General features: G+C 37.7%; 6 protein-coding genes, 1 long non-coding RNA gene, 1 other non-coding gene and 1 pseudogene across 8 annotated transcripts in view; all 9 read left to right on the forward strand.

Moving 5' to 3' along the window:
- The first annotated feature begins 4421 nt into the window (after positions 1–4421).
- TRNAG-CCC lies at positions 4422–4494 on the forward strand. The gene has a single exon. It is a non-coding gene; the product is annotated as a tRNA-Gly (tRNA).
- Positions 4495–7197: 2703 nt separating this feature from the next.
- LOC113904960 (olfactory receptor 51F1-like) lies at positions 7198–8133 on the forward strand. The gene has a single exon (XM_027562019.1). The coding sequence runs from the start codon at positions 7198–7200 to the stop codon at positions 8131–8133; it is 936 nt and encodes a 311-aa protein (XP_027417820.1).
- A 17040-nt stretch (positions 8134–25173) lies between these two features.
- On the forward strand, positions 25174–26112 carry LOC113904784 (olfactory receptor 51F1-like). Its single transcript, XM_027561874.1, has one exon. It carries the CDS (start codon positions 25174–25176, stop codon positions 26110–26112), a length of 939 nt encoding a protein of 312 aa, XP_027417675.1.
- A 9228-nt stretch (positions 26113–35340) lies between these two features.
- Positions 35341–36285, forward strand: LOC113904961 (olfactory receptor 51F1-like). Its single transcript, XM_027562020.1, has one exon. The coding sequence runs from the start codon at positions 35341–35343 to the stop codon at positions 36283–36285; it is 945 nt and encodes a 314-aa protein (XP_027417821.1).
- A 9441-nt stretch (positions 36286–45726) lies between these two features.
- Positions 45727–46673, forward strand: LOC113904962 (annotated as a pseudogene).
- Positions 46674–53331: 6658 nt separating this feature from the next.
- Positions 53332–54276, forward strand: LOC113904785 (olfactory receptor 51F2-like). The gene has a single exon (XM_027561875.1). It carries the CDS (start codon positions 53332–53334, stop codon positions 54274–54276), a length of 945 nt encoding a protein of 314 aa, XP_027417676.1.
- A 3621-nt stretch (positions 54277–57897) lies between these two features.
- LOC113904786 lies at positions 57898–60799 on the forward strand. Its single transcript, XR_003514585.1, has 3 exons — positions 57898–58001; positions 58570–58675; positions 60609–60799. It is a non-coding gene; the product is annotated as an uncharacterized LOC113904786 (long non-coding RNA).
- Positions 60800–67576: 6777 nt separating this feature from the next.
- Positions 67577–69127, forward strand: LOC113905580 (hemoglobin fetal subunit beta-like). Its single transcript, XM_027563090.1, has 3 exons — positions 67577–67721; positions 68146–68368; positions 68932–69127. Exons 1-3 carry the CDS (start codon positions 67636–67638, stop codon positions 69058–69060), a joined length of 438 nt encoding a protein of 145 aa, XP_027418891.1. The 5' UTR covers positions 67577–67635; the 3' UTR covers positions 69061–69127.
- Positions 69128–71548: 2421 nt separating this feature from the next.
- LOC113904964 (olfactory receptor 51V1-like) overlaps positions 71549–72089 on the forward strand; it is a 4133-nt gene continuing 3592 nt past the window's right edge. The window contains exon 1 of the mRNA XM_027562021.1: positions 71549–71613. Coding sequence (XP_027417822.1) covers positions 71549–71613 — 65 coding nt within the window. The remainder of the gene's footprint in view (positions 71614–72089) is intronic.

The raw sequence follows: 72089 nt of genomic DNA on the forward strand, positions 1-72089 counted from the left end.
ACACGCACACATTGAATTCCTTGCTTACTTAATGGGGGGGGGGGGGGGGCGCGCTGCTGCTGCTGCTGCTAAGTGGCTTCAGTCATGGCCAACTCTGTGCGACCCCAGAGACAGCAGCCCACCAGGCTCTTCTGTCCCTGGGATTCTCCAGGCAAGAACACTGGAGTGGGTTGCCATTTCCTTCTCCAATCATGGAGGTGAAAAGTGAAAGTGAAGTCGCTCAGTTGTGTCCGACCCTTCAAGACCCCATGGACTGTAGCCTACCAGGCTTCTCCCTCCATGGGATTTTCCAGGCAAGAGTACTGGAGTGTGTTGCAATTAATGGGGGCAGGGGTCAACAAAATAATCACTTTATTGAATTAAATCACATTGAACTTATGGAGAAAGTATTTACTATTATCCTGATATTAAGCACGACTCATCTTTTTTTTTTAATTTATTTTATTTTTAAACTTTACAATATTGTATTGGTTCTGCCATATATCGAAATGAATCCACCACAGGCATACATGTGTTCCCCATCCTGAACCCTCCTCCCTCCTCCCTCCCCATACCATCCCTCTGGGTTGTCCCAGTGCACCAGCCCCAAGCATCCAGTATCGTGCATCGAATCTGAACTGGCGACTAGTTTCATATATGATATTATACATATTTCAATGCTACTCATCTTCTTAACCCTTCAAAATTCTTAAGCCCAGACTGGCCCCTTATCCAAAGGGCATGATAAATTTACGCTGCTATTCTCTTTGGCGTTCCAACTGTGCTGTGAATGCTGGTTCTGTAGTTGACTCTGCCAAGTGTTGAAAGCAGTACTAACGAGGGGAATGAGGTGACTGATGCCACTTTGGACATATATACACATATCTTTTCCTCTACACCCGTTATCCATCAAGTCACACATAGAAAGAGAAGCAGATGAATTGGGAAGACAATGCCACTACTGATGAATTCTGTGTGGCTGAGCCTCAGCCTCCTAGAAGCCTCTCTCCCTACTTAAATAGTGCACATAATTGCATCTCAAAACTCTAGTCACTAAAACCCTGGATTCCTTTCAAAAATCAATGAAAGATTACCCCACAGAGGGAGCACATCAAGGTCTTGTAACCTTTCTTGTTATAGCCTGTTCCACTAAAAAAGTAAGCATTGTTAGCACACCTGTTTGGAGAAAGCAGAGGGAATAAAGAAGATTGAGAAAGGATAGGATCACAGTGTCTTTTCTTCAGGAATTGTCTGCAGTGTGCCTGTGAAGTATTCTAGGGGAAGAACTTTATGTCCAGCCCTACTTGGACTGTGACATGAATTGTGTCTTCTTCATTTACTTGCAACATGATATCCAGGAAGAGCACCAACCCAAGTCCTCAATTTTATTCTACCTGGCTCAATAATTAGAATGAGTAGATTCTTAAAATGAATAAGTCCCTTGTAACAGTGAACTTGGGCAAGTAGATATAGGATGAACAAACACTTTCTTACTCATTCTGACAATTCCTCATGGCATAAGTGTGTGCATATTGCATTTTTTAAAAGTTCCTTTCTACCATGAGAGGGAGATAAAAGAATTGGGTGAAGAAACCAAACAAATCAGCTGTTGTCATTTTCAAACTAGCGATAAGAACAATTAACATTTTCCATAGTTTTATTCTGTATCAGATCAGATCAGTCGCTCAGTCGTATCCGGCTCTTTGCGACCCCATGAATTGCAGCACACCAGGCCTCCCTGTCCATCACCAACTCCCAGAGTTCACTGAGACTCATGTCCATCGAGTCAGTGATACCATCCAACCATCTCATCCTCTGTCGTCCCCTTTTCCTCTTGCCCCCAATCCCTCCCAGCATCAGAGTCTTTTGCAATGAGTCAACTCTTCCCATGAGGTGGCCAAAGTACTGGAGTTTCAGCTTTAGCATCATTCCTTCCAAAGAAATCCCAGGGCTGATCTCCTTCAGAATGGAATGGTTGGATCTCCTTGCAGTCCAAGGGGCTCTCAACAGTCTTCTCCAACACCACAGTTCAAAAGCATCAATTCTTTGGCACTCAGCTTTCTTCACAGTCCAACTCTCACATCCATACATGACCACAGGAAAAACCATAGCCTTGACTAGACGAATCTTTGTTGGCAACGTAATGTCTCTGCTTTTGAATATGCTATCTAGATTGGTCATAAATTTCCTTCCAAGGAGTAAGCGTCTTTTAATTTCATGGCTGCAGTCACCACCTGTAGTGATTTTGGAGCCCAGAAAAATAAAGTCTGCCACTGTTTCCACTGTTTCCCCACCTATTTCCCATGAAGTGGTGGGACCGGATGCCATGATCTTCGTTTTCTGAATGTTGAGCTTTAAGCCAACTTTTTCACTCTCCACTTTCACTTTCGTCAAGAGAATTTTGAGTTCCTCTTCACTTTCTGCCATAAGGGTGGTGTCATCTATATACTATATATAATATACATAGAGTATACAGAAACTTTTATTTAATCCACAACTAGAATATTGTAAATACTCCAAATGTAATTTCAAAAATATCAGTTTTTGCCAAGTTCTATCCAAATGAGTCTCCCATTCATTGAGCATCATCCATGTGACAAACACTATGTTGTGTTGTACAGACTTTGTCTCAAGTCATTTTCACAATATTATTATATTATTATCCACATTTTATCAATGAGACAAGCACATACCCAATGTCACAAACTAGTGATGACAGAGTTAAGATTTAAACACCAATCAGTCAGATTCCAAAATGGTTATACTTTCAGTATGAACTCATGTAGAAAGTGATAGCAAAAAGGAAAATTTTATTATTTATATTTGTTGTTATACCTCTGAAGTATGCACTCCTTCAAACATGATGAGGAGCAGTAATTGAGCGGAAACATATTTAATGTTAGGGTTACATGCCACAATTTACCAGCTGTATAAATTTGAATAAATTGCTTTAACACACTGGGACTTCAGTTTCCTTTTCTGTTAAATTAGAATGATAATTATAAATAAATTATATAGTGTTATTTTGTGGATTAAATTATATAATTAAACATGAAATAGCCTTTCTAAACTATGTATTTATTAGCAAGTATTAAATTTTAAATAATTCATATAATTGATTTTGGGGGCATTTTTAGCCTCATCTCCAAATAGAACCCTCCAAGTGGAATGAATAAGAAAGCTGTGGTACATATACACAATGGTTTACTCAGTCATTAAAAATAATACATTTGAATCAATTCTAATGAGGTGGATGTAACTGGAGCCTATTATACAGAGTGCAGTAAGCCAGAAAGAAAAACACCAATACAGTATACTAACGCATATATATGGAATTTAGAAAGATGATAACAATAACCCTGTATGAGGGACAACAAAAGAGACACAGATGTATAGAACAGTCTTTTGGACTCTGTGGGAGAGGGCTAGGGTGGGATGATATAGGAGAATGGCATTGAAACGTGTAAATTATCACATGTGAAGTAAATCGCCAGTCCAAGTTGGATGCATGATACTGGGTGCTCGGGGCTGGTGCACTGGAATGACCCAGAGGGATGGGATGGGGAGGAGGAAGGAGGGGGGTTCACGATGGGGAACACAAGTACACCCATGGTGGACTCATGTCAGTGTATGGCAAAACCAATACAATATTGTAAAGCAAAATAAATAAATAAATAAAACTGAGATTTTAAAAAAGGAGATGATTAAAAAGGAGAGATCTTAGCTTTAGGTGCCAAAAGCAGTGTAGCTATTTGCCAACAGCAGAAAAGGCATTTGGACACCAGTGGAGTAACCTTTACTCACACTGCCTTGTGGGTGAGTTCTGAATTAGCATTTTCATACTGCTTAACAAATTACCATAAATTAGTATAAATTCAGTGGCTTAAAATACCACAAATGTATTATCTTACAGTTTGGAGGTCAAGGTCTAAAATAAAAGTTGTGGGGCTAAAAAGCAAGGTTTCAGCAGAGTTGTATTCTTTCTGGAGGCTCTAGCTGAAAATCTGTTTCCTTGCCTTTTCCAGTTTCTAGAGCTTGTCTGCATTCCTTAGCTTATGTCCCTTTCCTTACAGATCTCCAATCTCTCCTTCCATAGTTCTGTGTCCTACTCCACCTCTGAGCTTTGTGCCTCCTTCTTATAAAAACCTTTGTTATTACATCAAGTCCACCTGGATAATCCAGGCTAGACTCCTCAGCTCAACATATTTAATCCAAAATAGTTTAAGTAGGGACTTCCCTGGTGGCTCAGACAGCAAAGAATCCCCATGCAATGAAGGAGACCTGGGTTTGATCCTGGGTCAGGAAGATCCCCTGGAGGAGGGCATGGCAACCCACTCCAGTATCCTTGCTTGGAGAATTCCATGGACAGAAGAGTCTGCTGGGCTACAGTCCATGGGGTTGCAAAGAATTGGACATGACTGAGTGACTACCACTTTTCACTCTCCCTGGTGGTCCAGTGGCTAAGACTCTACATTCCCAGTGTAGAGGCCCCAGGTTCAATCCCTGGTCAGGGAACTAGATCCCACCTGCTTCAACTAAAGATCCCACACAGGCAATGAGAAGATCCTGTGTGACACAAGGCAGATCGAAGATCCTGCATGCCACAACTAAGACCTAGCACAGCCAAATAAAAATAAGAAATTGGTTTAAGTAAATGTAATGTATCTGCTTCCCCCATTATTAGATGTCACTGTCAGAACAGGTCAGAACATAGTACATACTCACCATAATTATTTAAATGAATTTGTCAGTGAAAACAGCCACAAACGTGTGAATTAATTAAGCTATAAAATACAGCACATAGGAGCTGCTCAAAAATGATAGTTATCATTATTTCTGAACATGCCAAAAAATTCTATTTATTGAAGACTTGTTTTTGCAGTTTGTTTTGATCTTTTTTGTTCCTTTTAATCCTTCCTGACGTCTTTGAAATAATACTTACTAGTGCTTCTTTCTGTCAATGACTTTTTTTATATTTCTTTTTTTATATTTTATTTTATTTTTTAACTTTACAATGTTGTATTGGCTCCGCAACACATCAACATGAATCCGCCACAGGCACACACGTGCCCCGCATCCCAAACCCCCCCTCCCCCTTCCCTGCACCATCCCTCAGGTTCAATGCAGGATACTGGATGCTTGGGGATTTTTTTTCCTTTAAATGCAGAATGTAAGTAATGAGATGCTAAAGTAAGAATATCAGATGATATATGTAGTGAGACCTGCCTGTGCAGTCCTGTGTTGATCGTTACGTCACTTCCATCTCTTCCCCCTTCCAAGGGTGTAATTCACAGCAAGAAAGCTGTGCTTAATGTCTTTGCAAAAATATTACACTCAAGAGGTTTTCCTCAAGTGTATCAACTGCCTGAAAAAATTCATGCATTTTCTCTGGGGTGGGTTAGGAGGCCCCTCTGCAGCTAGGGATTCTGCTCTTGGCAGGGTTGTCATGCGGGAAAAGCTATTTAAATGGCTATTTGCTCCTGCTTGAAAAGGCTGAAATTGTAGATTTTCCCCAGCCAAGTGCCCCAGAAAGCAGTTCCATCAGTCAGGAGTTTTCACTTATCTCTTTGATGGGGTCTTGTAAAGGCAGGGAACTTTTTCCTCCAGTGAATAGCAGGTATGGAGATGACAAAAAGAGAAGATGTGGGGGAGAAGCACCAAGGTCACAGAGAGGTGGGGAAAGCTGGAGTAGAAATATGAAAGAGAAAGAAATATTTCTTTCCTTTCTCTTTCTAGGATTGGGGAAATAGTGGGGAAGGGGCTGGAAATGGGAGGGGAAAAAGAAACCCTCCAGCAGTGCTCTAAAAGTTTAAAATACAAGTTAAGTATTGAAACTTTTCCTGAAACTCAGAATCATTAAAATTCTTTTTAGCATCATTTAAGAGTCGGACACGACTGAGCGACTTCACTTTCTCTTTTCACTTTCATGCATTGGAGAAGGAATGGCAACCCACTCCATTGTTCTTGCCTGGAGAATCTGGGGTCACACAGAGTCAGACACGACTGAAGCAGCAGCAGCAGCAGCAGAGAAAGTTGGAATGAGAGGTCATCCAAGGATAGCAACTGCTAAAGGTCAGTACTACAGGGAGGGGAGTGAAAAACTTAAGGGGACACCAAAAAATTTAGCAATTATGATAAATAATGTTTTAATGCAGTATTTTAATCTAATCTAATCTAATTTTTTAGTCCATGATCAATAAAACGTCAAAGTTTTAAATAAAATTCTGTACCATGCCAAGTCATATTACAGTTTAGTGCAAAAGAAAAAAATGTGAACCCTTAGTTTTAATGAAAGCGAACTTATCAACAATATATTTTTAAACCTACTTTTTTGCTTACCTTATTTTCTTTCTTTTCTTTTTGGCCATACTGTGTGGCCTATGGGATCTTAGTTCCCCAGCCAGGGATTTAAGGATCAAACCCCAATCCCCCTGCATTGGAAACATGAAATCTTAACCATTGGACCACCAGGGAAGTCCCATTTATCTCATTTTCAGTTGAGAAAATTGCCATATTGGAGATTCGTGAGAATTATAAATAATTTATAATTAGCTGAAGTAAAATTATAATTCTATTATTATATAAATAAAATATTTAAATATAAAATAATAATGTGAGATTTAATACAATTACTTTTCATTTGTCAACATTTTCAAGTTATGTTAATGTTCTGCAAAACGTTAAGTATCAAAAAATGCATAAAAACATGTACATAGTGATGTACATTTTTCATTTTGCTTTGGACTCCAGTGTGGTTTGACACAGCTCTGGTTCAGAATTTTGATGTTCTGTTTGTCATGGATATTTTTGCATTGATTTTGACTTTTTTAAATATTGCATAAAAATGGTATCTATCCAATTGCTGTGAGTTGTTTTTTTTTAGCACCATCCTTATATTCCATTCCCAAGGCAAATGTCTTACTTGCCTCACCCTAGCTTCAGTCCTGCTGTTCATAGCATATGCTAAGTATGACAGTTAGGAAAAATGACAAGTTTGAGTCACACTGTCTTTTACTTGTTTAATGGGTTAATTTAATCTAGCTGAAATTTATCTGTAAAATAAAGATAATAGATAAAAGCTACTTCTAACTCTGTAGGGACTACATGAGGTATAATAATTAGAACAATTATCAGAATATCTGACAGACAGTAGTTTCGACTCAATGAAATGTATCATTGCAGGAACTAAGTGAAGAATACCATTTCACTTAGGCCACCATGCTGTCAATTGGTAATGCCACTTCCCCAACTTTCTTCTTGACTGGAGTTCCAGGGCTAGAAGATTTTCACATCTGGTTTTCTATCCCCTTTTGCTGCCTTTGTGTGATTGCCCTTTTGGGGAATACCACCGTCCTATATGTAGTGATCACAAACTCCAGCCTCCAGGAGCCCATGTACTACTTCCTGTCCATGCTCTCCACCACCGACATTGGCATAACTATTTCCTCTCTTCCCACAACACTTGGTGTCCTCTGGTTCAATGCCAGGGTCATCAGCCTGGATGCTTGCATTCTGCAGATGTTCTTTCTGCATGGATTCACCCTCATGGAATCTTCTGTGCTTTTGGCCATGGCTTTTGACCGCTTTGTTGCCATCCGCAACCCCCTAAGATATGCTATGATTCTAATCAACTCTAGAATCATCAAAGCTGGTGTGGTAATTTTTGTACGAATGCTGGTCAACCTGATGCCCTTGCTCCTGCTCCTTAAGAGGTTATCCTTCTGTGGTCCTAATGTGCTTTCTCACTCCTATTGCTACCACCCTGATGTGATTAAGTGTTCTTGCTCAAGTATCAAGGTCAACAGTATCTGTGGTTTAGTTGCTCTCATTCTGACCTCAGGTATAGATATTCCCTGCATTTTCCTCTCCTACATGCTGATCATCAAGTCCATCCTTAGCATCGCCTCCCCAGAGGAAAGGCGAAAGGCTTTTGGCACTTGCATCTCTCACATTGGGGCTGTTGCCATCTTCTACATCCCCTGGGTCATCTTGGCTTTGGTACATCGGTTTGGGCATAGTGCTCCTCCATATGTCCATACACTGATGTCAAATCTCCATTTTCTATTTCCCCCAGTGCTGAACCCTATTATATATAGTGTGAAGACCAAACAAATCCGTAAAGCTTTCTACCAACTATTTCCAAACACAAAGTAGCAAGTCTGATCATGCAATGTCCTAGATAGAAATAACCTTACTTTCTTCCTCCCTTCCTTCAACATTTTATTGTGAGTAACATTACACTTTTCCTTAGTGGTGGTAATACAAGTTTATATAAGAAACATCCTTGTCCTCTATAGTCTAGTTTATATAGTCTAGTGTCAGGGACATAAAGTTAAATATATATAATAATGGCAGTGAATAGGAGTGTTACCAAAGAATTATATCCAGAAGGCTATATGACACTGAAGAAAATATCTAGATCAAATTGCAGACTCAAAGAATTGTTTGAAGAGCTAACTACTTGAACTAAGAATAATATGTAACATGTGAAAACGTAAGGATCTTCCAGGCCCAGGGCACAGGTCTCTGAAGTCAATGAAATGTGACATAGCCTGATACACCAAGGATTGTACATGGTTACTATAGCTGGAGTAAGGGATGCGTGAGATGGTGAAAGGAGTAAGAGAGGTTATATGTGAGGTTATAAAATAACCTTTGTGCCTGGTAAAGTGACAGTATGAAAGCTTGAAGAACAATCAACTGGAATTGGAAGTTTTATTAGATTCTCTTTTTAAAAAATCCATGATTCCCTGGAAAAAAAAATTATCTCTTTATTCTTCTGATTTGAGGGAATCTAAGAAATGTTAACCTTCAATCCCTTAATGTCATATAAATGTATTTTTTGTCCTGGTTTATACATAGGGATTCTATAGTTCTGGCATTATGATCTACTATTGCTGAACTTGAATTCTAAACTTTCTAGCACCAGCTCTAATTCTTGGGTACTCAAGGGTAGATAATGAAGATTACAAGACTCTAAGAGGGAGGATCCCATGGAGAAGGAAATGGCAACTCACTCCAGTATTCTTGCTTGGGAAATCCCATGGGTTTTGGAGTCTGGAGCACTACACTCCAAGGGATCACAAAGAGTTGGACATGACTGAGCAACTGACACACAAGGGAAAAAACAGAAACGGTAGTAAAATTTAGTGCTTTCCTGTCTCTGCTGACAATATTATACATCACCTTTCAGTTCAGTTCAGTGGCTTAGTCATGTCCAACTCTTTGCGATCCCATGAACCACAGCACGCCAGGCCTCCCTGTCCATCACCAACTCCCGGAGTCCACCCAAACCCCATGTTCATTGTGTCGGTGATGCCATCCAACCATATCATCCTCTGTTGTCCCCTTCTCCTCTTGCCCTCAATCTTTCCCAGCATCAGGGTCTTTTCAAATGAGTCAGCTCTCTGCATCAGGTGGCCAAAGTATTGGAGTTTCAGCTTCAACATCAGTCCCTCCAATGAATACCCAGGACTGATCTCCTTTAGGATGGACAGGTTGGATCTCCTTGCAGTCCAAGGGACTCTCAAGAGTCTTCTCCAACACCACAGTTCAAAAGCACATACCTTTTATTCCCTCACAAAAATCTTCTGACATAAGATTAGCTTGCCAGGCTCCTCTGTCCATGGAATTCTCCAGGCAAGAATACTGGAGTGGGTAAGCATTCTCTTCTCCAGAGGAATTTTCCTGACCCAGGGATTGAACTCATCGCCTGAATTGCAGGCAGATTCTTTACCGTTTGAGACACCAGGCAAGCCTCAAGACATACGAAAGAAGGATTAGAATTGGGTAAAGAGTATGAAATAATGCACTGAAGGAAAGATATTGTGTGCCTTATTTCATATCTTGTAGAAATATTTACATCTTAAGGTGACTGGATTTAGGAGTTTAATAGCATTTGAGCTTTTTGTAAACAGTATTAATTGTTTCCTTTGTTATTTTCCCCTGAAAGTTAGTAAAACTGAACAATGGTAGAAAAATGATGTTAGTAAAGTTGTAATATTAATTATGTACATACAATTGTGCCTCTGTCACCACCTTGCAGCTTCTATTATGCCTTACCCTACTTCCACCCTCCACAAATAAAGTCTTACACTTTTGTTTGTTTTTCTTCTGTTATAAAGTCTTTATATATTTCCTCTTCTTGCCATTTTCTTCTCCAACAAATGAAAAATAGAGATAAAGCTAAAACTGGGCTTAGAGAGAAATTTTAGTAGAAAATGAATGTTTGTTACTTAGTCACTGTCATGTCTGACTATTTTGTAACCCCATGGCCTTTATAGCCCACTAGGCTCCTCTGTCCATGGGATTTCCCAGCCAAGAACACTGCAGTGGGTTGCCATTTCCTTCTCTAGGGGATTTTCCTGACCCAGAGATCAAACCTGCATCTCCTGCATTGGTAGACGGATGCTTTACCACTCAAATCAGATCAGATCAGTTGCTCAGTCGTATCCGATTGTTTGTGATCCCATAAATCGCAGCACGGCAGGCTTCCCTGTCCATCACCAACTCCCGGAGTTCACCCAGACTCACGTCCATTGAGTCAGTGATGCCATCCAGCCATCTCATCCTCTGTCCTCCCCTTCTCCTCCTGCCTCCATCCCTCCCAGCATCAGAGTCTTTTCCAATGAGTCAACTCTTCACATGAGGTGGCCAAAGTACTGGAATTTCAGCTTTAGCATCATTCCTTCCAAAGAAATCCCAGGGCTGATCTCCTTCAGAATGGAATGGTTGGATCTCCTTGCAGTCCAAGGGACTCTCTAGAGTCTTCTCCAACACCACAGTTCAAAAGCATCAATTCTTTGGTGCTCAGCCTTCTTCACAGTCCAACTCTCACATCCATACATGACCACAGGAAAAACCATAGCCTTGACTAGACGAACCTTTGTTGGCCAAGTAATGTCTCTGCTCTTGAATATGCTATCTAGGTTGGTCATAACTTTCTTTCCAAGGAGTAAGCATCTTTTAATTTCATGGCTGCAGTCACCATCTGCAGTGTTTTTGGAGCCCAGAAAAATAAAGTCTGCCACTGTTTCCACTGTTTCCCCATCTATTTCCCATGAAGTGATGGGACCAGATGCCATGATCTTCGTTTTCTGAATGTTGAGCTTTAAGCCAACTTTTTCACTCTCCACTCTCACTTTCATCAAGAGGCTTTTGAGTTCCTCTTCACTTTCTGCCATAAGGGTGCTGTCATCTGCATATCTGAGGTTATTGATATTTCTCCCGGCAATCTTGATTCCAGCTTGTGTTTCTTCCAGTCCAGCGTTTCTCATGATGTACTCTGAAGAGAAGTTAAATAAGCAGGATGACAATATACAGCCTTGACGTACTCCTTTTCCTATTTGGAACCAGTCTGTTGTTCCATGTCCAGTTCTAACTGTTGCTTCCTGACCTGCATACAAATTTCTCAAGAGGCAGATCAGGTGGACTGGTAATCCCATCTCTTTCAGAATTTTCCACAGTTTATTGTGATCCACACAAAGGCTTTTGCATAGTCAATAAAGCAGAAATAGGTGTTTTTCTGGAACTCTCTTGGAAGCCCAAAAAATGAGTCTAATAGGAAATAAAAGAAACTCTGAAAACAAGTTAGTTAAGTATTTACCTCCAGAATTTAGAAAAATAAGTAAAGAACACATCTTCCCCTCCCCCAGGAAAAAAAAATGAGATAAAGTAATAAATGTTAGTGCAAAAAGATTTGTTTAAAAACTATTAACTAATAAATAAGATTAAAAAGACAAACGTTAACTCATTAGAAAGACTAGTAAACTTGACTTGAAAGAATTATCAATTATAGTTGAGGAAATGCATAAAAAATCAAAATTAGGAATGAAGAAATGACATCATTACTAATTCAGCAGACACTTTTGAAGATGTAAAAGAAAACAATTTTTAAAACCAGGGTACCAATTTTTTTGAAAATTCAGATAAGATGTGAAAATATCTAAAACTCACAGTTTTGAATAGTAATAAAAGAGAAAAAAGGCTCAATAATCCCATAATTATCAAATACATTATATTCATATGTACAAACCAACACAAAGACATAAAAGTAGAAGGGAAGAAAGATAGACAAAATGAAGAAAGGAACGCAGGGAGAGAGAAAAAGGAAGGAAGAGAAGGACAGTAGGAAGGGAGACGGACAGAAAGAAAGCACAGAACAATTTGCTTTAATTTCCAAACTATAGGCTCCAACTACACAAACTCTTTGAGAGAACAGGAAAATAAGGAACACTTCCTAATGAGTTTTATAAAACCAATTTTATTCAACACCGCAAAGAAGAACCCAGCCAATCCAGGCACCCAAAGGGAAGTAACACACACAGAGAGAATAAATGGAAAGGAAAGAAGAAAAGTAAATACTATTATTTATTGAAAGCCTTATAGATTAAGTAGAAGACTGAAATGAATCAACAAATAAGATTTATGGTATGTCACCACAGAAAGAATATTTTTCATCTTTTCCACCAACAACCGTAAGAGTAGATTTAAAGGATTACTGTTTAAAATACATGAAAAACCACATATTTAAGAATAAATTTCACAAAGGTATAAAATGCTTCTACTCTGAAAACTATAAAACAGCATTGAAACTAAAGAAACCAAGTAAATGGAGGTATAAATCATATTCATGGACTGAATAATTCAGTAAAGTCTTGTGAAACATTCTCCCCGGGATTGTCCAGTGTAATCCCACTGAAACCTCAGAATTCCTGTGTAGATTGGTGTGTGTGTGTGTGTGTGTATTAACTAGTTATTCTAATGTCACAATAATTTTTTAGAAATAAAGTTGTTTTACTCTATTCAATAACAGAACTGTTACAAAGCTACAATAATTATGACAATGTGATTTTTTCCCAGAATTAGACAAATGTAGTATTAAAGCAGAAAAGAATCCAAAACTTATACACTACATATATGGACACTCTATATGGAGCCATATAACAGTGGAGAAAAGATGGGTCTCTTCAATGAAAGTTGCTAGGTTAATTTTATATTCCTATAAAGAAAATAAGCATCACCTCCACCTCATACCTTAAACAAAAATCTCTTCCAAATAAATTATAGATGTAAATGCAAACAGTAAAATAATAAAGTTCCTATAGATAACACTGTGAAGTATATTTAAGTTGTTGGAATAGAAACCACTATTTCTTTAACATATAAGGCACTAAATATAAAGCAAAAAAGTTTGCTCTAAATTAAAATGGGAAATTCCATCCATCAAAACATACTTTCAAGAAAATGAATATTAAGAAGAGGATATATAAATAACTCTATAAAATTGATAAGAAAAATCAAACAAGCCAATAGAAAAATGGAAAAAAGTTTGGAATGAACACTTCATAAGAAACTAGATGAAAAGTGCTTTGGGGGAGGGTTTACATTTTATTTTATTGGAGTATAATTGCTTTACAATGTTGTACTACTTTCTGCTGTTCAATGAAGTGAATCAGTTATATGTCTACATATATCCCTTCCCTCTTGGACCTCCCTCCCAGCACCCCTCCCCCATTCCACCCATCTGGGTCATCAGAGAGCACCAAGCTGAGCCCCTTGTGCTGTACAGGAGCTTCACACTTGCTATCTATTTTACACACGGTAGTGTATGTCGATCCATCTCTCCCAATTCCTCTCACTCTCTGTCCCTTGTTGTGTCCACATGTCCATTCTCTATGTCTGTGTCTCTATCCCTGTGTCCTGCAAACAGGCTTATCTGTAGCAAAGTGCTTAAACACATGAAAAGATATCTGACGTAGCTAAACAATAGATACTGGAGAGAGTGTGATGAAAAGGGAACACTCTTACACTGTTGGTGGGAATGCAAACTAGTACAGCCACTATGGAGAACAGTGTGGAGATTCCTTAAAAAACTGGAAATAGAACTGCCGTATGGCCCAGCAATCCCCTTGCTGGACATACACACCAAGGAATCCAGAATTGAAAGAGACACATGTACCCCAATGTTCATTGCAGCACTGTTTACATAGCTAGGACATGGAAGCAACCTACATGTCCATCAGCAGATGAATGGATAAGAATGGTACATATGCACGATGGAATATTACTCAGCTATTAAAAAGAACACATTTGAGTCAGTTCTAATGAGGTGGATAAAACTGAAGCCTAATTTTACAGCGTGAAGTAAGTCAGAAAGAAAAACACCAATACAGTATATTGCACACACACATATATATGGAATTTAGAAAGATGGTGATGACAGCCCTATGTGCAAGACAGTTAATGAGACACAGTTATAAAAACAGATTTTTGGACTATGTGGGAGAAAGTGAGGATGGGATGATTTGAGAGAACAGCATTGAAACATGTATATTATGATATGTGGAATAGATGACCAGTCCAAGTTTGATGCATGAAACAGGGCACTCAAAGCTGGTGCACTGGGACGACCCAGAGAGATGGCATGGGGATGGAGGTGGGAGGGGAGTTTGGAATGGGGGGACACATGTACACCTGTGGCTGATTCAATGTCAATGTATGATACAATTTGTCAATGTATGGCAAAAACCACCACAATATTATAAAGTAATTAGCCTCCAAGTAAAATAAGTTAATTAAAAAAAAAAAAGGTAGCATCTCAAAGTGACCTAGAAATTATACTTGTAGAATATAACCAACAAAAATGTATATAAGCATGCTTGAAAGACATAATAGTCTTCATAGCAGCATCGTTTTTATAACCAAAACCTGAACACAATGAAAGTGTCCAGTGAAATAAAAACTGATAATTTTGAGTATGTTCATACAATTATAAGAATTGAAAAGAATGAACAATTCCAACACTGTGAGCAGGAATCCCCTGGAAGAAATGGAGTAGCCTTCATGGTCAACAAAAGAGCCTGAAATGCAGTACTTGGATGCAATCTCAAAAAATGACAGAATGATCTCTGTTCATTTCCAAGGCAAACCATTCAATATCACAGTAATCCAAGTCTATGCCCCAACCAGTAACGCTGAAGAAGCTGATGTTGAATGGTTCTATGAAGACCTATAAGACCTTTTAGAACTAACATCCAAAAAAGATGTCCTTTTCATTATAGGGGACTGGAATGCAAAAGTAGGACGTCAAGAAACACCTAGAGTAACAGGCAAATTTGGCCTTGGAATACGGAATGAAGCATGGCAAAGGCTAATAGAGTTTTGCCAAGAGAATGCACTGGTCATAGCAAACACCATCTTCCAATAACACAAGAGAAAACTCTACACATGGACATCACCAGATGGTCAACACCAAAATCAGATTGATTATATTTTTTGCAGTCAAAGATGGAGAAGCTCTATACAGTCAGCAAAAACAAGACCAGGAGCTGACTGTAGCTCAGATCATGAACTCCTTATTGCCAAGTTCAGACTGAAATTGAACAAAGTAGGGAAAACCACTAGACCATTCAGGTATGACCTAAATCAAATTCCTTATGATTATACAGTGGAAGTGAGAAATAGATTTAAGGGACTAGATCTGATAGAGTGCCTGATGAACTATGGACGGAGGTTCATGACATTGTACAGGAAACAGGGATGAAGACCATCCCCATGGAAAAGAAATGCAAACAAGCAAAATGGCTGTCTGAGAAGGCCTTACAAATAGCTGTGAAAAGAAGAGAAGCGAAAAGCAAAGGAGAAAAGGAAAGATATAAGCATCTGAATGCAGAGTTCCAAAGAATAGCAAGGAGAGATAAGAAAGCCTTGCTCAGCCATCAATGCAAAGAAATAGAGGAAAACAACAGAATGGGAAAGACTAGAGATCTCTTCAAGAAAATTAGAGATACCAAGGGAACATTTCATGCAAAGATGGACACAATAAAGGACAGAAATGGTATGGACCTAAAGAAGCAGAAGATATTAAGAAGAGGTGGCAAGAATACACAGAAGAACTGTACAAAAAAGAGCCTCACAAGCAAGATAATCACGATGGTGTGATCACTGACCTAGAGCCAGACATCCTGGAATGTGAAGTCAAGTGGGCTTTAGAAAGCATGTTGATGTATGGAAAAAGCAATACAATATTGTAAATTAAGTAACCTCCAATTAAAATAAATAAATTCATATTTTTAAAAAATAAATAAAAATAAAATGTTTTCACTGCTATGATCAGAATGAATTAAGAAGTAAAACAAAACAAAAGAAAGCATCACTACAAACAAAGCTCTTAGAGGTGATGGAATTCCAGTTGAGCTATTTCAAATCCTGAAAGATGATGCTGTGAAAGGGCTGCACTCAATATGCCAGCAAATTTGGAAAACTCAACAGTGGCCACAGGACTGGAAAAGGTCAGTTTTCATTCCAATCCCAAAAAAAGGAAATGCAAAAGAGTGCTCAAACTACTGCACAATTGCACTCATCTCACACACTAGTGTAAAGTAATGCTCAAAATTCTCCAAGCAAGGCTTCAGCAATATGTGAACCATGAACTTCCAGATGTTCAAGCAGGTTTTAGAAAAGGCAGAGGAACCAGAGATCAAATTGCCAACATCTGCTGGATCATCTATAAAGCAAGACAGTTCCAGAAAAAACATCTATTTCTGCTTTATTGACTATGCCAAAGCCTTTGACTGTGTGGATCACAATGAACTGTGGGAATTCTGAAAGAGATGGGAATACCAGACCACCTGACTGCCTCTTGAGAAACCTATATGCAAGTGAGGAAGCAACAGTTAGAACTGGACATGGAACAACAGACTGGTTTCAAATAGGAAAAGAAGTACATCAAGGCTGTATATTGTCACCTTGCTTATTTAACTTCTATGCAGAGTACGTCATGAGAAATGCTGGGCTGGAAGAAACACAAGCTGGAATCAAGATTGCCGGGAGAAATATCAATAACCTCAGATATGCAGATGACACCACCCTTATGGCAGAAAGTGAAGAGGAACTAAAAAAACCTCTTGATGAAAGTGAAAGAGGAGAGTGAAAAAGTTGGCTTAAAGCTCAACATTCAGAAAATGATCATGGCATCCTGTCCCATCACTTCATGGGAAATAGATGGGGAAACAGTGGAAACAGTGTCAGACTTTATTTCTGGGGGCTCCAAAATCACTGCAGATGGTGACTGCAGCCATGAGATTAAAAGATGCTTACTCCTTGGAAGAAAAGTTATGACCAACCTAGATAGCATACTCAAAAGCAGAGACATTACTTTGCCAACAAAGGTTTGTCTAGTCAAGGCTATGGTTTTTCCAGTAGTCATGTATGGATGAGAAATTTGGACTGTGAAGAAAGCTGAGCACTAAAGAATTGATGCTTTTGAACTGTGGTGTTGGAGAAGACTCTTGAGAGTCCTTTGGACTGCAAGGAGATCCAACCAGTCCATTCTAAAGGAGATAAGCCCTGGGTGTTCTTTGGAAGGACTGATGCTAAAGCTGAAACTCCAATACTTTGGCCATCTCATACAAAGAGTTGACTCATTGGAAAAGACTCTGATGCTGGGAGGGATTGGGGGCAGGAGGAGAAGGGGATGACAGAGGATGAGATGGCTAGATGGCATCAACAACTCGATGGATATGAGTTTGGGTGAACTCTGGGAGTTGGTGATGGACAGGGAGGCCTGGCATGCTGCAATTCATGGCATTGCAAAGAGTCGCTCATGACTGAGTGACTGAACTGAACTGAATGTTGAAAAATCTCTTAAAGATAATGTGAAATGAGCCAGAAATAAAAGTATGCTGCTGCTGCTGCTAAGTCACTTCAGTTGTGTCTGATTCTGTGCGACCCCATAGACAGCAGCCACCAGGCTTCTTTGTCCCTGGGATTCTCCAGGCAAGAAAACTGGAGTGGGTTGCCATTTCCTTCTCCAATGCATGCATGCATGCTAAGTGGCTTCAGTCGTGTCTGACACTGTGCGACCCTATGGACAGCAGCCTACCAGGCTCCTCTGTCCACGGAATTCTCTAGGCAAGAATCCTGGAGTGGGCTGCCATTTCCTTCTCCAAAATAAAAGCATACATACTGTATTATTCAATGTATATATTTATATTTCATTATATTATAGATGAAAATTATGAGCAAAACTAATCTAGGATGTTGAAAGTCAAGATAGTAGTTACTTTTGGTATAAGGGGATAGTTAATGGGGTGGGCTGGAGCTGGAGTACTAGAGGTTATCCAGTAAGGCTGTATATCAGGATTGGCAAAGTATGACTTGCCTGTCTAATCTGCCTGCCATTTGATTTACGAATAAAGTTTGATTTGAAAACCGCCATGCCCATTCAGTATGTTCAATGGCTGGATCATACAACATCAAAATTAAGTAGTTACTACAGAAAACTGTATGACCAGTAAAAGCCTAAAATATTTACTATGCAGTCTTTACAGAAAAGAAAAAAACTCCGTAGCCTCTATTCCATATTATTGGCTGGGTGTCAGTTGCATGTGATAGATCAATGAGCAAGCAGTATGCTCATGAAATGCATAATTTGCTGAATGAATATTATCTTTCTATTAAAATATTATTTATGATTCAGTGTATTGTTACTTTCTTCCTATGGTTATGCAGTTGTGTTCAGCTTGCTTTAGATGATTCACAAAGGATAAAATGCACAATCTTTGTTTTCAATAACATCAAAGCCTCAATAAAGACTCGTGGCATATCACTCAGGGCAGAAGTAAATGTCACCCTGTGTTTTAGTGTTTTTACATTCACTGGCAATCAGAGATAGTAAAACAAAGAACAACCAAAGCAGATTTTATTTTTAGCTTTTAAATAGAAGTTATTTATCACTTCATAACAATTTACCACAAATGCAGTAGCTTAGAAGTGTTTATCTCATAGTTTCTGTAAGTCCACAGTCTGGGCACAGCAGAGCTGAGTCCTCTGCAAGGCTGTAAGCAAGAGGTTGTCAGGGCCAGGGTCTCTTTTGAGGATCCACTGGAGAAAAATATTCTTTCAAGATCATGTAGCTGTTGGCAGAATTCAGTTAGTTCCTCACAGTCTGTTGGATTGAGGAACTGTGTTTCTTGCTAGCTGTTGGCTAGAGAAGGCAGCACTGAGTTTCTAGTTGGTTGCTGGCTGGAGACAACCCTCAGTTCTTTGAGTGTGGGCCTGCACAACTTGGCAGCTTATTTTATTAAAGCTAGATCCTATGTGACATCAGCACAGGAGTCATGCCCCACTATCTCTGCCACATTCTACTGGCTAAAAGAAAGTATAAATCCTACCCACAGTCAAAATCAGATAATTACACAAAGGCTCAAGAAAGAAGGGGCAATCAGAGACTATTTTATTATTTCATAATCTGTCTTCACAAAAGGATGTAGATGGAGAACCTAGTTAGATTCTAAACTATTGGAATTCAATAGTGGTGGACTTTTCATTCTTAACACTGACATTAGATTTCAAACATTAATTTGGTTCATTTCTGTTGTTGAAGTATCAGTCCAGACACTTGGGGTATGGAGTGGGGGTGGTAGTTCCAGGAAGAATTACAGTGCTTGAATTAAATCCCCCTCACAGTTTCTGCCATTAAAAGTTCTTACACAAGGAATAATAGCCAAATATGCATTAAAGAAAAATAGCTACATGAGAACACATTATTGGATTTATTGCTATCTAGGCAAACAAGCAGAGAAGCCGATGGCACCCCACTCCAGTACTCTTGCCTGGAAAAACCCATGGATGGAGGAGCCTGGAGGGCTGCAGTCCATGGGATCATGAAGAGTCAGACACGACTGAGCAACTTCACTTTCACTTTTCACTTTCATGCATTGGAGAAGGAAATGGCAACCCACTCAGTGTTCTTGCCTGGAGAATTCCAGGGATGGGGGAGCCATTTCAGGGGTCACATACAGTTGGACACAACTGAAGCAACTTAGCAGCAGCAGCAGCAGGCAAACAAGATGCCCTCTATTGTTGTGAGGCTTCTCTATAAATGAGATACATGATATCTGGGTGTGAATTTTCACCTTTCCTATGGATCTAGAATTTCTAGGTCCATACAGTAGTCTGTGTCCATTGCTCAACTGGCCACAGTGACAAGGATGACAAATTCTCTCCAGAGTCTAGATCCTTACACTGAGTACCACAGGAAAATGGCAAGTAAGACAGCAAGAACACATACACATGAAGACTAATCATTTACCCAAAGTGACCTCAGCCACTAGCAAAATTGGACCCAATTAACATAAAATACAAAATTCTCCAAGTCAGACTTCAACAGTATGTGAACTGTGAACTTCCAGATGTTCAAGCTGGATTTAGAAAAGACAGAGGAACCAGAGATCAAACTGCCAACATCCGTTGGATCATCAAAAAAGTAAGAGTCTCACAAAAACATCTACTTCTGCTTTGACTATGCCAAAGTCTTCGACTGTGTGGATCACCACAAACTCTGGAAAATCCTTAAAGAGATGGGAATACCAGACCATCTGACCTTCTTCTTGAGAAATCTGTATGCAGGTCAGGAAGCAACAGTTAGAACTGGACATGGAACAACAGACAGGTTCCAAATAGGGAAAGGAGTATGTCAAGGCTGTATATTGTCACCCTGCTTATTTAACTTATATGCAGATGAAGCACAAACTGGAATCAAGATTGCTGGGAGAAATATCAATAACCTCAGATATGCAGATGACATTACCCTTATGGCAGAAAGCAAAGAAAAACTAAAGAGCCTCTTGATGAAAGTGAAAGAGAAGAGTGAGAAAGTTGGCTTAAAACTCACATTCAGAAAACTAAGATCATGGAATCTGGTCCCATCACTTCATGGCAAATAGATGGGGAAACAGTGGCAGGCTTTATTTGTGGAAGCCTCAAAATTACTGCAGATGGTGACCACAACCATGAAATTAAAAGATGCTTACTACTTGGAAGAAAAGAAATGACCAACATAGACAGCATATTAAAAAGCAGAGACATTACTTTGCCAACAAAGGTCCATCTAGTCAAGTTTTTCCAGTAGTCATGTATGGATGTGAGAGTTGGACTATAAGGAAGGCTGAGCACCAAAGAATTGATGCTTTTGAACTGTGGTGTTGGAGAAGACTCTTGAGAGTCCCTTGGACTGCAAGGAGATCCAACCAGTCCATCCTAAAGGAAATCAGTCCTGAATATTCATTGGAAGGACTGATGTTGAAGCTGAAACTCCAATACTTTGGCCACCTGAAGCGAAGAGCTGACTCATTTGAAGAGATCGTGATGTTGGCAAAGTTTGAGGGCAGGAGGAGAAGGGGATGACAGAGGATGAGATGGTTGGATGGCATCACCCACTCAAAGAACGTGAGTTTGAGAAAACTCCGAGAGTTGGTGATGGACAGAGGCCTGTCATGCTGCAGTCTATGGCGTCACAAAGAGTCGGACATGACTGACTGAACTGAACATACCAGAAAGTAACCCATTTATTGGGCAAAAGCAAGTGAGTAGCTTGAGAGAGATGGATTTGAGAACGGATATATCATCATCCCTATGGATCAATATGGTAGTGAAAAGACAGAGGCTTGGAGACTGAAGTACATGTTTTCTTCTCTCTTCATTGTCTTCATAATTGTTCCAGTGAAAATCGATTTGCTTTCTTATTTTTCTAGCATACTGATAATCTAGACATAGTAACGTGTATCTCTCTATTCCCCAGTGCCTAGAACAATGCCTAAGCTTTCCTTTTATATGGATGATTTCGTTTATTTTGCTTTGCAATATTGTCTCTGTGGACCACTGGTCACTCAACTTAGTAGCTAAAACCCTTCTGAGATTACACAGCACTATATTATATTAATAGATGGAGATAGAAGGATTTCTGCTTTTCTATATATGCAGCCCCAGGGATATTCACATTTTACCAATGGCTCCACAATTAAATTCCACTTTACTATAAAATCAATGGCTCCAGAGCTGTAACTTGTTCACTCTCTGCTGATAAAGACAGAGAAGGCTTGTTTTTCCCCATAAAGCTGGTAAGAAGCTAGAGAAAGGTGTTTGTTGTATTGATTTTATGCTTTGTCACTCTGTGTTCTATTTACAATTGTTCAAATGAGCCTACAAAAAAGTCAGATAACATTAGGTTTTACCCTGTCCTCAGAAATCCATATAACACAGACAATTGAGATTTTTCTACTTTATAGTCAAATATTATGATGATGATTTTCTCAGATTGAATGCTATCTTGAGAACTGGCAATTAAAGGAAACTATAGAAAACTAGCATAAAGGGAATAGCAACACATATACTTGTTGCAGGGAATTCACTTTTAGGAAGTAAGTTTTATCTAATAATTTTTAATGCTTGATTGAGAAATATTAATGTTATAATAACTAATATTGTTATTCTTTGATTTTAAGTTTTCCTAGAATTTATTTTGACAGTGGAAATTTATTACTTTAAACTTATTTTTTAAATTACAATTGAACAAAAATTCATAACATTTTTAAGTTGCCCTTTCTATTTCTTGAGTGTCTATTGAAAAAGTCTATTGGTGGCTCAGACGGTAAAAGCATCTGTCTACAATGCTGGAGACCTGGGTCAGGAAAATCCACTGGAGAAGAAAATGGCAATCCACTCCAGTTCTATTGCCTGGAAAATCCCATGGACAGAGGAGCCTGGTAGGCTACGGTCCATGGGGTCACAAAGACTTGGACACGACTGAGTGGACACGACACGATTGTATACTCAAACCAATATTCATTACCTAATACTCCCTGAAGAGTAGTAATTTCCTCCTGATAAGTCAGGTAAGAAAAAAAAAATAAGCACTGGTTAATAAGAAACAAAATTCTAACATATGCTGAAACATGGATGAAACTTGAGGACATTATTTCTAGTGAAGATAAGCCAGTCACAAAAGAAAAAATATTGTATGATTCCCTTATATGAGACACTTAAAGCAATCAAAATCACAGAGACAGAAAATAGAATGGTGGTTGCCAGGGACTGGGAAAAGGGGAGACTGAGGAGTTATTGTTTAATGGATATAGAGTTTCAGTTTTACAAGATGAAACAGTTATGGAGATGGATGATAGTGATGGTTGCACGGCATTATGAATGCATTTAAGTCCACTGAAATGCACACTTTAAAACCATTAGAATGGTACATTTTATGTTAGTTGTTCAGTTCAGTTCATCCCGTCAGTCGTGACTGACTATTTGCAAACCCATGAACCGCAGCATGCCAAGTCTCCCTGTCCATCACCAACTCCAAGAGTTTACCCAAACTCATGTCCATTGAGTCGGTGATGCCATCCAACCATCTCATCCTCTGTCATCCCCTTCTCCTGCTGCCCTCAATCTTTCCCAACATCAGGGTCTTTTCAAATGAGTCATCTCTTCACATCAGGGGGCCAAAGTATTGGAGTTTCAGCTTCAACATCAGTCCTTCCAATGAACACCCAGGACTGATCTCCTTTAGGATGGACTAGTTGGATCTCCTTGCAGTCCAAGGGACTCTCAAGAGTCTTCTCCAACACCACAGTTCAAAAGCATCAATTCTTCAGCGCTCAGCTTTCTTTATAGTCCAACTCTCAGTCCATACATGACTACTGAAAAAACCATAGTCTTGACTAGACGGACCTTCGTTGACAAAGTAATGTCTCTGCTTTTTAATATGCTGTCTAGGTTGGTCATAACTTTTCTCCCAAGGAGCAAGTGTTTTTTAATTTCATGGCTGCAATTACCATCTGCAGTGAAATTTAGTTGTATTTGACCACAATTTTAAAAATTGTGGAACAAAACAAAAACTAGTAGCACTGGATGATATATGTCCCCCAGAGCCTTACACCAACGTATCCACTTGCACCTACCCTCTAGTGTCAGTGGATGTGCTGATCCTCATCTTTGTGAGGGCTAATTATTTGGTTGGCAAAAAAATTAATTCCGTGTTTTTTCCATAACAGCTTACAGAAGACCCAAAGGAACTTTTTGGCCAACCCAATACTGTCATGCTTTATATTCAATCTCCACAGTTATAAAGAATCTACCTGCCGATTCAGGAGATGCAGGCATTGTGGGTTCGATCCCTGAGTCAGGAAGATCCGCTGGAGTAGGAACTAGCAACCCACTCCAGCATTCTTGCCTGGAAAATTCTATGGACAGAGGAGTCTGGCGGGCTACAGTCCACAGAATCGCAAATAGACACACACTGTTTCCTTAGGGAATTTTCTATGCCAATTAACTCCTGTCATTCTATAGTTTTAATCTCTCACTATGTAACATTTTTAACTTTAGTTTATACATATGCTCAGTTCTTTTTCCTATATTACAAATATCCTCCACCCACCTTATGGTCACCCTTAGTCATGGCTTATTTTTCTCCTTGCTTTTACTGACAAGTTTCCAAAAGTAATGTATACCATGACTCCAGGACTTTTCCATTTATTCCCCAAGCCACTGTGGCAGATTCTCAGCTTTTATTGCTGGATTTCAGCTAGTTTTTTTTGTTGTTGTGGTTGTTTTTTTCTTAGAGTCATTCATGTGTTCTCAGCAGCACTTGACATTTTTGATCCTTAGAAGACCCACTCAAGCAGTTCAGTACTATTGTTCATGTAACACCCAGACATGACACTAGACTCTCTTGGTTTTAGTGGTTCCAGGAAGGCTATCCAGCCTCATCTTGCTTTAGCCTATATAGTCCTTTCCAATAACTTCTATCAAATTCCATCTTTATTGGTTTTCTCTCATAGAAATCTCCTCCCTGAAGGTATCATCCACACTACTGAACTAACATGACACTGGATTAACAGGCACTCCTGTGCTTCCAAACATGTATTACTAGCAAAAACCTGGAAATGTTTGCCTGGAAAGTCATGCCTACTTGGGCACAGCAGACTCAACATCTTTAGCTGAATTTCTCTTTGTCATTTCTTACATAAGATATTCAAAATTGAATGTATTCAATGTATTGATTTTTCTTAACTCTCTATCCATTTAATCTTATAATATGATGGAGCTAAAAATTCTATCAATATAGAAAATAATTATTATCAAAATGTATGGAATTGTTTGGATGTATTTTCTTAAATTTAAGAATAAATATGTTTTATATATATCTACAGTGAAAGCTATAAATCAAACTCTGTTATATATATATATATATATATATATATATATATAATATAAATAATCACTTACACATGACCTTAGATAACTCTCCTAACCAAGAGAACATTTATCTAGATATCTTCATGTAACAATATAATGTATTATTTCTATAGGATGTGTGCATTGTGAAGATAAATGCTACCAGTCCAGGAAAACATGGAAATCTTAGGTAATTCAACATCTAAATTTCCAACTTTCTTGTTGACTGGAATTCCTGGCCTAGAGTTTGCCCATGCTTGGATCTCCATTCCCTTCTGCTGTCTTTATGCCACTGCCCTTTCTGGGAACAGCATGATCCTGTTTGTCATCATCACCCAGCAGAGTCTCCACAAGCCCATGTACTATTTCCTGTCCATGCTGTCAGCTGCTGACTTGGGTTTGACTGTTTCTACAATGTCAACCACATTAGGTATCCTCTGGTTTGATGCAAACGAAATCAGTCTAGATATGTGCATTATCCAGATGTTTTTTCTTCATGGGTTTACCTGCACAGAATCTGGGGTGCTGGTGGCTATGGCCTTTGACCGCTGTGTGGCCATCTGTGATCCTCTGAGGTACACTAGCATTCTCACTAATTATAGAATCATTCAGATGGGTCTCTTGATGGTTATACGCACTGTAGTATTAACTGTACTACTACTTTTGCTTCTTAAGCCCCTCAATTTTTGTGGCGGGAATGTGCTTTCCCACTCCTACTGCTATCATCCAGATGTGATTAAATTAGCATGTTCAGATACTCAGGCCAATAGCATCTGTGGATTAATTGATCTCATCCTGACCACAGGAGTAGATACGCCATGCATTGTCCTGTCTTATATCTTGATCATTCACTCTGTTCTCAGTATTTCCTCCCCTCAAGAACAACACATAGTTTTTAGCACCTGTGTCTCCCACCTTGGAGCAGTTTCTATTTTCTACATCCCCATGATTAGCTTGTCATTGGTGCATCGTTATGGGCGATCAGCCCCCAAAGTGGTCCATTCAATGATGGCCAATATGTACCTGCTTTTTCCTCCTGTGCTCAACCCCATCATCTACAGTGTAAAAACAAAGCAGATTCGCAAGGCTATACTCAGTCTTCTTCTTATGAAATAGACAGAGATAATTAAGTTTGAGAAAATCATGATAGAAGTGGCTTTCACTGTAGAAAAGCAGTTCTGGTAGGTTACTGTCTTTTGGACATTTTTTTTTCTAATCTTTCCCTTTGTTCCACAAATATTTGGTAAGCATTTTTGAGTTTTCAGTCATAAAATACATATATAATATACCTTAAGGGATTTACAGTCCAATAATAGAAGCAGAAAAATAATAATAATGACATAATTTAAGTAATGCCTATAGTAACTAACATTTATTGTCCATTTTATACTAGGCATTCTATTAACTACATTTAATATATACTACTTATTCTTCAAAACTGCTCATTGAAATGATTAATTAGATTTTAGAGGTGAAGAAATAGACAAAGACATTTAGGCCATCAAAGGCAAGACATCTAACAGAGCAGGACTGAGGCTTGAATTCATGCTTTTTGTATCTTAGATACTGTGTTCTTCACACACGTATTGTGTACTCTTCCCAAAGCAACGACAAAAATGTCACAAGATCAGAAGAAGGAACTGGGTCTTCACATCTGTGTGTCATGCATTTAAAATACTTTAATGAATTTCTAGCAGTATATTTTAGCTTTTAGTCTTTATTCATAATTAATAGTACAAAAAGTAGAAATAGATATGCCATGGCATGCAAGCCACAGGTCATTATCTAGTACTGAACAACCAATAGAAAATCTGCAAGGATTAGGGACATTAGCTAATTCATTACAGCAATTTAGAGAACTGGAGACATCATGAAGTGGCATGTAAGGACCTTTGAGGTAGAATTTGTTAACTTTCTTGTGTTCAAAGGTCCTTTTGAAACCTAAGGAAATCCGTCAACCTTTTTGCAGAGAACAGTCACATATAAAAGAACTCATATTATTTTCCATAGAATGTCAGAGGATTCACAAAATGCCATGAAGGGCCTACATGACTCTCTTAGTCAAAGAACCAAAGTAAAGAATTCATAATTTTTTGGATATAAATGGTGATACACAGCTGGACTTAAAAAGTTTGGTTCCTGAAAAGAGATGCATGATGACAATATCAATTTAAGAGATGGAGAGAAACTTAAAACTCAGTTGCACAAAATGGTTGAAAAATACGGAGGAAAAGGGAGATGGAAACCTGATGGGAGACCCATCAATATAATTGCTGTTGAAAAAGTGGTCCAAGATAGGAGGGATGAGCCATGAATCCCAGAAACACTGGGGGAAGCTGTGAGCTGGAGCCAACTCACACTAGTTTGCCCGAAGCCATAGTGTGCATCTCTTCTCAACTCCGCATTAATGATGCCACATTGACAGCTAGAATCACCATTGATACTACGGCATTGGTAAGTACTGAAAATGAGTTTCGTTTCTTTTTTCCTAGGATTTCAGTTTGCCAGCACACCAGAGACTGGGGTCTGTCTTACATTTGGCTTTGTGAAAAGCAATAGAAATTAAAAGACAATGCCCTTAAAATCTAATGTGTGAAATAATTATAGAGACAAAAAAGTTATAAAATAATGTATGAAGTGTTGCAATAGTTGCTAATACAAAATTATACCCCTTATTTGTGCTGCCTTCTAAGCTGAAAATGTTTCCAAAGGTAAATGGAGAAGAGTATTCTGGAAGCAATTCTGTGGAACAATGTAAGAGGTATTGTGTCACCATTTCACTCTTCATGGAAGAATACTCTCCTGAATTTTAAATTCATAGGTCCTATCTAGGCACAGCATCAAAGAATATGAAAACACAAAATATTTCCTTCTCTTTCCTTCTGATTTTTTCCCTCAATCAGATTCTTCCAAGTGAATTTAGGTTACAAGATTTTCATTAGTTGCTTAAAGAACATCTTTTGCTTAAACAATATTATTTTAAGAAGAATTGATTTACAGATTTGGTTTAGAAATTCCATTGTTCTTCCTGAATTGTATACATAGGGGATTTTTGTTCTGAGAGTTCTACATGCCTGTTTCCTGCATAGAACTTCAAAAATATAGAACACACAAAAATGTTAAAGTTGAGGAACTTTCACTTTGAGATGCCCAAAGGACTACAGCATTATAAAGTGTAATCCTAGCTAAACCTGCTAAAGAAAAGATTTTATATCTCTTTGGGATACTTCTGGCTGGACCTGAACGTGTGCGCACACACACACACACACACACACACACAAGATGATGGGAAGGGAGAAATATATTGGGAGATTTTATGAGGTGCAAGCAGAAACTTGGATAATTTTATTTAGCTTGAGTGTATTGATCTACAAATTATCTAAGATACTACATATACATGCTGCTGCTGCTGCTGCTGCTGCTAAGTCACTTCAGTCGTGTCCAACTCTGTGCGACCCCATAGATGGCAGCCCACAAGTTTCCTCTGTCCCTGGGATTCTCCAAGCAAGAATACTGGAGTGAGTTGCCATTTCCTTCTCCAATGCATGCATGCATGCTAACTCACTTCAGTCGTGTCTGACTCTGTGCAACCCTATGGACAGCAGCCCACCAGGCTCCTCTGTCCATGGGATTCTCTAGGCAAGAATACTGGAGTGGGTTGCCATTTCCGTCTCACATATACATGCTATTTACTGTAAATCAGTAAAGGAGGTTGGCTTGTGCTTTGCTTAGATGCAGAGTGGACTTGAGGTAAATTTACTAAATTAGCATTCTAATAAAATTCAGTACTTCAAGGAGGCTGCTTTTAAAAGATACTGAGGAGAATCTTGTAGATCAGAGTAGCTCATTCCCTAGGTCACAGGTAGAAAGAAAATAAGCTGACAAGGGAAAAAAAAAGAGAGCTATGTGAATGTGAAGGCATAACATTGTTTCATTGTGTTTTTCTGTACCTTACGTATGCCCTGATTCTTTCATTTATGTACATCTGTTGTGTTCTCTGTCTTTCCCTTTTTCCAATTCTGTCCAGTAATTCCAATTTGATCAATTTATGGAAAAAATTAAAATTTTTCCTGCAGAAGGATGGATCTAGTTGACATCCCTCAGCCTCGAAATAAGTTGCTTGTTTATCTACTTCATTGGCCAGGATTCTAAATAGCTTGAATTCGAATTCTCACCATTCTGCTGATGTAAGAGGTTAACTCCACATTGAATCTTACTACTTCCCACTCTACAATATCACATTCATTCCTCTTTGGTTTTTATCTACATTGTATTCAAATTCTACCTCTTTTATGAAGCATTCTTTTTTATTTTATTTTATTTATTTAACTTTACAATATTATATTGGTTTTGCCATATATCAAAATGAATCTGCCACAGGTATACATATGTTCCCCATCCTGAATCCTCCTCCCTCCCCATACCATCCCTCTGGGTCGTCCCAGTACACCAGCCCCAAGCATCCAGTATCGTGCATCAAACCTGGACTGGCGACTCATTCCATATATGATATTATATGTATTTCAATGCCATTCTCCCAAATCATCCCACCCTCTCCCTCTCCCACAGACTCCAAAAGACTGTTCTATACATCAGTGTCTATTTTGCTGTCTCATATACAGGGTTACTGTTACCATCTTTTTAAATTCCATATATATGCGTTAATATACTGTATTGGTGTTTTTCTTTCTGGCTTACTTCACTCTGTATAATAGGCTCCAGTTTCATCCACCTCATTAGAACTGCTGACAAAAGTGGGCAAACTGCTATGAGTAGATTACATAAAGCCATAAGACCCACCCTTGAGTGTGTCCTTGAAGAGGGTCTAGAGGACATGTCGTTCAAAGGCTATTAAGGAATGACATGTGAAAATGATAGCATCACTAAGAAGTTGAGAAGTGGCTGTCCTCTGCTGACCAGGAGTGACCACTGGAGATGCAGTCATAGAGCCAGGCTCATTAATATCCATGCACATGTTAAGGCCTTGACATAACAGAGGCCACAGATAGCAGTGATTAATCAGAAAAAAACAGGAGGCTGCAATTATAAGAACCCCCAACGTCTGAAGGGTAGACAAGAGAGATTAATGTCCAAGCAGTAGTGGGACATTCCTGGGACAAAATAAACAAACAACCAACAAGGGGTGAGCTAGGTAACATCTATAACAAAAACAAGACAAGAATGGATGACAAAGGGGCTAGAAGAATTGTCATACTTTGCAAGCTTGACCTTGAGTTTGGGAGAGAAGGATGGAAGAAAGTTTTGGTAGAAAAAAGCATCTTAGATGATTTGTTGCTGTTTAGATGCTAAGTCGTGCCCAACTCTTTTGCAACCACATGGACCATAGCCTGCCAGGCTCCTCTGTCCCTGGGATTTCCCAGGCAAGAATACTGGAGTGGGTAGCCATTCCCTTCTCCAGGGGATCTTCCCAACCCAGGAATTGAACTCGTGCCTCTTGCATTACAGGCAAATTCTTTACCATCTGAGCCACCAGGGCACCAGGTTGCCAAATTTTTCTTCTTGTATGAAAAGGGCTACATTCATGGAGCCACTTGACTTTGTAATTCTGTTTTACTGCTTACTTCTGAATTATAGGAATGTATTTGCTCATTTTAACATTTAATGCATATCCACTATGACCCTGCTACTACGTTATTACCTGGAGATACTTTCAAAGCAACTATTATTTCACTTAGTTGTGCACGAAAAGCTGCGTGATAGATTCTTTAAGAGAAACACAAAGAATGAAAATTAAGGGTTACTGGATCCTCATTAAATGACATACCCATGCTCAAATAATGATTCAATTTCATTTTTAATTAAAGCATGTAAACACAGATTTGCTGTGTCGATATTCATTCTTCTGGGTTCTTTTGTGTCTGTCCTAGCATCACATTTCCTGGTGCCAGCAAGATAACCTGGGGGCAGGGAGGTAAAGCACAACAGAAGGGCACAGAAATTCCCCTGGGGTGTATTTATTCCCACTGAGTAAATTCCTGTATCAGCAAGTTTGCTTATAAAATTCTCCATTCTTAGAGGTAAATGGGTAGCCTTCATATACTCACCCCAAATAAGAGTAAGAGAAGTCTTTCCTCTTGTCTAAAGGCCAATTCAAGCAGCTGCTTTCAGATCAGAAACAGTACTTGGTTGTGTCTACAATAAAATACATCTGATGAAATAAGGCTGACTCATGAGTGATTTAGCTTAAATAAAAGGAAGACTTTTTTCAGAAGTGAAAACAACAATTTATCTAGTCTTCTGGCATTGCTACTTCAACATCTTTCTTTGTGTGCCTTCTAATTTTCCACATCTTGAAAGGTAAGGCATTCTTCCACTTACCATGGTACCTGATCTCTAGGCCCTCGGAGCTCCTGGTTATTTTTACTTCCACTGTTTTGTTGACTTCTATGGCTCTTATATCTACTCAGAAATCCCAAACCCCATATAGATGTTTTGTTCTTATCTGTTTAGTTAATCATGGCAAAAAAAAAAAAAAAAGTGCTTCTTTTATGTGTGTATTTCATGACACATATAATAACAAAACCTCAAAATACAATCTTTAAACTATTTTTATTTTTTTTTTAAAGTACTTTCAGTCTTTATTGAGCAAATGTTTTTTTGTAGAAAGGACTAACACATTTTGATATCTTACTTCAGGAATTAACCTCAGTTCTGATTTGAATTACATCTAATATTTGCTGTAATTCTTTATGTTAATAGTATCTCATTATTTTGGCCTTTCTTTTCCCATTTTTTTTTCTTTCATAATGCTTTATGGTCTATTACCTGAATTACCTTAGGATATTTTCTTCTTCATTCTACAGGGGTTTTAACAGCTTTGATACTGATGACTGAGATGCTATTCTCTTTTTATTTTTATGCAATATTTTAAAGATTTTATACTAGCATTTTTTTTTTTCTGTAGTGCAAAGAAAGATCTTTTCACACCTTTTTACCCCCAATAAACTACTCATGCAACTTGCTTCTGGATGCTGTCTCACAAATTGTGATCATGTAGAGTGCAGGTTCTGACCCATTTTCCAGTTTCTAGAACCTACAGTCCCACTAACACCCATGCTACCAACACTTCTAGCTCTTTGCCACTTTGGAAAGAGAGGCAATTAAAACCTACATTCCAGAATTATGCTGTTGCCAAATTTTCTTCTGTTTTCACTTCTGCTGACAAAGATGTACTTTAGTGGATATGTCAAAATTCAACATGTCTCTACTAATGACACCCCTCACATCATCATCTTTGCCTGTTTTTCTTGAGATGAGATGTCTGGGGAAGCAAAACTCCCTATGTCACCTTATGGTTAAATATCCTTTAAAAAGAGGTGATTTTTTTTTTTTTTTTTTTTGGATACAGACTCTGGATTCCTGAATGTAGTCTGTCAAAACGGCATTAAGTGCTGTCCTATGTTTTGACTCAATTCCTGTCTATATTCCTTAGTTAGGAGCAGTTAATCACCTTCAAAAAATTCTGGATGAAGACTATCTGTCTTTAACTTTCGTGTTTCTTTAGTCTATTTGTCTTCCCCTTCATCTTTTTTTGAAAACTTAATAGAAAATTGGGAGAGACTGGTTTCAGTTAGTACTGGCTAAAAATACTTTAAAATGGAAGTCTATTCTATTCTATTTTTAAAAACAATTTATTGAAATATAGTTGTTTTACAATGTTGTGTTAGTTCCAAGTGGAGAGCAAAGTGATTTAGTTATACCTATATACATACATATATGTGTGTGTGTGTGTATATATATATATATATGTATATATTATCTACATTTATATTCATATTCTTTTTTAGATTCTTTTCCATTATAGGTTATTACAAGATATTGAGTATAGTTCCCTGTGCCATACAGTAGGTCCTCTTTGGTTGTCTATTTTATGTATAGTAGTGTGTATGTTTTAATCCCAAAGTCTATTTTAAATCTTAGAAAACTCTGAAAGCAATATGCTATACAAATTAGAAAGAGTTGCAACATAGATAGATATTAATGATCTACAGATGGGAGGTGAGAGTACATTCAGATTTCTGAATTAGGCAACCTGATATATTAAGTTACCATAGACCTATAGATTGACAATAGATGTATAGCTGTTAATCAAAATGGGAAGAAATAGAATATACAAGTTGTGGGAAATAATTCAGATGCCATCATTTGGTGCTTGAGTTGACTTTGAGATACTTTAAGGGAGAAATCCATGAGTTAGGGAGATGGATCTAATACTTAAGAGATTTGTTGTTGTCTAGTAGCTAAGTTGTGTCCAACTCTTTTTGGACCCCATGGACTGTATAGCCCACCAGGTTCCTCTGTCCATGGGATTTACCAGGCGAGAATACTGGAGTGAGTTGCCATTTCTTTCTCCTGGGAATATTCCTGACCCAGGAGTGGAGCCCATGACTCTTGCATTGGCAGGCAGATTCTTTACCACTAAGCTACTAGGGAAGTATTTAGGAGATTAGCTTCAGATTAAATAAATATTTTAAAGTTGGAAAATAAATGAATAAAATAACATTATCCATGAAATGCCTATGGAATTGAAAGTATGTATAAATAGATAACAACATATTGGAGAAATAGTCAAACTAAACTTTGACTACATCCATAAGTAAGTTATGTAGTTAATTTCATGATAAAATTGTGCAAAAATGGATATACTTTATGGAAATTATCTTGGATGGCTTTTAAAGAAAAACAGAAGTCTTAAATGAGCTCAAAATATATTTTGGACAATAGCTTTATTTTTACAATAAATTTATGTCCACTATAGATTAATTTGAATTAATGTATCCCATATTATGCTTAAGAGTTTCCTGTTTGCTAAATTGTTTGCTAAATTGTTTGAATAAATTATCTACATGTCCTCCAAAACATATGCAATTCAGAAATACAGTTGCGTCATCTCTGAACCATAAAAATATTATATAGGAGATTTGAAAACATAGATATCTCTAACATGGTTGCCATATTTATTAATAGAGAATTATATTACTGTTGAAATATAAGTAATTATCATTATTATTATTAAAATTATTATTTTCATAGGAAGTATAGTGTAGTTTTTAATAGCACAAGTTCTAAAGTCTTATTTTCTGATTCTCAGTGTAATCGCTTCCAGATTTTATGACCTTTAGTAATTTATAATAACTTCTGAACTTCTCTTTGTTTTATCTGTAATAAAAATATCTCTCTCAAGTTTATCATAGGTTCAAATAAAATAATCTTTGTAAAATACCTATAACATTATATAGAACACTGTCTTAGATTCACACAATATTGTATACCTGAACAACCCTATAAGAGCTCAAAGACTAGATTAAGGACCAGGGAATATGCGACACAAAAGAAGATTTTTCCCTATTGATTTTTAGCACAACAAAGATAGACTCTATAATGGTAAACAAGGCAGTATTTTAATGTTACAAATTAAAAACAGTATCAAGCTTCAGATTCACAGGACCTGAAGCATCTTCCCTCTAGTTCACTTTAGTAAATAAATGTAATGAGGCAGGATAAACTGATGTTATCTGGGATAGAGTCTTTGGTATATGTGGAACCTGACAAAGAGAGGTTTCCCTGCTAAGTCAAAATGACTTTTCATTTATAATCTGAGTTTAATAATTCTAAAATTCCAAAGCAAAATTAGTCAAGTGTTTTCTTAGACCAAGTTCTGCTCATGGTTAAATAGAGTATTTCAGGAAGGCAAATAAAATATAAATCAATTACCAGAAACATATTGAATATCTACTATGAGCAATGAATTCTATGAAGCAAAGATTAGCTAAAATTCACTCCTATTCTCACATAGCAGAATTAAGATTAACTCTCATTCTCAAGTAGAAGTTTACAATCCAGTTGAAGAATAAAATATGTAATAAAAATGTTGGTTAGAGTATAGGATAATAAGTGATAAACATCAAATAGATTTAGCTAAGTAAATTGAAATTAAATTGAACTCAATATCTTATTTCAGTGATGAACTTCACAGACATAATATTGGTGAAAGAAGCAAGATGCAATTAGAATATACTACATGATTCTATTATATCAAGATCAAGAACAGAGAGAAGTAATTGTAGTACTAGAAGTCAGAACAATGGTTACTGCAGGAGAAGACATTGTTAAGGATGAAGCATTAGGAAGCCTTCTGGGTTGGTGGTAAGGATGTATCAGTTGATCATGGAAGTGGTTACTTAGGTATACATAGATGCCAGACTTAGCTGTACTCTGAAGTTTTGTGAACTTTACTACATTTATAGTAAACTTAAGCTAAAAATAAATTTTAAATTTAGAAAGTCAAGATCAAACAAGAGAATTCCACTCCTGCATACATTAATGCCAATCCTCCATAACTCCACTTTGCCAACTTTCCTCTTGACTGGCATCCCTGGACTTGAATGGGCCCACACCTGGATCTCCATCCCATTCTGCTGCCTTTATTTGACTGCCCTTTCTGGAAATACTTTGATCCTGTTCATAGTCCTCACTGAGCCAAGCCTCCACGAGCCCATGTACTACTTCCTGTCCATGTTGTCCACCACCGACATTGGCTTATGCATCTCAACACTGGTGACAGTACTGGGAATCTTCTGGGTCAATGCCCGGGAAATCAGCTTCAATGCTTGCTTATCACAGATGTTCTTCATTCACCTCTTCACTTTCATGGAATCTTCGGTGCTCCTGGCTATGGCCTTTGACCGTTTTGTGGCCATTTCTAACCCCCTGAGATATGCTACCATTCTAACACACACGAGGATTGCACAGATTGGTCTAGCGGTCATCACCAAGGGGACAGTCATTCTGACACCACTAGTCCTGCTTCTTAAACATCTATCGTTCTGCCATAGTCATGTGCTCCATCACTCCTACTGCTTCCACCCTGATGTGATGAAGCTCTCGTGTTCAGATACAAAGATCAATAGTGTATTTGGACTAACTGCAATTATCTCTACTGCTGGGGTGGACTCTGTCTTTATCCTGCTTTCCTATGTCTTGATCATTCGCTCGGTTCTCAACATTGCATCCCCAGAGGAGAGGAAGAAGGTCTTCAGCACCTGCATTTCTCATATCACTGCTGTGGCCATATTCTACATCCCTTTGATCAGCCTGTCTTTTGTTCACAGATTTGGAAAACACGCTCCATCTTATGTGCCCACACTCATTGCTAATGTATACTTGCTCATCCCTCCTGTGATGAATCCCATCATCTATAGTATAAAAACAAAGCCAATTCAAAAAGCTATGTTCAAACTTTTATGTTTCAAGGGAACTCATCTTTAACAATTCTGCTATCATAAATATCTATTTCAAAATCAGTGAAGATTTATCACAAATTGGAGTTGTCAGTTCAGTTCACTTCAGTTGCTCAGTCATGTCCGACTCTTTGCGACCCCTTGAATTGCAGCACACCATGCATCCCTGTCCATCACTAACTCCCGGAGTTCACCCAGACTCATGTTCATCAAGTTGGTAACGCCAGCCAGCCATCTCATCCTCTGTCATCCCCTTCTCTTCCTGCCCCCAATCCCTCCCAGCATCAGAGTCTTTCCCAATGAGTCAACCTGTCCAATGAGGTGGCCAAAGTATTGGAGTTTCAGCCCCAGAATCAGTCTTTCCAATGAACACCCAGGACTGGTCTCCTTTAGGATGGACTGGTTGAATCGCTTTGTAATCCAAGAGACTCCCAAGAGTCTTCTCCAGCACCACAGTTCAAAAGCACCAATTCTTCAGCACTCAATCATCTTCACAGTCCAACTCTCACATCCATACATGACCACTGGAAAAACCATAGCCTTGACCAGATGGACCTTTGTTGGCAAAGTAATGTCTCTGCTTTTGAATATGCTATCTAGGTTGGTCATAACTTTCCTTCCAAGGAGCAAGCGTCTTTTAATTTCATGGCTGCAGTCACCATCTGCAGTGATTTTGGAGCCCCCAAAAATAAAGTCTGACACTGTTTCCACTGTTTCCCCATCTATTTCCCATGAAGTGATGGGACCAGATGTCATATTCTTCGTTTTCTGAATATTGAGCTTTAAGCCAACTTTTTCACTCTCCTCTTTCACTTTCATCAAGAGGCTCTTTATTCCTCTTCACTTTCTGCCATAAGGGTGGTATCATCTGCATATCTGAGGTTATTGATATTTCTCCTGGCAATCTTGATTCCAGCTTGTGCTTATTCCAGCCCAGCGTTTCTCATGATGTACTCTGAATAGAAGTTAAATAAGCAGGGTGACAATATACAGCCTTGAAGTACCCCTTTTCCTATTTGGAACCCATCTGTTGTTCCATGTCCAGTTCTAACTGTTGCTTCCTGACCTGCATACAGGTTTCTCAAGAGGCAGGTCAGGTGGTCTGGTATTCCCATCTCTTTCAGAATTTTCCACTAAACATGTGCAATTTTATAGTCCAGTAGAATTAAATATTATCCAATTCAGTTATCTCCATGATTTAGTTAATCCCATCTAAGGCAATCTTACCTTTTACACCACTAAAATATGAATTCAGAATCTCACTATCTCTCAGCCTAATTTTACAGATGACTAACGAAATCCCTTTCTCTAATCATATTTTGGCCCCAAAACACCCATCATTCATTTTGAGATACTTTTCCAAATAGCTGAATCAATGTGTATTAAAATTTAAAAACAAACCAACAAGCATCTCTTTCATGGTTGTTCCTCATACACCAACTAAATGAAGAAGAAATTCCAGTCTGTGATGAATTTCTCCACAATTCTGGTTCAACTTTGCTATAAAGTTTAATCTGTCTTTTTATCTCTTCACATATTCTGCAATTCTTACAAAATCAGTATGCTAAATGTACACACAACTTTCCTAATGGTGTGTTTTACTGTTGACTCCACTTCAATCCTGACAACTCCAACTCCAACTTGAAACTCTACTGGTATCTCAAGGCTCCTCTTTAAAAATCTTCATTAAGTTTTTCATGATTATTTCGGTGACATCTGATCTCTCCTTCCCATAGTTTACCTTTTAAGTGCTTTATCTGTACACTTTTTGCCTTTAAATGTTTTGACTATACATTTGTATATAAATATGATACTTTCCACAAGGCTATAAATTCCTTAAATTAAAAAAAAAAAGCTTTGATTTTCTTTAAAACTTCTACAACACATAGCAAAATGTCTCTCACAGAGCAGACATAGTGATAGTTGTTGAGTTGAACTGAACATAATAGACTATCAAATTGTCCTTCTGAACAATTCCAGCGATAAGTTTTCAATTCAGTGTTTGGCATGTATAACATAAGAAATCGCTCTTATAACTTATCCCAGTTTTTCTGCCTGTGTTATCTAGTAATTGATCAGTTCTGAATTTCTCCATCATATAGAGAAAGGGTTGCTTTGGAACTTGAGATTGCACTCTCAGGAACTTATCCCAGTTTCCATAAAGCTCAATTTGACTAAGAATAATTTAAGCCATTTTTAAAAAATTGAATATGTTTTCCAGAACTGCTGCTCTTAGGTAAGTTTGGAAATTTTTTCCAATGCCAGAGACAAAAACTTATGAACCATCTTCAAATGCACACTTTCCTTTTGCTTCTGCAGGCAATGAATCTGTATTTCTTGACTGTTGTAACACCAAAATATCTCTTTCATCTCCAACACTTAACTTTCTACACTAAATCTTGGCTTCCTTTTAAGTTTATAGACCTCTAACATTGTCCCTTTTCCTCCTGTTTGCTGTCAAGTAGTCAGAAAAAACTTTGCAAATGGCTTTTGAATTAAATTTTAGTTACACAAGAAATAATAATAAATATATTCCCACAAATAGAAGATTTTATAGAAAAAAACAAAGTCCTCCTTGATATAGTCCCTCAAGTTCAATCATTCCACCTTCCCCATAGGTAACCACTGTATGAATTTTATTTTTATCCTTTGTCATTTATGTATGTGTACTCGTAAACTTAGAAAAAATAAAATGTAAAGCAATTTGTTTCATTTGTATTTCAGACAGTACTTTCCTAGGGATGTTCTGCCTGTTATTTCAAGAACTACATAAAACCAAGTAGAGAAATTTGCCATTGCCCAAAATTCCTCTCTCTCACTCTTCCTACATATCTCCTATTCAACACATTCCTAGGTAATAGCCCAGTGTGGTTTCAAACCTCATTGTCTATTTATGTATATGTCTGTGATATCTATTTGGTAAGTTAGCACTGGGCTGCTACTTTGTATAGACATAGAAATGCTTCGAAATGCTATCTCGAAGATTTATTTCCCCAGACTCAATTAAATACCCTCCCTCAATTATTCTAGTTCATTACCAAACAATGCCCTGGATTTGCTAGTCTGATTGGTCCCACTCTACTTCACTCTCTCGCTTCTTCACTGATGGTGATAAGACAGTGGCACACTACGCCATCTGAGATATCACCAGCTCAGAGTATTGCAGCCACAAAAGTAGAACAAATAAAACTAAGGACATGGCCATCCCAAATTACATTCTTATTCATTTTCCAGTAGTAACATGCATCTAGTATCTCTAATAAAACAGACTTTAGGATGTCTATTGAGACTATAAACGTGAACAAGATTAGCTTCTTACTTTAAGTGAGCTATTTCTTAGTAAGGAATATAATTTGCAAAGATGTAATTGCATTAAAATTCTTATTATAGATGTTCCTGGTTTCCGGGATACTTAGTAAAAGACATAAACATTGACTAATTCAATTTAAAAAGATCTTTAAATAGCAATTCTACTTTATTATAACCATGGTATGAAATCACAAGCCATGATACAGAATTTGATAGGAACAAGCAAAACAAAAATGATAGGAGCAAGATAAAATGAGAAGTAATAATGTGGCATATTAATTGAATTAATAATTCAATGGGAATGTTGTATCCACTATATACAATTTTAACTGACATTCAAATTTTAAAGAAAATCCCTCTTATCTGTAATATACTCCCCAAAGGCCTTTCCATAGGATTATAATACAGGATAGATACATATTGATGGGCATAATACAGGATAGATAAATATTGATGGGCATAATACAGGATAGATACATATTGATGGGCATCTTATTAAAAATACAGATCCCTGGTTCATCCACACAGTGGTTGCTAAGAAGAGCTATCAAGCCACAAAAGACATTGATGAACCTTAAATGGATACTGTAAAGTGAAAGCAATCAATCTGAAAAGGCTACATATTATATAATTCCAACTATATGACATTTTGGCAAAAGGTAAAACCACTGAGACAAGAACTTAGGGAGAGGGAAGGATGAATAGATGGAGCAGAGAGAACTTTTAGGGCAATTAGATACTATGATGGTGAATACATGTCATTATACATTTGTCAAAATATGTACCATGAACCACACCAAGAATGAATCCTAATGTAAACTATGAACATTGAATGATAATGGTATGTCAGTGTTGGTTTATTGATTGCAACAAATATATCACTTTGGCGAGGGATGTTGAGGGTGGGGGAGGCTGTGCATGTGTTGGAGTGGGTTGTATATGGCACTGAGTAATTTCCAGTTAATTTTTAAAACTAATTGTTGAAACTTCTTTTCAGCTGTGCTGGATCTTCCTTGCTGTGTGGGCTTTTCTCTAGTTGGAGCAAGCAGAGGCTACTCTCTCCTTGTGGTTCCTGGGCTTCCCACTGTGGTGGCTTCTCTTGTTGAGCGGCACAGTCTCTACATTGAGTGGGCTTCAGTAGTTGTGGTTCCTGGGCTCCAGAGCACAGACTCAGTAGTTGTGGTGCATGGGCTTAGTTGCTCTGCAGCTTGTGGGATCTTCCCGGACCACAGATGGAACCTCCATCTCCTGCATTGGTGGAAGGATTCTTTACCACCGAGCCACCATGGAGGTCCTTCACTTAATTTTGATATGAAACTAAATCCGCTCCAAAATAATCAAAATCTAAGGATTTATCTGGCTCTAGTGGTTAAGATTTTGCCTTCCAATGCAGGGGATCTGTGTTTGATCCCTTGTTAGGGAGCTAAACTGCCACCTGCCTCATGGACAGAAAACTGAAAACATAAAACAGAAGCAATGTTGCAACAAATTCAATAAAGACTTCAAAAAAATTTTTTTTTAATCTACAAAAATTCACCCTCCTTCAACCCCCCTCCAGAATATATTATTTTATCAGTTCTGGCTTAAGAATCTATATCTATAATAAGATTCCTCAGGTATATCTAAAAGTTAGCCAGTTTGAAGAGCCACTGAGACATAACAGGATACAACAAGGTGTTGTACAATATCTGTGGTATATTTATTATCTCCAATTTAAATTTATTTGTTTTGATGTCTACCTGTGAAGGAAAATTTAAATCTTCCTCTATGTGAAATGTGTGCTATGTGATAAGTCGCTTAAGTCATGTCTGACTCTCTGCAACCCTATAGACAGTAGCCAACCAGGCTCCTCCATCCTTGGGATTCTCCAGGCAAGAATACTGGAGCAGGTTGCCATGCCCTCCTCCAGGGGATCATCCGACCTAGGGATCAAACCCGAGTCTCCTGAGTATCCTGCATTCCAGGCTGATTCTTTACCACGGAGCCACTGCGGAAGGCCTGTCTGTGGAATAATTGGATCTAAAATCCTAGTATAGGAGGATGGTATTTTTTCTTCTCCAAACATGCATGGAAACTGTATTTGCAGACTTTTCATGTTTATTCAATATTTATATTTTCCTGTCATATAATTTCAATATGAACCATCGTAAGTCAAAAAGAAAACAACCTCAGCAATCGTAATACACTAAACACTGTGGGAAAGCAAGCCAATTTAGGCACGCAGAGTGACTCTGAAGAACAAAGGCAGCAAAACAAGCAGATACAACTGGCCAGAGAGATCCCTTAGGAATAGGGTTTTATGATGGGTAAATGAGTCTCCCCAGAATGGGTTCTTTATAGAGAACCTCTACTCTGGGAACTGAAGGAGATCACATAGCCCTGTCTCTTCCTCACCCTCTTCACTTGATGTAAGTACAAGGGCATCAGAGAGACATGGATGTGTATTAATGTTGGAAAGTTTATATGGACTCATTTTGCTGTAAGAGATTTGGCTTCTTCAGGGGAAGTACTTTTTTTAAAATTTTATTTTATTTTTAAACTTTACAATATTGTATTGGTTTTGCCAAATATCAACATGAATCCGCCACAGGTATACATGTGTTCCCCATCCTGAACCCTCCTCCCTCCTCCCTCCCCATACCATCCCTCTGGGTAGTCCCAGTGCACCAGCCCCAAGCATCCAGTATCGTGCATCAAACCTGGACTGGCGACTCATTCCATATATGATATTATATGTATTTCAATGCCATTCTCCCAAATCATCCCACTCTCTCCCTCTCCCACAGAGTCCAAAAGACTGTTCTATACATCAGTGTCTCTTTTGCTGTCTCGTACACAGGGTTATTGTTACCATCTTTTTAAATTCCATATATATGCGTTAGTATACTGTATTGGTGTTTTTCTTTCTGGCTTACTTCACTCTGTATAATTGGCTCCAGTTTCATCCACCTCATTAGAACTGATTCAAATGTATTGGGGAAGTACTTTTAAGAGGAAATTATAATAGCCATGCAAACAAAAGATATTGTAGAATTGCCTTTGATTTAAGAATTTACCATACGATGTGCTCCTGAAACTATCACAACATTGTTAATCGGCTATATTCCATTACCTGAGAACAATAAAACGCTATTTTATTGTTTTAAATGACATTTTATTGTTTTCAGTGCAGCTTAGAAATAAAGAACAGATATTCTTTCCAATGTACTGAATCTCCATTCTAAAATATTTATAAACAATAAAATTCTGAAAATCAAAAAGTAATCCAGGTTATGTGGTCAATTTGAAAACTGACTAGGAGTCCTTAGAAAAGATATCTAAAATATATTATTCATGGTACTGAACACGGAGAGTTCAAAGAGCCCAAAGAGCTGAATTTCAGTCATCAATATATAATTTTGCCATGAAAAAGTGAGATTTGATTTCTTTAAGGGAAAATATTGCCTATGGGATATCTGGGGTCATATGCTCAAATCCTAGTGTTGAGCTTCAAAGATATAAATAATTTATCAAAAACTAATAGTAATTTATTAGTAGTAGAGCATGACAGTTTCATTAGTATCTTCCTTGTAACAATATTGTTCCATTCAGAATAACAGACTATAATACTCTTCAAGAGATCAAGATATTCAAGCCAGACTGATATCAAAGAGATGCATTTGAAGTCACTTAACTTAGGTTAAATATGCCAGCAGTGACTATGGAAATGAATAGGACTAATTTTTATTATTTTAGCTCAAATCTATGATTCCAGCAGGTCTCATTATACAATGTTAATCTTACCAGTCATCTTAATAATTTAGCATGTGAGCAAATAATGCTTTTTCATCTCCCTTGAATGTTGATAAGGAATTAAGTTTTACATAGAACAATAGAAATCAGAACACACACCAAAAAAGCTATAAAAGCACCAAGTGTTTGAAATGCTAATGTCTATGCATTTACACAATTATTTAGAGACAAAGAAAGATGACAGCATATGGCTGCTAAAGAAAAAAATCACATGAATAATTGACATTTTAGTAATCCGCATATATATGTAACATAAAAGTTAATTTATTTAATGTTATTCTACCAATTTTACCCCCATCGAGAAGCATTGGTATGTACCATGGTGGACTTTAACAAATTTTGAATCTACCAAGATGGAATTCAAAGCCTAACTTTTCCATTGTATGAAATATTACAAAATTTATTTCTCTAATTTTTACTTTTCTGGATGAAAAGCCTGAGTCTTAAAAACAATATGATTTTCAAATTAAATAAGATTCTTCACTTAAAGAGCTAAATAACAGGCCTGATATACTGTGGAATTCTATGAATGATAGGTCTTAACTTCCTTTCAAAACAACTCTAACTATTAACATCTCCAGTTTACCAATGTTATCAAGATTATTATGTCCTCTGATTTCAGAATTTTTGCATATTAATTTTTCATGATGCCAGAAAACTGAGTGAGAAATTGATTTAATTTTACTTAATGTACCTTTCCATCAAATAATTATAAAATTAATAGAACATTAATCATTTTATATCATGACAGTAGCCATTCCATAATCAATAAAACATGCACTTGAATCTTTCTGTATGTGGAGCCCTTTAGAATCTCTCATATATTTAAGATACTAAGTAGTGTCCATAACCATGTACCAGTGAAGTCTTTTTAAATTGCAACTGCATAGAATAAGAAAAGAATCACAGAGATGACTAATTCAATCACCTTAATATATTAACACCAAATGACAAGACCAAAGACGTGGCTATTCTGAACAAAAACTGAGCAGCCTCAGATGTAAGATATGTTAGGGTCTCAGTAGCCTATAAGAACAGGAATAAAATTTGAGACTGGATAGCAATAATAGCTGGGGATTAAAAATAAAAATAGTCACAAGAGGCACCTCAAACTAAGATTTGGAGCCAAAAATATTTCAATCACTAAGGAAGTAAAATTGTGTAGGCATAACACAGCTATAGGAGTATATTCTCCAAATTAAATGGTTTGAGAATCATGTTTCCAATATTCATGAGTGATCAATGGAATTCCAGTCAATGACTGGGACTATGAGGAAGTCATCCAATCTTCAAGAGGCAAAGAGAAGAAAATTAAGAATATATACAGCACCACCAGATGGGCTTAGTGAGGATCTTAGCAAGAGTTTGCAGTACATAAGGGGACTAGATCAGAGTTAAGTCAATATGAGAAAGGAAAAAAAAAAACATTCAGGACATAACTTACCTAACAAAAAAATCTACTGGTGGAACTGGAAGTTCAAATATGTTATTTACTTTGAGGAAGCCAGGCTCTGTAAGGGTATTGTTCTGAGACTGTAGGCAAGTAAAGGGTGGCGATAATTGCAACAAGACTAGGCTGAAGAGGGAGTATCTAATACCAGGTATCTGCACACCTTACTCTTAACCCTGATATTTAATACAGTTGTCTCTGAAAGAAGTAATTGCTAAAGGCAATATTACAGAGTTATCTTTACTAGGTACGTTTCAACACAACTACAATGATAACAGACATAAAAGGAAAAAAATCAAGACCAGAAATGTAACTCTAGATTAGAAATGACCCAATCAAGTCAGGGGTAAGATCCACTGATCAAAAAATAATAAATTAGGACATTTCAACATGTATAAAATTATTTCCTTAAAAAATTGCTTCCTAGAAAGACTATATATTTTTAAATGTATGATAAAGTTCCACAATAATGCACTAGAATTAATACAAATATTCTAGCATATGATGTATTTTTATTAAGTAATACATCTTTCTTTTATAACCTATTATTACTTTGAGGTCTCCATTAACTTCTTGGTATTTTCAGATTATCTTGATCCAATTCTCCTTTATGTGGGGAGTATAAAGAAAGGGGGAAAAAACGCTTAGGGTCAAAGTGGAAGATGACAAAAAGTACCTTGAGATATTATTAAAAATGCCCTCTTCTCTATTACAAATCAGGAGACAAGAGAAGTTCAGCACAGCAAAGAAAGCCTAAAGACTAGGGAGCATAAAAGTGGAGATAAGGTCCTAAGGAAAATCTCCAATTTGATTTATCTAACTGTAGTTAATAAAAATCATAATTAATTTACTGTATGGTGTTTTCTTTTATCATTATAAGACATTTTATTTCAACACTATTATTCATCCATAGTATAAATGTCACCTTTTCCTAACATTGCTTCCTCTCCTCTGATCATTTTACTGACGGGAGTTCCAGGACTAGAAGCTGCCCATGCCTGGTTTTCCATCCCTTTCTCCTGTCTCTACATAACTGCCTTATCTGGGAATGGTGTAATTCTATTTGTCATCATCCCTGAGTCAAGTCTCCCACCGACCTGGGACTGTGTATTTCAACACAAGTAACCATGCTGGGCATATTCTGATTCAACGCAAGACAGATCAGTTTCAATGCCTGCGTTGCCCAGACATTCTTCTTTCAAACTTTTACTGTCATGGAGCCTTCAGTGCTCCTGGCAATGGCCTTTGATCACTTCATTGCTATTTGTAACCCTCTGAGATATGCTGCCATTCTGATTGATTCCAGAATTATCAAAGCATGGTTTGCCATCCTAGTCAGAGGCACAGTGATCCTAATGCCTATGGCCCTACTTCTTAAATATCTATCCTTCTGAAAAATCCATGTGCTCCATCATTCTTATTGCTTCCATCCTGATATAATCCAGCTCCCATGTTCTGACAATAAGATCAACAGTGTTTAAGGACTTACTGTCCTCATAGTTACTGCAGGAGTGAACTCCATCTTTATTTTTCTCTCCTATGTTTTGATTATTAAGGCCAAGCTGAGCATTACTTCCCCAGAGGAGAAGCATAAGGCCTTTAAGACATGTATCTACCTCATAGGGGCCATTGCCATCTTCTACATCCCTCTCATTAGCTTGTGCTTTGTCCATAGATTTGGGGAAAAGGTACCTCGTTATGCACACACTCTTATGGCCAATGTGTATTTGCTTATTCCACCAGTGATGAATCCCATTATCTACAGTGTGAAAACCAAACAGATCATTAGGACAATTAAAAAAGTCCTTTTTCCCAAGAGATTTGAGTTTGACTCTAACAACTCTGCAATAAAAGCTACTCCTTAGCTATGACTCCTAAAACCTAGTTTAGTTAATATCATCTCTTCTATCTGTAACTCGAAAGCAAAAAAAGCAGAAGGTTGGGTGGGTGGGGGGGATGTAGTTTGGTGGAAATTTACATTTTTTAGTGTTTAAATTTTATTTATTTATTTATTTTAATTGAAGTATAGTTTACAATATTATAAAAGTTACAGGTGTGTGATACAGTGATTTACAATTTTTAAAGCTTATACTCCATTTATCGTTGTTATAAAATATTGACTATATTCCCCATGTTGCACAGTATATTCTTGTACCTTATTTCATATATACTAGCTTGTACCTTTTACTCCCCTAACCTTATATTGCCCCTCATCCCTTCCCTTTGCCCACTGGTGAACACTAGTTTGTTCTCTATATGTGTAAGTCTGTTTCTTTTTTTTATCATATTCACTAACTTGTATTTTTAGATTCTACATTTAAGTGATATCATACAGTGTTTGTCCTTTTCTCTCTGACTTATTTCATTTAACATAACCCTTGAAGTCCATCCACATTGTTGCATATGATCTGATATTTTAAGAAATCTATTCTAAAACTTATTAAAACTAATAAATCACATCAATAAAGTTCAATAAAACAAGATCAATATGTTAAAAATCCATTGTATTTCTATACACTAACAAAGAACAATTCAAATTTGAAATTAAGGAGTAATTTCATTTGCAATAGAATCAAAAAGAATAAAAATACTTGGAAATAATTTTAGCCAAGGAGGTGCAAAACTTATATACTGAAACATTGTAGACAAAGGCACTGCTCAAAGAAATTAAAGAAGTGGGAAATAAAAAGATATACAATGGTTATGAATTTAGAGACTTAATATGGCTATATTTCCGAAATTGATTCTTAAGTTGTAATGAAATCCTTACTAAAATTCAAGTTTGCTTCTTTACATAAATTGACAAACTGGTCTCAAAATACATATGAAATTTTAAGGCATCCAGAATAACAAAAACCATAAAAAGGCAGCAAAGTTGGAAGAGTCACACTAAACAATTTCACAATGTGCTATACGGTTACAGTAATCAAGGTGGTCTAATACTGGCATAGGATAGACATATAATTTAATGAAATAGAATTGGGAATATAGAAACAAAAGCTCACATTTCTTTTCAATTGCTTTTTGACTCATATATGCATAAAGTTCAATGAGGAACAGTGTTAACAAATGTTTCTGCCACTCAAATGTCCCTCAACTGAAAAATGCTTATATATAACACAATAGATTTATACAATGGAACATTCTTTGACCACTAGGAAGAGTGAAGCACTTGCACTTACCACAAGATAGATGAATCTTGAAAATATTATGCTAATTGAAAAAAGCCAGTACCAAAAGACTACCCAGTGTGTGATTCAATTTATATGAAGTGTCTAAAGTAGGCAAACCTACAGAGACACAAAGCATTGGGTTTGACAAAAGGTTCCTTTGTTTTTCCCGTAAGATGGTTCCAGTAGTGCTTAGTTGTCTTTGACCTCATCCACAATTCTGTTAGATTGTACTGTGACAGCTATCATACCAGCATGCATTAAAAAACACTTCTCAAAATTGAGAACTTTTGTGAACACATTTTATTATTGAAGCTGGAAGAAAAAAGGCAACATTTTTGGCACACTATGTTTTATTATTTCAGAAAATGTAAGAATACAACTGAAAAGCAAAAAAAAAAAAATAAAAAATTTGTGCAGCATATGAAGAAGGTACTGTGACTGATCAAACACATCAAAAGTGGTTTGCATGGACTCAGTTCTATCCCCTGCATTACCAGCGCAAAACCTGGGTATGTGATAGATACTTAAAGTGCTTTATGAAATAATTAATGACATTTTAAGAAGAAATGTAAAGTTTTCTTAGAAATGTACAAAATCCATGCACTTGATATTGGAGGCTGATAGATTTCGCAGCTGGGTGCGGGGTTGTGTGGGGATCACGAATGAGCCTGGGCATAGAACAGGTGGTTTGTTTTGGATGTTCTACTCACAAATTTACTTTTAACAAACTTTTACAAGGATACAGAAAGTCAAGGAACTATCATACCACTCCTTGCATAGAAATGAAAAAAACAAGTGTAACAAATCTTTGTACAGACATAGGTTTTCAATCCTTCTGGGTATATACTAAGGCGTACAACTGCTGGATTGCATGGTATGAGTATGTTTGTTTAGTTTTGTAAGAAACCACCAAGGTGTCTTCTAAAGGGGCTGTACCATCCTGCATTCCCATCAGAGTGAGAGTTCCTGTGGCTTCAAATCCTCACAAGGATTTGAGGGTTAAGGAATTTGGCATTTCTAACAGATGTGTAGTGGTATCTTATTACTGTCTTATTTTCATTTCCCTGATGACATATGATGTGGATCATGTTTTCAAAAGCTTGTTAGCTGAGTTACTGTCTTGTAAATTGTACAGGGGTAATATTGGTTTTGAATGAGAACTACAATCATAATCCATTTAGGATTCTCTTTGGAGGAAGGAAAAAAAGTTAGACTGAAATGAATTGCCCTCCACAGTCAGTTGTTTGGGGCAAAAGTGTTAGAAGGACACAGCTGGATGGAGTTCTCTCTTAGGAACGGATGGTTTTTCTGCTAGGTAAATGGCTTTCCCAGGAAGCTCCTGGACTCCTGATAAACTCTTTCTCGGATCTGAGAGTTCTCTCATTCCTGAAAAATGCCTGTGAGTTCTAACAAAAGAGAACTTTGGAGATGGATTAAGGAGGCAGGACTGCTCAGGAACTGTTTCCTAAGCCTTAGGGCAGAGACATTTTTGCCAGTAGGTTTCTGAGTTTGAGATTTTCTCTCTCTCTAAGAGACTGCTGCTGCCTGGGATGGCTTTCAAAGGGTCAAATGATCTCCCTTTCCACATTCAAGAAGTCTTCTTTGCATGAGGTCAATGTTTCAGTGCACTGAAGTCTTTTCTAAATATATGAGGAACTATGTAATTTTCAGATAGTTTATAAAGCCAAAGTTCAAAAGAAATTGGTGCATTTGGTAGTACATATTCAAGAGATTAGTATATTATATTCATATATATCAATTTAAAAACAGTTGCTGTGTTGTTCAACATAGTTATTAAAATAGTGACTGAAGTCATGAACATGTGTTCATTATTCCACATGTTTCATTAAGTTCTTTTTAAAATAAGAAGTGAAGAGAACAGAGTGAAATCAGAGAGAACACAGTTCAACTCCTGGATTTTCCATGTGGATAAATGTGAGAAAGTAACATGATTTTGCTGAGCCTTGGTTTTGTAATCTTAGCCTCAATGTTTTCATCTGTAAAAAGGAGCTGATAATATACTATGCATTTGTGACTGTGCTGGATGTGAAGCTTTGTGATAGGGCAATCTATTTACAGGGTCTTGGTGGTCTGGTTACAAGGATGCTTAGGTTATAAGGATTCTTTAAGAATTTAATAATTCTTAAAGATTCACCATGGGGAAGAAAGAGACATAAATGTATTTTTCCAAGATGAGTGATTTATCATTTGCTCATTAGTTTTAGTGCAAGAACAACTAAGGGTAGTTTAAGAACCACAGAATTAAGAAAGGGAAAGCCATTCCTGCCCACATTTTTTACTAACAGAGTTCCCCAAATTAGAATAGCCCTACTATGTTTCCCTTTCATTATACCAGTGGAAAAAAAAGACATCATAAGCTTAGAGAATAGTGGAAAGAAGGATTCAAAGAGGTAAAATGATATAACTTGTTTGGCCCATAGGAGACAACGAAACATTATCACTATTGTTAAGAAGACTAGCTTTGACACTTGGACAATCCATGAGGTCACTTAATTTATGTACTATAATTAAAGGAGCTATAGCTTGAGAGCCTGCTTCTGCTATGGAACCAAACTTAGGTCCCCTTGTCTTTGAGCAGTACAGCCCACTCACTGGGTGTGGTGAAGAAAGTGCAGCATTTAGTTCAGGGCGCTAAGCAAGGGGTTCTGGACAGCTTGTGTTCAAACAAGCAAACTCCCATATCTGATGGATTTCAGGAAAGCACCTTTAAGGCAAGGTGAGGGAGGGGTGTCCCGGGTTCTGTGATCAGCTGGTGCACACTACTCTAGTTGGTTGGTAGTGAGGAAAGAGTTTGGTGTCAGAATTGTTAACATCAATCCTCCAGCTCCAATATATCTGGGGTCAATGTGTTCATCATAATTAAGTAGTTAAGTTCTTCCATATGGTGGGGGTTTAGCATCTGTAAAAAGAAAAGAAAAACAATTCTGGAAATGTGCATTAGGTACTGTTATCTCTCAGGGTTACTTCAGATGCCACCTCTCTGGCTTGATGTCCTAACAATATCCACTGAGTAAAACAAAACTCTCAACTTTTCAGTTGTGAATATTTTTTAAGTTGACATTGGGAATGTAGAGATTAAGTACATGTTCTAAAGTCAAATGTGAAAAAGTGTGCCTTCTCTTTCAAATGAGGTCAATGGATTTTACTTTTTTATGCATTGCCTATTAATTCAAAATTTCCACCCATTTTTAAAAAGTAAGTCCTCAAAGGGATGCCTTTATTGAACATATTTCTCTTTTTTTTCTCAAATGCTCTCTTTAGTACAAGTCCTGTAACTAGTTATTCCCACTCAGTTTGAAGCTATGCCAATGTTCTTTAAGGAGCTGGCATGGAACTCATCAAACTAACTTAAACTGAGATTTTTTTTTTCCCCATGTAACACAAACTATCTTTATGCACTAGGCCTAATTTTAATTCTGTTCATTGCACTTTGGCATTTTGTCAGTCATTTACATATTTCTTGAAAGGGTGCATACATGAATGAGAGAAGGAATATATACATACTTTAAAATCCAGGCATTCTTTCTACAGATAAAAATAGGGTGTCAGAAAACTTAGGGAAAAACCAATATAAAGGAACTTATTTGATCCTAGAGATTTCTTGATCTGGGTTGAGTATATGCTCATAACCTCAAACAGAGAAGGTGGTTCAGAGTCATCAAACACCATCCAAACGGAAATGCATCCAAATTTAATAAGACTTTCTGATGGACCATACATGCACCTCAAAACCCCTCAATTCATTTTCAATGTCCTTTTGTTTTAAAGGAATATTCTTACTAGATGATTCTGCTCCAATTATTATCTCTTAGTTTGCAATGACTTCCTTTGTTCTCACTAAAGTTAACTTAAGCCCTATTTCTTTAAGGAGAATTTCTCTTAAACAATATCAGATTCATAACTACTACTTGAACAAATGCTTTCCGAACTATATACACTATAGTCCATATGTACTGATTGAATTACGTCTTTCTTAATATTTAATTTTTATCAGTGTTGTTGTTCAGTTTCTCAGTCATGTCTCTTTGCAGCCCCATGGACTGCAGCATGCCAGGCTTCTCTGTCCTTCACCATTGCCCAGAGTTTGCTCAAACTCATGTCCATTCAGTTGGTGATGCTGTCTAAGCATCTCATCCTCTGCTATCTCCTTCTCCTCCTGCCCTCAATCTTTCCCAGCATAAGAGTCTTTTCCAATGAGTCCGCTCTTCACATCTGGTAACCAAAGTATTTGAGCTTCAACTTCAGCATCAGTCCTTCCAATGAATATTCAGGATTGATTTCCTTAAGGATTGACTGATTTGATCTTGCTGTCCAAACCCTTATATATTTAAACAAGTAGTTTTTTGTAAAATATTTTAAAATATCTTAACTATACTGCTTTTATTGGGTATGCAAACTCTTAATGGTCCTCTTAAGGAATATTTTCCTTGAAAAGTGAGAAGTAAAGAAACAGGATGGATTGGCTTTGTGTTATCCTATATATGTGTGCAAATGCCCTATCTTCCCATGAACATAGAATCATAGACATGGGAAATATATTACCATTATCTAATCTAACTTATCTAGTCTAACATCCTCTTTTATATGTGTGTACCTGATGCGAAGAGCTGATTCATTGGAAAAGACCCTGATGCTGAGAAAGATTGAGGGCAGGAGGAGAAGGGGACGACAGAGGATGAGGTGATTGGATAGCATCACCGACTCAATGGACATGGGTTTGGGTGGACTCTGGGAGTTGGTGATGGAAAGGGAGGGCCTGGGGTGCTGTGGCTCATGGGGTCGCAAAGAGTCGGACATGACTGAGTGACTGAACTGAACTGAACTGAATGAATATATTTAGGGCTTCCCAGATGACACTATTGGTAAAGATACTGTCTGTCAATGCAGGAGATGCATTTCAATCCCTGGGTCCAATCCCATGCTGAAGGAAATGGCAACCCACTCCAGTATTCTTTCCTGGAGAATCCCATGAACAGAGGAGCCTGGTAGGCTACAGTCCATAAGGTCACAAGAGTCGGGTACAGCTGAAGCAACAGCATGCACACAAGCATGGATATATTTAATATACTGAAGCCTAGAGGTAACAAATGAGAATCTTGCTAAAACCCATGTGCTCTGGATTTAGTCCTCTCTCTCTTCCACTAAGTCATCAATACAACTCTGAATCTAATAAAAGAATAAATAGTAAGGCACTTGCATTTAAAAACAAGACAAGGTTCATTAGTGATTCAAAATTGTAAGATTTGTAGAAGAAAATAAAACATTTCTCTTCCCTGTTTTTGCAGGACATGCTCCTTTTCCTCAGGGAACTCTGCCTCCTGCACTCATCATGCCATCGTTCAATCAGAGCACTTTCCACCCTACAGTCTTCTTTCTTACTGGCATCCCTGGTTTTGAAACCTACCATGCCTGGATTTTCATCCCATTCTGTTGTCTCTATGTCATTGCTATCTCAGGGAATGGCATGATCTTGTTCATAATCATCACTGAGTCAAGCCTTCATGAGCCCATGTACTATTTCCTCTCCATGCTATCCTTCTCAGACCTAGGATTATGCCTTTCCACATTGGTCACCATGGTGGGTATTTTCTGGTTCAACACTCGAGAAATCAGCTTTGATGCCTGTATTGGCCAAATGTTCTTCATCCATGGTTTTACCTTAATGGAGTCCTCGGTACTCCTTGCAATGGCCTTTGATCGATACATTGCCATCTGTAATCCACTGAGATATGCCACAATCTTAACCAATTCAACGATCATCAAAGTGGGCTTTGCCATTGTTGTTCGGGTGACAACAGTTGTAGTGCCTTTACTCCTGCTCCTTAAGCGTCTGTCCTTCTGTGGAAGTCATGTTCTGCACCATTCATATTGCTTCCACCCTGATGTGATGAAGCTTTCATGCACAGACACCAGGATCAACAGTGCATTTGGTCTGGCCATCGTCATCTCTACCGCTGCCTTGGACTCTGTCTTGATCCTCCTCTCCTATGTCCTGATCATCCGCTCCGTGCTCAACATTGCCTCCCCAGAAGAGCGGAAAAAGGCCTTTGGAACATGTGTATCCCACACAAGTGCCGTTGCCATCTTCTACATCCCCACGATCAGCTTGTCACTGGTGCATAGATTTGGGAAGCACGCCCCTCCCCTTGTGCATACTCTCATTGCCAACATGTATCTGCTCATCCCTCCTGTAATGAATCCCATAATCTACAGTGTGAAGACAAAGCAAATTCGCAAGGCCATGGTCAAAATATTCCTTTCCAAGCTAATTTAGGACATTTTTCGCTGTGTTCTTTCTTTACATTGTCCTGATTACTTTGATCATTCACTAATGTGTTACCACTATACATTGAAGTATAGTTACACATGCTTTTATTCTTCTGATGAGCCAGTAAAATACAATTTGAAGAGTTCTAGACTGAATTCTTTAAGAACAGGGAGTATGTCTTATGTTATGTAAGCCTATCACAAATACTGTACCTGACACAGAATAGGATGATAGTTAAAGTATGTCTGCAAAAGGACAAATTAACTCATAAATTGCAGTCCAAATAGTCTCACCACTTCTACTGCATGCAGTTATCAAGACATGTATGATATAATTTTGATCAGTAGCAAAGTCTAGGTTTCAGTGATTCTTAGTTATTGGAAATTCTTACTATTTCCCCAAATAGATTATTCATGGCTGAGAATCATGAATAAGCACAATAAACTAGAAGAAATGTGAATTAAAGTGTACTTTTTTTATTCTTAACGGAGTTCCTCAGAACTTTTGGTAAATTTTTTAACATTTTGAGTATCTAATGTCTAGTGATTCATCTTCTAAATGTGTGTCTAATGGGGGCAAGTGGCAAGAATGCAATGATGTGTTGTCATGTTCAACACATCATTATATATTCAAAGATAATTTAGAAACTACTTAAATGTTTATTTGAGAATATTGGTAAAATATTATATGAACTATCATCCAACAAGTTAAATACTAATATAGATATGAATGATTTATTAAGAGAAACGGTAATTGGTATACAGTGTACTTATCACTGTTGTGTGTATATTTCTTGTGAATATACACAAAAATGTCACATACATGTACATAACACATTTGATATGGAAATATATGTTCAAAATGTCAATTAATTACATTTGATTTATATTTTTCCTTTTTTGTAACTTAAAAATGCTCATTAACTAGGTTTTTGTCATTGCTGTTTTTTAACGTCAGACAACAAAATAATATCCGTTTAAACAGCTATCTAAAAATACAACTCGTTTGCTCTTCATCTTCCATAGGCTCTTCGTTCCTGTGTGTCCTCACAATCAGTCTTCATACTCCTGCTGGATACATTTAGAACATGACATCCACTTTCCTTTAGCCTCCTTCACTGTTCTCAGTGTGGTCCAGCACCAGGTCATCAAAACCACTTGAAATTCTTTTAGAAGTGCAGATTCCTCAACTCCACCCCAGAACTGCTTAATCAGACACCCATAAGCACAAGAATTTGCATTTTAACAAGCTACCTTATACAATATCACATACATTGGTGTAACACTCTTGTAAGACATTTTTACTTCTGGATAACACCATGAATAACCCTAACTCTGGTCCATCATCTTTGATCATTTTGCTCTCTCTGTCTACATTATCCACATGCTGTTACTGATTTTTGAAATTTTAAAAATATATTTATTTTATTTCTTGCTGGTATCGCTTTCTTTCCTTCATCCAGGTGCTATTAAGGAATCTTTTTGTATATAGGTCTTTAGTTTCTTTAGGTAGATATATTCCTAAGTATTTTATTCTTTTTGTTGGAATGGTGAATGGAATTATTTCCTTTATTTCTCTTTATATTTTCTCATTATTAGTGTATAGGAATGCAAGGGATTTCTGTATGTTGATTTTATATCCTGAAACTTTACTATATTCATTGATTAGCTCTAGTAATTTTCTGGTGGAGTCTTTAGGGTTTTCTATGTAGAGGATCATGTCATCTGCAAACAGTGAGAGTTTTACTTCTTCTTTTTTAATTTGGATTCCTTTTATTTCTTTTTCTGCTCTGATTGCTGTGGCCAAAACTTCCAAAACTATGTTGAATAGTAATGGTGAAAGTGGGCACCCTTGTCTTGTTCCTGACTTTAGAGGAAATGCTTTCAATTTTTCACCATTGAGGATAATGTTTGCTGTGGGTTTGTCATATATAGCTTTTATTATGTTGAGGTATGTTCCTTCTATTCCTGCTTTCTGGAGAGTTTTTATCCCTTTTCAAGTCCTGTGGCCACCGCTGAGTTTTCCAAATTTGCTGGCATATTGAGTGCAACACTTTCACAGCATCATCTTTCAGGATTAGAAACAGCTCCACTGGAATTCCATCACCTCCACTAGCTTTGTTGGTAGTGATGCTTTCTAAGGCCCACTTGACTTCACAGTCCAGGTTGTCTGGCTCTAGGTGAGTGATCACACCATCGTGATTATCTTGGTCATGAAGATCTTTTTTGTACAGTTCTTCTGTGTATTCTGGCCACCTCTTCTTAATATCTTCTGCTTCTGTTAGGTCCATACCATTTCTGTCCTTTATCAAGCCCATCTTTGCATGAAATGTTCCCTTGGTATCTCTAATTTTCTTGAAGAGATCTCTAGTCTTTCCCATTCTGTTGTTTTCCTCTATTTCGTTGCATTGGTCGCTGAGGAAGGCTTTCTTATCTCTTCTTGCTATTCTTTGGAACTCTGCATTCAGATGCTTATATCTTTCCTTTTCTCCTTTGCTTTTCACTTCTCTTCTTTTCACAGCTATTTGTAAGGCCTCCCCAGACAGCCATTTTGCTTTTTTGCATTTCTTTTCCATGGGGATGGTCCTGATCCCTGTCTCCTATACTCTCTTGTTCTTTATATTCTTTTCCTCTTCTTTCCCTTTCATTACATTCTTTTCCCTTCTCCTAGGCCCTTTTTCCATCCATCCTTCCTTCCTCCTTTTCTTCTTCTTTTCTTCCTTCCTTCCTTCTTTCCAGGTATGCTAGTGGGTATATATTTGTATATCATTGTAGTAATATTTGAATTGAGAAGAATGAAATTTGATTTGAATGTTCATTCTTGGGTCCATTTTCACTTTTTTCTTGAGGACGCAGATGTGGAAATTTCTGCACTTCTTGTTTTCCCAAAAATCCTGTCAGACTTTATCAAGCCGAATAACATAAATCTTGTTTGCAATTCCTCTGCATTTTCTCTACACTCATATCATAAGTATCAGATTTTTTTTTGTTTCTCATTAAATTGTTCCCATTATCATGCATGCTCCATAAACCTAGTTCAGTAGCTGCTAGAAAGACAATATTTATTATTTTTCATTAACTTGATAGAGCTTTATTTCAATGACAGAATGGGTGAAAATCGAATTTTGTGGCCCAAAGTATACCTCTTATAAATATTTACAGAAACAGAGTGAAGCTCCATATAAAGTCAACTTGATAAATTTTTTGCTTTCTAAGTCTTAGTTTTCATGTCTATGAATTTAACTTTTTAAATTCATAGATAAAATTTAATTCATAGGTTTAAACTGTAAGATACATTACACAAGATCAGACTAAAATATTTATGCATAAATGAGACTGGGACTATATTTCTAGAGGGAATGGATGGATGAAGGAAATGAAGCTAAGAGATAAGAACAGGGAGAGTAGAGTTTCTGAGTCTAGTCACACTGGATCAGCCAATCACAGATGAAGGGCACTGAGCAACAAGAGTTCATCTTACATTCCCCCAAACCAATGAACTTGTATTATGCCCTGGACTAATCTACTCTCAGAAGCAGGGAGGGCAGGAGGCTGGGTGGGGCTCACAAGGAAGACCAGGACCCCTGCTGCTTACACCTGCTTTTGACACAACTTGCAGCTACACAAACACACATCATGGTGTATCTGACTCTTGAGAAGAAGGCTACTGTCATTGACTTGTGGAGCAAGATGAGGGTGGCTGAAGTTGGTCCGGATACTGTAGGCAGGCAGGTATTCAGTTTACAAGGCAGGCTGAAAGAGAATGAATGTCAGTTGGGTGTGTGGGGACAGAGCCATTGCCTGAGATTCTGGCAGGCACTGACTCCCTCTGACCTTGTGCTGTTTTCACCCCCTAGGCTGCTGGTTGTCTACCCCTCCACTCAGAGGTTCTTTGACTATTTTGGGGACTTGTCCTTTGCTGATTTATGGGCAATGTTTTACCTTCTTTGTTTCCAGGCATCATTTCCTCTTATTGATTCTTGTTTTTCTCTGATCTCTGCAGTATCTTCTTTATATTTAAACATTTTGACTGTTTAAGTGTTTGAGTATTAAGACTTTCTTCTTTTATGTCACTTAAAAATTTTGTCTCATGATTTTCCCTTATCTCTTCCTTTCTAAGCTAGGAAGACAAAATGATGTATTGCTTCTTGAAACAGTTAAAAAAAATAAAAAATGATAACAAGTTCAGAATTAAGACAGAAAGAGAGAAACATCTCTAAGTATAAAATCAGTCTGATATGGGTGGCTTCACATCAGTAGTAACATCTACACTTCAGCCATCTTTCTGCTTATATTCTAGGGGCACAGCTTGAGATGAGACTGAAATACTAAGTCCAAATTGGGTGCCTCTGCTAACATTGTCCTTGTTTTTTATCTCTGCCACACAGCTCCTGGGCAATATACTGGTGAGTACACTGGCTTAAAACTTTGGCAAGGAATTCACCTCAGAATTTCAGGCTGCCTGTCAGAAGGTGGTGGCTGGTATGGTTAACGCTCTCACCTACAAATACCATTGAGATCCTGTCCTATTTTTTTTTTTTTTTCAAAATGAATGTTTATTTCTAATTGATTGATGATTGGTTTACAATATTGGTTTGATTACTATCATACATTAATATGAATTAACCATAGGTGTATGTATTTCCCCTCCCAGCTGAATCTCCCTCTCACCTCTGGCCCATTCCCACCCCTCTAGGTTATTACAGAGTTCCCATTCGAATTCCTTGAGTTGATGACCATTGTGATAGCTTATGTTGAATGGTGTCAGATTTTTGGCTTCCAGAGCAGACAGTTTCGATCCGGGGCCAGAGACAAAATTTGATCACTCAGAGCTTTTGCGTGGCAGTTTTATTACAGTGAAAAGGGGACAGAGAAAGCTTCTGATATAGACATCAGAAGGGGAACAGGAGACTGTCCCACTAGCTAGTCTCATCAAGACCTTATATAATTTTTCAGTTGGTTACTAACAATGGAAAGGTCTTATCAAACCCTCTCCCTAAATCCTAAAATAACAGGATTAGTCAGAAGTTCTTAAGAAGGAGAACCATGTCCTCAAGCAACATCCATTGTTTTTATATAATCATTAGTGGACTTCCCTGATGGCTCAGAAGGTAAAGCCTCTGTCTACAATGCGAGAGACTGGGGTTTGATCCCTGGGTTGGGAAGATTCCCTGGAGAAGGAAATGGCAACCCACTCCAGTACTCTTACCTTGAAAATCCCGTGGATGGAGGAGCTTGGTGCAGGCTACTGTCCACGGAGTTGCAAAGAGTCCGGAACGATTGAGCGACTTCATTTTCACTTTCACTTTCTTTCAATCATTAGTGCAAAGTTTAAAGAAAAACATATTCTTTTTTTTTTTTAATTTTATTTTATTTTTAAACTTTACATAATTGTATTAGTTTTGCCAAATATCAAAATGAATCCATCACAGGAAAAACATATTCTTGAGCAAGATGAATTGTTTTGTTGTTTAATCATTCAGTTCAGTTCAGTTCAGTCACTCAGTCATGTCTGACTCTTTGAAACCCCATGAATTGCAGCACGCCAGGCCTCCCTGTCCATCACCAACTCCCGGAGTTCACTCAAACTCACGTCCATCGAGTTGGTGATGCCATCCAGCCATCTCATCCTCTGTCGTCCCCTTTTCCTCCTGCCCCCAATCCCTCCCAGCATCAGGGTCTTTTCCAGTGAGTCAACTCTTCACATGAGGTGGCCAAAGTACTGGAGTTTCAGTTTTAGCATCATTCCTTCCAAAGAAATCCCAGGGCTGCTCTCCTTCAGAATGGACTGGTTGGATCTCCCTGCAGTCCAAGGAACTCTCAAGAGTCTTCTCCAATACCACAGTTCAAAAGCATCAATTCTTCGGCGCTCAGCTTTCTTCACAGTCCAACTCTCACATCCATACATGACCACTGGAAAAAACATAGCCTTGACTAGACAGACCTTTGTTGGCAAAGTAATGTCTCTGCTTTTCAATGTGCTGTCTAGGTTGGTCATAGCTTTCCTTCCAAGGAGTAAGCATCATTTAATCATTAGCTCTGGGCTTAAAGAAAGTTAATCTTCAGACTGTTGTCAAAACAACTCAAAGTTTAAGAAAAAATTTCTTATGTGACTAAGACAATGTAATGTAGAAAAAAATAGTTTGTCCTTTTCTCCTCCTTGAGAGCTCCAGACCCCTTGATGGCCCTGGACTCCTTATCAATCTACCTAAGAGTTAACTCTCTCAACTGGAAGATTCTATTTCCCTACATTCTTCTATTGTTTAACAATTCAAAAAATTTAAAGTCATTTTTGAGTTACAATATTGTTCCTGTTGTTTTTATGTTCTTGTTTTTTAGGCCACAAGACATGTCAGATCTTAGCTCCCTGAACAGAAATAGAACTCTCACCCCCTACATTAGACCAAGCCTTAAACACTAGACTGTCACGGAAGTCCCAGTATTTCCCCAGATTTTATCTTCTGAACTTGGCGAAATAATGTCCACCCTCAATGATATGACTTCTTCCTAATAAAGAACTTTCAGCTCAATTTCCTGATTCATTTTACTCATTTTTTTTGTTTGTTTGTTTCTGCTAAGGATATGGGAAAGTCCCTGAGGTCTACAGATAGAAAGGCTTTGTGTCTTATACAGAGAGAACAAGGGAAATGAGAAAAGTAAGGGGACCACACAGTCAATAACGGATGACATTCCTGTCTCAAAGCATAAGAACTATAAGAAGGTTTAAAATATAGTGAGGATACTAGCATTACAGGGGCTCATGGGAAACTTCAAATTTAGACAGAAACTTCAGGATAACACTGTGATCCATATCCACTAAGTATCAAGAAATAATGTGCTCAGAGACAAAATGATTGCTCAAGAAACTGTTATTAATGATTGCTTTTTTCCTACTTCCCTTGCCTGCACATTTAGGCAACAATGCTATGTTAAATCAGGTGTTCCTATTCTAATGTATAATCTCCCTCTCCCACTTGCCCCAAAACACCTCTAAAATTAACCCCAACCTCCGATTTCAGGTAAAGCTCAGTGCTCACATAACACTTGCTTGAATCTTTTGACCTTGGCATCAGTGAAATTTCCAGTATTGCCTAAGGAAATTCTTCCAAACTCTCCCACTCCAAACTTTTCACATTTCTTCCTGTCTAGCACACCCTGTGTCCTGTATAAGTGTTTCTGCCTTTTGTACTATCCTACATGATTACCATGTCTTACATAGCAGATCCTCCATAGACAGTAAGTGTATGTTTACTAAGTGTAGTAATCAATGAATGAACAATTATTTCTTGTCCCAAAACTCCTGGGAGTAGAGACAATCTGAAAAATATGCTATTGTGTAGTGTTTCTTTGGTGCTAGTTCTACAATATACAATGAGGAAGCACACAGGAAAGTAAATCACTGATTAGATATTTGCTGTCTGATTATAGGTAGTACTTTTAAAAATTTTTAACTATTTAATATGGAGTATATCCAATTAAAACAGTTGTGATAGTTTCAAGTGCACAGCAAAGTGACTAAACCATTTATATCCATGTTTCTGTTCTTCCCCAAACTCCCTCGCATCCAGGCTGGCACATATCATTGATTGACTTTCCTGTGCTATTCAGTAAGACCTTGTTGGTTATCCATTTTAAAGATAGCAGTGTGTACTTGTCCATCCCAAACTCCCTAACTAACTATCCCTTGTGAAATTATTTTTGTCATATATAAAATTGGAAGGACTTCAGGAACCTTCTAACTTGCATGCATTTCTTTAAATCTATATCATGCTCCTGTTGATTAAATTTAGACTTGACTACCTGAAACAGAACATGTTGCTTCCTTCTATAAAATGTGCATTCAGAATAATTTTATCTTACTGCCAGGTTATAGGCAGTGCATTAAAGTTTACTGTTTCACCACTGTATTTTGAACTGTCTGAAGGCAAATGAGCTTTTAAATATTTATTTGTTTCTTCTCATGTTTTTATACATAGTAGGCAATGAGAATCCTTTACACCCCAACACTATGTTTAATAACCACAGGGTCACATCCCAGAATCAGAGACATCTCAGGAAAATCTTAGCAAGTTTCCTTTCACACTCCTGAGCACAGAAAAGTCATCATAAGAATTAGACATTTTCAAAAGATTTTAAAGAGGGTAAGAGAGACTGTGTGTTTCACAATTTGGAATGAGAAAGCAAAGTACCCTTCTTCCTTCTAAATGTTCATTAAAAAATGAAAGAATATCTGAGGAACTTACTGTACTGTCTTTTGTTCCTTCACCTTTGGAACTGACCAATGAATCTAGATAAAAAGTTGGGACTGAAAATCCCAATGCTGGAGAATTCAAGAGAACATCACTGGGGTGGGATTTGGATCAAGTTCAAACAGTTGCTGTATTGTTGGTGTTGGTTTCTCTGTTAGGAGTGAGGGAGTCAAAGGATGGAAAGAGACTTGGCAGCTTGTTATATGTTTTGATTCTTTGTTAAAGCGGAGCTTCTGTAAAAGTCTAAAAGTAAAATTAATTCCTTAATATTTCATTTTATTTGATAATTTACCCAATAGTTACTTCTAGTTCCATCCTATCACGTTGCTTCATAGATCATGTTCAGTATGTGTTAATGCAGATGGTATATATATATATATAGAAGAAAGAAAGATGGAAAGAGACCAGAGGCAAGGAGAGAAGGACAATGACAGGGAGGCAGACACAGAGAGTCAAAGAGAGAGAAAGGGGGAGGGGGGAGGGGGAAGGAGAGGAGAGAGAGGGAGAAGTAAGTAATGTTGTGCATTGATTTCCATAATCATTTTAAAATCAGCCAGTTGAATGTCATGGGAATTTAGAATGCTATTCTAGATTTTCCATCTCTTAAGCCTCAGAGCAGTGCTCTGAAAGTTGGCTTTGGGAGTTAATGCCTTATATATTTGTCAAGGGTGCCCAGTCTGAAGTCACGATTCTGCCTTTCCAGAGATACAGCTTCAAATTTCACTTGAGAAAGACTGCCCCTTTGTTCTTGATAAATCAATATCATAGCCCACTTTTGAGGTAAATAAAAGCTAATTCTGAATGAATTAAAACCTGAGGCCAGTGCAGGAAATATTAATATGCAATTGATAAACTGAGACATTAACTGTCCTGTAATAATTAGGATATATTTTATCAAAGTTATTACTATATTGACTTTACTGGTTTTAGAAAAAAAAAATATGACCTTTTAAAAATGAGTTAAATCGCACCATTTCTAAACTATTCTGTTTATAACCTCTGTTTCTATGAGTTCTGCTCTTCAAGAAGAATTTACTTCATTTCATTTTTTGTTTTATTTTATTCTGCTTTATTTTTGAAACAATGCTAAAACTGAGGTAACTAAGATATTGTACATCTGAGGAAGAAGAGTAAATGATAACCACTTTATCTTGTAATAAACTTTAATGGAAAATAATCAAATAAATAGCTACTTTACCCAGAAAAATACAGATGGGTTTGGTGAAATATTTTACTTGGGTAATTAAAAATTGAACATCCGATGTATAGAACAGTCTTATGGACTCTGTGGGAGAGGGAGAGGGTGGGAAGATTTGGGAGAATGGCATTGAAACATGTAAAATATCATGTAAGAAACGAGTTGCCAGTCCAGGTTCGATGCAGGATACTGGATGCTTGGGGCTAGTGCACTGGGACAACCCAGAGGGATGGTATGGGGAGGGAGGAGGGAGGAGGGTTCAGGATGGGGAACACATGTATACCTGTGGTGGATTCATTTTGATATTTGGCAAAACTAATACAATTATGTAAAGTTTAAAAATAAAATAAAATTAGAAAAAAAAAATTGAACATCAAAGCATGTACAAAAGAATTCTAGTTGAGTGAAATTTTTGAACCAAATGATGAAACCACACATCTCTGGATGAATCTCATGATTCTCTTGAAGAAAGTCAATATTCACCCACTTAATAATACTCAGATTAGGTCCATCCTGGTATAGAACATTAGGAATTAGGTCACCTTGCCAGACTGCAATAAAGGGAAAAAAAAAAAATAAAACAACAAAAAACTGTCTATTTCTCTCTGTGTGGACTTGTATGAGTGTGTGCTTGTGTGTGTGTGTTCAGTGCTCAGTGGGGCTGGAATCAAAGTAGAGTAGACATGCTGTGGATCCCTTCACAGAGTACAAGAAAGCTCATGATGGTGAAGATGGTAGTGGGCCTAAGAAGCATTCCAAAACCTTTTTAGTGGTGACCTGGATTTGCACTTTAGGCTCTGAACATAACCCTACTTATATAACTATTCACGCTTCCTTTTTTTTGCCTGAACTTTTGATTGTCTTATAACAACTTGCAGCCTTATCCCTACAGAGTTATGGTAATAGAAAGAAAAACCTGTTTCACTCTTTAATCATACCAAGTAGACTGAAGCAACTTAGGCAGAAGCAGCAGCATCAATGGTGAAAGACAACAACTCTTGCCCTGACACTTGCATGATGGTGGCTGCAGCAGTCAGTACAAAAGAGGGGCTCATAGACCATTCATGGCAAAGAAAGACATAAAAAAGAAGACACAGTAGAATTATTTGTAAATATATATGTGTGTGTGTGTGTGTGTATACACACACATATATATACTGTAATACTACTCAGGTATAAAAAAGAATGAAATTTTGCCAGTTGCAACAACTTGGATGAACCTATAGTATATTATGCTTGGTGAAATCTCAGACAAAGAAAGACAAAATCCTGTTTATTGTGACTTATATGTGGAACATAAAAAGCAAAACAAACTAATATAACAAAGCAGAAATAAACTCAGAGATATAGAGAACAAACTACTTGTTACCCATGGGGAGAGAGGGGAGGGGAGGGTCAGGATAGGGGTAGGGGATTAAAAGATACAAATTACCGTGTACAAAATAGATTAGCAACAAGGATATATTGTACAGAACAGAAAATACAGTCAATAATTTATTGCAACTTTAAATGGTGCATAGTCCTTAAAAATACTGAATCACTATGTTGTATATCTGAAACTAATATAATATTATAGATCAAATATTTTAAAATAATTAATTCAAATCAAATGAATTAGGGAAATCATTTTTGAAAACAGAAAAGGATAGGGGAAGTCTTTAAGTACATGCTAATTTCTGTCAGTCAAGACAGCAAAATTGTAGCCCTGACAATTTGGCTCCTTTACAAGAAAATATAGAAATGGACTATACTATTAGTTAGTAAGTTCTGTGAGTTTTCCATAACACAGAGTTCCTGAAAAGATATGTCCAAAGTTTTCCAGAAGAAGTCCTTTAACTCACGTATGCCTGACCTCTGATATCAGAGATATAAAATAGGTCTTTTAAAGAGTACAAATATAAAACAATGATAAAGCTAATGGAGATTTCAGTTTAATCAATTGAAACTCAAAACTCAAGGTCAAATCAAATGTAGTTTTTTGTTTGTTTTTTGTTTTTAACATTTAAAATATTTGAAAGATTTCTTTTCCCAGAAGTCAACATGTGGAAATTTTTTTCTAAGTGTAGACCAATAGTTAGAGCTTCTTTCTCTGAAGGTTGCAGAAAAGAGTGATATAAATTGAAAATGTTTAAACTCTATATTTTTTCCCCTATAATCTTGTGGGCATATAATCCTACCCTAACTTCCAGACAGCCAGGCAAGAGCCAACACTTTTCTACATGTCTGAAAATATCAGAATGAATTTGTTCACAAGTACTTGAATGGGAATGGGCCAGATCAAAGGGGTGAGGAATCTTCATTTACCTAGCAATGATGGAAAAAAATATTTTGGAGGCTGGAGTAATTAAAACTGGACATTTATGAATTTCTTTGTAACAACTAGAAATGCAGACGTCCTTTCCTTCTAGTTCCCCTAAAAATATATTAGTTGGAGTTACAGAGACATAGAGCTGAAAGAATGAGAGATTTTTTAAAAACATGTTTTGCCGGTGATGGCAAAGGTGAGAGAAAGGTGATTCTAGACATCAAGTTGTCTGAATCAGGAGAAGGTTCTAAGGTGAGAGAAGGGAAGTAAATATATATGCTGCTATCCTTACTGAAAGGAAGTGGAAATTCAAGAAGAAGGGAAGATGCAGAAAGTAGAGATCATAGAAAGTAGGGGAACCTCAGGGAACTCTGAGATCTAATGCTGAGCTCAGAAATGCTTTCTGCTTTTGCGTTTTCATTAAATCTTCTAGTAGTAAGAAGCAGACCTCTACACTTCAGAAGTTCTTCTTCCGTAAGAAGGTTAAGAGGATTTATTACATGGGTTGGAGGAGGTGCAAAGAGAGAAGAAATATTTGAAAAGCTGTAGATAAAGAAGGATAAATTTTAGTAAAAGAAGGTATAAACAAAGTATATAGAGAAAACAGAATTAAAGATGAACTGAAATAGAAGAAATTTTTATGCACACAGTACTCTTAGAGGTTTAGAGAAGAAAACCAGATAATCTGATTCAAACTGGAATGTCTTTCCACAATTTTATCCCTCTTAAATCACAGAGAAGCTTCTCTGTTCTTGAAGACACTTTCCCAGGTCAGTTTATGAGGAAACAATTTATATGCCTTGATTTAGTCGTTGAACACATTGCCTCTCTCAGGGTTATTGAAACTTTGGGGGTTTGATTGATTTTTTACTTTGTATTTCTTACTACATGGAGAGGTCTCTATGTTTTCATCTATGGATTAATGGAGTAGCTATTTCATAGGAATTCTTGATCCATACTTATTCTATTTTTCTATCATTATTTATTTGGTCATAAATTAAATTAAGAAAACATTGAATGAGTAGATAAGCAAATGAATATTTGTTTTCATACCAGAACGACTTAATCCCAAACAAGCAAACAAAGGAGATGCATATTTAGAACAGGGGCAGAGGTTGTATCCATGCTGTCCTTGTAATTATTTGGCATATTCTGAAGGCACAGGAGATGATCCATCCACATCGTCTTAAGCTGAATCATAGTGGACAAATCCTTTCCACTTTCTGGAGCCCGGATTCTTCATTTGTATAATAAGAAAATTGAGGAGGTGGTTTCCAAGAGGTTACTTCGTTGTGATTCTAAAATCTCTACAGGCAAACTTGCTAAGGAAGATGATTTTAGTAGCAGTTTGTATTGCTGGAATGACTGAGACCTAGAAATGCCCAGAAAGAGGGCTGAAGGTCTAAAGTCAGTGCCAGGAAGACTAAGGAGAGGTATGACTGTCATCATTCAAGCCTCACCCTGTGGAACCACACCTTGGCCTGAGCCAAACTGCTCACAGAAGCAGGGAGGTCAGGAGGCAGGGCTAAGCATAAAAGGAAGAGCTGGGCCAGCTGCTGCTTACACTTGCATCTGACACAACCGTGTTCACCAGCAACTACACAAACAGACACCATGCTGAGTGCTGAGGAGAAGGCTGCCGTCACCTCCCTATTTGCCAAGGTGAAAGTGGATGAAGTTGGTGGTGAGGCCCTGGGCAGGTAGGTATCCTGCTTACAAGACAGGTTTGCTGCTGCTGCTGCTGCTAAGTTGCTTCAGTCGTGTCTGACTCTGTGCGACCCCATAGATGGCAGCCCACCAGGCTTCACCGTCCCTGGGATTCTCCAGGCAAGAACTTTGGAGTGGGTTGCCATTTCCTTCTCCAATGCATGAAAGTGAAAAGTGAAAGTGAAGTCGCTCAGTCATGTCCCCATGGACTGCAGCGACCCCATGGACTGCAGCCTTCCAGGCTCCTCCGTCCATGGGATTTTCCAGGCAAGAGTACCAGAGTGGGGTGCCATTGCCTTCTCCGACAAGACAGGTTTAAGGAGAGTGAAATGCACCTGGGCGTGTGAGGACAAAGCCATCCCTGAGATTCTGAAAGCTGCTGACTTCCTCTGACCTTGTGCTGTTTTCTCCCCCTAGGCTGCTGGTTGTCTACCCCTGGACTCAGAGGTTCTTTGAGTCCTTTGGGGACTTGTCCTCTGCCGATGCCATTTTGGGAAACCCTAAGGTGAAGGCCCATGGCAAGAAGGTGCTGGACTCCTTCTGTGAGGGCCTGAAGCAACTTGATGACCTCAAGGGTGCCTTTGCTTCGCTGAGTGAGCTGCACTGTGATAAGCTGCACGTGGATCCTGAGAACTTCAGGGTGAGTTTGTGGAATCCTCAATATTCTCTTTTTATGGTCAAGCTTGTGTCATGGGGAGAGGGCTGACTGGCAGGACGTAGTTTAGAATGGAGAAGATGTATTCTGGTTAAAGTGCTAAGGACTCCTCAGAACCGTTTAGATTCTTTTAACCTCTTTGCTCACAATAATCATTTCTTCTGATTCATTCTTGTTCTCTGTTGTCTGCAATGTCTTCTCTTTTTAATTATACTCTTTGAGTGTTCAGTTTGAAAAAAAGATTTCTTCATCTACTTTAAAAATAATATCTAATATTTTCCCCTTATCTGTTCCTTTCAAGGGATAAAATGTTGTATTGCTTTTCAAAGTGATTCAAAATAATAAAAATGATAACAAGTTCTGGATTAAGATAGAAAGAGAGAAACATTTCTAAATATAAATTCAGCCTGCTATGGGTAGCTTCACATCAGCAGTAGCATCTATACTTCAGTCATCTTTGTGCTAATATCCTAGGGGCACAGCTTGGGATGAATCTAACCTGGGCACCTGCACTAACCCTGCCCTTGCTTAATGTCTTTTCCACACAGCTCCTGGGCAACGTGCTAGTGGTTGTGCTGGCTCGCTGCTTTGGCAGTGAATTCTCCCCGGAGCTGCAGGCTAGCTTTCAGAAGGTGGTGACTGGTGTGGCCAATGCCCTGGCCCACAGATATCACTAAGCTCCCCTTCCTGATTTCCAGGAAAGGCCTTTTCATCCTCAGAGCCCAAAAACTGAATATGGAAAAATTATGAAGCATTGTGTGCATCTGCCTAATAAAGACATTTATTTTCATTGCACTGGTGTATTTAAATTATTTCACTGTCTCTTACTCAGATGGGCACACGGGAGGGCAAAGCACTGAAGACATAAAGAAATGAAGGGCTAAGTTGAGACTTTGAGAAAATATATCAGTATCTTGGACCCCATGACAGGAGTGGTTGTAAACAGCTGATGTTATTGGAAAACAGGCTCTGTTCCTTACTCTTACTTTCCTTTAAAGAATTCAAGTTGCAGCTTAATTTGTGAGTTAGATCATTGCTAAGTTTTATTAAAATAAATTATGTTACTTAGCTTTTTTTTTTTTTTTTTGTAAATGTCTTCTCTCTCTTTAATTGTCCAGAACCTCACCTAAATCCATTAGGTTCTTCTGCCTAAGGACACCACTGTTTAAAACTTTCTTTAGGCACTTTACTGTCCCATTGCTCTTTCTCCCCTGACTTCTTATTATCCTTGTTTTCTCTGCCATCTTACAAAGATCTACCTGAAGGGCAGAACCTTCTGTCCTGGATTCTGGAAATGACATATGAATTTTGAGTAATCCTTGTTCCCTCTTGCATCCTAATTCTGAATCTCAGTTCAGTTCACTTCAGTGGCTCAGTTGTGTATGATTCTTTGTGATCCCGGGACTTCAGGGGGAGGTAGTTTTGCTCTCACTTTGCTTGTACTATAATATTGTGATAAATATTGGATTGATGAGAATGTAAAAAGGGACTTTTGTGGCTTGATAGTCACTCCTGTCTTGCAATCCTTTCATGGGATTCCACTAAACAGAATTCCATTCTCCCCAGGATGCTTTAGCATCTACACACGGAAGTGACTAGAGGTCTGCCCTCTTTATCTGGTCTCTGATGGCTTCTCTGCCTTTGTAGTCATTAGCATAGTGTTACCAGAAGCAACATATGCCAATTTAATCCTCTCCTTCAATAACCACTTTATCCGGATACTTGATTCTGGAAATGATGTATGAATTTTTAGTAATCCTTGTTTTCTCTTGCATCCTAATTCTGAATCTCTGTTCAGTTCAGTCCAGTGGCTTAGTTGTGTACAATTCTTTGCAACCCCATGGACTGCAGCATGCCAGGCTTCCCTGTCCATTACCAACTCCTGGAGCTTGCTCAAATTCATGCCCATTGAGTTGGTGATGCCATTCAACCATTTCATCCTCTGTCATCCCCTTCTCTTGCCTTCAGTTTTTCCCAGCATCAGGGTCTTTTACAATGAATCAGTTCTTCATATCAGGTGGCCAAAGTGTTGAAGCTTCAGCTTCAGTATCAGTCCTTCCAGTGAATATTCAGGACTGATATCCTTCAGGTTTGATTGGTTTGATCTCCTTGCAGTCCAAGGGACTCTCATGAGTCTTCTCCAACATCACAGTTCAAAAGCATCAATTCTTCAGCGGTCACCTTTCTTCATTGTCCAACTCTCACATCCACACATGACTACTGGAAAAACCATAGCCTTGACTAGATGGACATTTGTTGGTAAAGTAGTGTCTCTGCTTTTTAATATGCTGTCTAGATTTGTCATAGCTTTTCTTCCAAGAAGCAAGCATCTTTGAATTTCATGGCTGCAGTCACCATCTTCAGTGCCTTTGGAGCCCCCCAAAATAAAGTCCTCACTGTTTCCATTGTTTCCCCATATATTTGCCATCAGATGATGAGACCAGATACCATGGTATTAGTTTTCTGAATGCTGACTTTTAAGCCAGCTCTTTCACTCTCCTCTTTCACTTTCATCAAGAGGCTCTTTAGCTCCTCTTTGCTTTCTTCCACGGGGTCACAAAAAGTCAGATACAACTGAGTGACTAACACTTCTTATGCCTTTAGGTTAAGCAAGGATTGTTGGTCATTACCTATTCCAAAAAAAGTCATGAAGTAATCACATAGGGAATCATTTCCAAAGGACAGAAAAAAAGTACCATAGGTGTCTGAACACATAAGTCAGTTTAAACTGTAGAATATAAAAAAAAGACTGCCCTGAAAAAAGGTTTCTGTTTAATCAGTCCCAAATATGCTTCCAAATCAGCATTCCAGACCAAGTGCACAGAGGAAGACCATGATCCTATCGTTACATTGGATGGAAACTAACCTATGCTTGTCCTCTCCAGTTGTTTATGTCAGACAGTATTCTGGTTGCCCAAAATTCAGAAAGAAGTATTCTGCACCCTGACTTTGTGGTGGTCACATAACACAGCATGATGTTTGGGGAAATATTGGGTCTCTTTTTTTCTTCTTGGTACAGGTGAAGCATCTGACATCTCTGAATACTTTCCCTGTGGAATCTTCATTTATCATTCTCATCAACACTGTACTTTCTTGGCTCCCATCCTACATCTGAAATAGAATTAAAAAAAAAATTCCAACATTTATTACTCTTCTGTTGCTATAATGTTGATATTCTTTTTGGCAGTAGCATTAACATTCATGGCTTGTCTGAAGAAGCTTGACAGAGAGTATGTTCTTTCAGTGTAGGCTTACATTCACAGAATAGTTGCAACTTTTGGCATCAATCCCAGGGTCGAGCCTATATGTCTGGATCACGCTGGGCACGATAGGAATCATATTCAAATTTTGTATTTTATGACCAAGATCAACAAGAATTTCTAGGATGGCATCTGTTTTATATATCATATAAGTCTTACATATGATGACCCAAGATTGAAAATGTGTAGCCAACAGGGATCAGATATGAGTACCTTAAGATATGAGTGGTTAGGTCTCATGGCAACTATTTGCAAACTTGTCTTGTTTTTAATACCTCTGGAAGGTACAGCTCTTATTTCATAGACAAAATTCATTAATAAAATATTTATTTGATAAATGCTCACTCTATTCTAAATCTCATTTTATATAGCAGTGAGCAGGAGGAAAAAAAAACCACATAACTCCTGGTCTTCTAGAACTTCCAGTAGATCTAAAGGACAATCAG

The sequence above is a fragment of the Bos indicus x Bos taurus genome, chromosome 15, assembly GCF_003369695.1.
Source record: "Bos indicus x Bos taurus breed Angus x Brahman F1 hybrid chromosome 15, Bos_hybrid_MaternalHap_v2.0, whole genome shotgun sequence".
In the NCBI taxonomy this organism is placed as follows: domain Eukaryota; kingdom Metazoa; phylum Chordata; class Mammalia; order Artiodactyla; family Bovidae; genus Bos; species Bos indicus x Bos taurus.

Excerpts from the sequence above, each read along its gene's own strand:
- LOC113904960 (XM_027562019.1), top strand. The coding sequence starts at position 7,198 with ATGCTGTCAATTGGTAATGCCACTTCCCCAACTTTCTTCTTGACTGGA.
- LOC113904784 (XM_027561874.1), top strand. The coding sequence starts at position 25,174 with ATGGAAATCTTAGGTAATTCAACATCTAAATTTCCAACTTTCTTGTTG.
- LOC113904961 (XM_027562020.1), top strand. The coding sequence starts at position 35,341 with ATGCCAATCCTCCATAACTCCACTTTGCCAACTTTCCTCTTGACTGGC.
- LOC113904785 (XM_027561875.1), top strand. The coding sequence starts at position 53,332 with ATGCCATCGTTCAATCAGAGCACTTTCCACCCTACAGTCTTCTTTCTT.
- LOC113905580 (XM_027563090.1), top strand. The coding sequence starts at position 67,636 with ATGCTGAGTGCTGAGGAGAAGGCTGCCGTCACCTCCCTATTTGCCAAG. Across the intron at positions 67,722-68,145 it reads GGTGGTGAGGCCCTGGGCAG|GCTGCTGGTTGTCTACCCCT; the intron begins GTAGGTATCCTG and ends TTCTCCCCCTAG. Across the intron at positions 68,369-68,931 it reads TGGATCCTGAGAACTTCAGG|CTCCTGGGCAACGTGCTAGT; the intron begins GTGAGTTTGTGG and ends TTTTCCACACAG.